The sequence below is a fragment of the Narcine bancroftii genome, chromosome 12, assembly GCF_036971445.1.
Source record: "Narcine bancroftii isolate sNarBan1 chromosome 12, sNarBan1.hap1, whole genome shotgun sequence".
In the NCBI taxonomy this organism is placed as follows: domain Eukaryota; kingdom Metazoa; phylum Chordata; class Chondrichthyes; order Torpediniformes; family Narcinidae; genus Narcine; species Narcine bancroftii.
Window position 1 is genome coordinate 86,561,246 of NC_091480.1, and position 72,089 is coordinate 86,633,334.

General features: G+C 41.1%; 1 long non-coding RNA gene across 1 annotated transcript; it reads left to right on the forward strand.

Moving 5' to 3' along the window:
• Positions 1 to 12,260: 12,260 nt before the first annotated feature.
• Positions 12,261 to 44,653, forward strand: LOC138746437 (uncharacterized). Its single transcript, XR_011346956.1, has 3 exons — positions 12,261 to 12,411; positions 13,190 to 13,351; positions 43,906 to 44,653. It is a non-coding gene; the product is annotated as an uncharacterized lncRNA (long non-coding RNA).
• The last annotated feature ends 27,436 nt before the right edge of the window (positions 44,654 to 72,089 follow it).

Genomic DNA, 72,089 nt, shown 5'->3' on the forward strand with positions numbered 1-72,089 from the left:
CAAACCAAGGCTTTTATTAACTAAAAGACTGGAGCATATCTCAAGTAGGTTGACCAGTCCAGAATGACCTGGTCTGGTTGGAGCAATCCTTGAAGACCTGCCAGTAGGTGTGACTACACTCTCAGGCAATCACAGTCATCCTACACTACCGTCTGTACATATGTACATATACACATTGGTAATAGAATCTGTACTATCACAGGCTGCAACTTTATGAATGAGCACATTTCAACAGACCAGGGGGAGCAGCAGACTAGCATAGGGCACCAGTAATGGGAATGAACACTCCCCAATGAGAAGGAGAAGCAGAGGAGACAACCTTAAGGATGGTGGCCAGGGTGACCGGCCAACGAGGGACTCTGCAGCTGAAGGACATGCATGGAGGGGGGAGCTGTTGGCGACTTAAGGGTGAGGAACGCACACAGGTTGGGGGCTGCTGGTGACTTGAAGTCAAAGGACTCACACCAGGCTGCTGGCTGCTGAACACTGGCTCACAAGGAACAAGGTATCAGAACCAGGATTCAAGAGGATGCTGAGGGCAAAAAGGGCTCCCGAAGGGCCCTGGGCGCTGAAGGCTTCTTCATCATGTTGGTGGTTTGATTCTGACTTTGGGTTGCCGAGGGTTTGTCCTGAAATGGAGTCTTGCATAGATGCAGAGGTGGCGGGAGCACTGGAGGTGAATCCATGGTAACTCTGGAGTGGGGTGGGGGGGTGGGTGGGCGGGAGGCATTCTCTCTTTGGCTTCTCCTTCTCTGACTGCCAGGGGCACCAAGCAATGCCTTATGGCAGACTAAAGGCAATTTGAGGCAACATTATATTTCCATTTTATTACATGACAATAAATGGAGTCTGACCTCAATCTATTGGCCTTTTATCATCCTGGAAAAGTATCTGTATCCCCAAACAGGCATGATACTTTAATCACAAATCTTTCTCACCACAATTCTGATCAGCATTTTGTCTTTCGCTCCTGTTGTGGGCTCCCTCTATATGACCAAGTTCAAGTGCAGACAGATTGTGTGACTCTTCTTTCCTTATTATCCAGTATTGGTCGCGGTGCATAGGAGGGAGCGATGGAGTGTAGGGCACTAGTGAGCACGTCCTGCCAGTGAGAGATGGGCAGACCTTTGGACCGCCTGGAAAGCGGTTATGCTTGCCCTCCGGTCCAAAGGTCTCCCCACCTCTCATTGGCAGGATGTGCTCACGAGTGCCCTTCACTCCATCTGCTCCCTCCTATGCACCACGACCAATGCCACCCCCCCATGACAGGATGTTCTCTTTCCCGAGGAAATCCAAGTCGGGTACGACCATATCGGCGTGGCTCACGATTCCTTGTCCGGTCCTCTTACGACGCCACATCCGGTACTCAAAGAACGACCCCTTGGTTGACCGAGTGACTCTGCTCCATGCGAACCTGCATTATGCCTACGTTGAGTACCTGGATGGGCGGGAGGACACAGTCTCGTTAAGGGACCTAGCCCAAGCCGGATCAGACACAGCAGTGCCTTTAACCCAACCTCCCCCTATTCCTTCTCCCCCAGGTCATGTGCTTGAACAGAGGGACCAGCACCGCCCCACCAGCTCAGGCCAGACTGTTGACAATGCCGTTGGGGAATTGAGCGAAGCAGTGGCCGCACCCTACGGGGCCTGCCGGCGACATGACTCCGGTGACCCCAATCCTGGCGCCACAGCGGTCATGCCGGATGGTCAGGCCCCCTGACCGGTACAGACCCTAATCTCCATCCACCCTGGGGTCGGTTCTCAAAGAAGGCGATAGTACAGATTCTATCATCAATGTGTATATGTACAGATTGTAGTGGAGGATGACTGTGATTGGCTGAGAGTGTAGCCACACCTGCTGGCAGGTCTTCAAGGATTGCTCCTAGCCAGATCAGGTCATTCTGGACTGGTCGACCTACTTGTGATATGCTCCAGTCTTTTAGTTCATAAAAGCCTTGGCTTGGATCAACAAGTCTTTGGTTCTTTCGACGTGGACTACAATGTGATTGCCTCTAATTCTTATAAACGTTAGATAATTTTGCATAGCCTCTTCCCTCTGTCATTATACAGCAAAGCCCCGTCTGCAGGATCCTTTTAGTGAACCTATGGCGTCCATCTTTTCCCAATGAGGAGCTCAAACCTGCGCACAATCCACAAATTGTGCAACGTGAAGGTTACAGAGCTGATGATGCAGGAGCCATTGTGCTGCCCTTCTGGGTAAAATGGATCTGATTGTGTTTGCTGTAAAACCTGCTGTTCTCTGGAGGAAAGCTAAAAACTCGTTTGTTTATACAAGTTTCCTGATGATTCAAAGTATTATGCCTAAACTTGAAAGCAATAAGGCTTTCTCTGAACGCATAGTATAAAAACTACCTTGGGCTCAAAGTTTCCGATTTGTGTTTTTTTTCTGTTGGGTTGTGCATGTTACCATGGCAATTGTTAGTCAGAATGCTCATGTCTGGATACAGGAGAGGTAAAGAGGCTGTCTTTGACAGCTGTATTGAACCAGCTCCTGTGGATTTGTTTGCTTTAAGCAATTCAGTCATTAAGTTATCACTCTCAAGTCATTAAGTCATTCTAATGGCTTCAGATGAAGGGTAGGATGAGCTGGGAGAGCAGTGGAGAGAAAAACCAGGGGCTAAAATTTTAGATGCAGCTTAAAACTGCCTGTAAGATTATTCTGAAGGAAGTATACACTGGACAAAGTAAAATGCTGATGTAACTATCACTGTTGCTGGTTGCCAGTTTGATGAGATTATTCCAGTGATTAACCTCCGCAAGCCGGCAATCTGTTGTATAAAATCTGAATTGCATTTAAGGCATTGGCCAAACATCCCAAGAGTCTGGAAAAACAACCATCTGAAGAAACACACAAAGATCAGCGTGTACAGAGCCGTTGTCATACCTACGCTCCTGCTCGGCTCCGAATCATGGGTCCTCTACCGGCATCACCTACGGCTCCTAGAACGCTTCCATCAGCGCTGTCTCCGCTCCATCCTCAACATTCATTGGAATGACTTCATCACCAACATCGAAGTACTCGAGCTGGCAGAGTCCGCAAGCATCGAATCCATGCTGCTGAAGACCCAACTGCGCTGGGTGGGTCACGTCTCCAGAATGGAGGACCATCGCCTTCCCAAGATCGTGTTCTATGGCGAGCTCTCCACTGGCCACCGAGACAGAAGTGCACCAAAGAAGAGGTACAAGGACTGCTTAAAGAAATCTCTTGGTGCCTGCCACATTGACCACCGCCAGTGGGCTGATATCGCCTCCAACTGTGCATCTTGGCGCCTCACAGTTCGGCGGGCAGCAACCTCCTTTGAAGAAGACCGCAGAGCCCACCTCACTGACAAAAGACAAAGGAGGAAAAACCCAACACCCAACCCCAACCCACCAATTTTCCCTTGCAACCGCTGCAACCGTGTCTGCCTGTCCCGCATCGGACTTGTCAGTCACCAACGAGCCTGCAGCAGACGTGGACATACCCCTCCATAAATCTTCGTCCGCGAAGCCAAGCCAAAGAAAAAAATAATTTAGTAAGTGAGGAAGAATTGTCAATGTGTCTGGTTTTGCATCCTTAAGGTTTGTGAGAGTGAAAATTGCGCCCTTCACAGAATGTGTTCTTGACCATGGTTAAAGTTCCAGGGTTAGAGGAGAACTATGCAGCTTTTGTTGGCCTAACTGTGCCACCAGTCCATAGTGGGAATGAGAGATGTAGACGGTAGACTGCATAGTATACTATGGAGGGCTAGAAGTATTTAAAAGAATATCATCACTGGCCAGTCCCCAAAGAGTAGGTTGATCAAATCATTTCACATGAACCCTGACCAGATTCTTACGCTGCATTGCAGTCTTTCTACCCTCTGATTTTTTTCTGGGGGATTATAATTCTATAAGTTATCATTGCTGTTTCAACGAAGTGAGGTTTGGTTGCCACTTATACATACTCTGGAACTTTAGAAAAGGAAACATCCATTCAGCGCCACAAGCTAATTCCTCTGCACTCTTAGAATGATGTCAACCAAGATTGGCTCATAATATAAGGCTTAAGAATCTTGACTAGGTAATATCTACCGACATTAACCATATAATTCTCAATCGACTGCAAGTGTCAGCAGGATGATGAGAGGGCCACATTTCCAATACACTTTTTACAAAGCTTGTGTGTAGAAATTGTATTTGATGTAATGCACAAATGGCCTCATAATGATGCCTCTCCCAGACACTTTACTGTAGGGGAGACTGAAAGCTTTTGGCTGAATGTAGTTATCATATTAAACTAAATAAGCGACGTTCGATAAAACAATGACTCTGCTACCTTCTGAAGATAACTCCAGGATAAGCCTTATTGCAGATAGAAGCCAGCCCACTGAATTGGGCATCAGGAAGTGCCTGGAGTAGGAGCCTTCCCTACCACAGGAACAACCTTTGCTGTTCTGAGGAGTCAGGGAAATGTGTCTCTAATGGCAACATAAGGATATTTGCATGTTCATGGTGGGGTGTGTTGCATCCAGTTGGCTCTGCTGTGGTTCACGAAGTCAGTTTTACATGAAATGAGAAGCACCTGCTGGTCTTAATTTCTGAAAAAATATATCATCCTGGAACCCATGAACAGAGTTGGGCTGAAGCAGTACTTGTTAGAACCATAGAACCATGGACATTACAGCACAGAAACAGGCCTCTTTGACCCTTCTAGTGGGTGCCAAACCTTTTCTTTTGCCTAGTCCCACTGATCTGCACCCAGTCCATAGCCCTCCATACCTCTCCCATTCTATACTTCTGTCCAAATTCTTCTCAAATGTTAAAATTGAGCTCGCATTCACACTTCAGTTGGAAGCTTGTTCCACATGCCCACCACTCTCTGTGTGAAATTCCCCCTCATGCTCTCCCTAAACTTTTCCCATTTCACTCTTATCCCATGTCCTCTAGTTTATATCTCACTTTTCCTCAGTTGAACAGTAACAGTGAGAAATTATTCCTTTAAAATATCATCACCCAATATTATGGCCCAAAACAATTTTTAAATGTTTTTCAAAAGATATTTCCCCAAGGGAAAACATTATTAATTTCTCCACATGTCTTGACCCAACTTGCCCACATCAAACAAATCTCCCTAAACCTATCCTGTCCGTGTATCTGTCTAATTTTTCTTCTTAACTATTGCAGTAGTACCTACCTCAACCACATCCTTCCACCACCACCCTCCATGTAAAAAAAGTTACCCCTCAGGTTCCTGTTAAATTTCTACCTCCTCACTTAAAATCTATGTCCTCTGGTTACTGATTCCCCTGCTCTGGGTAAAAGTATCTGTGTTCACTCGATTTATTCCTCTCAAGGTTTTTTAACGTGCTAATTCTCCTCCATTTCAAACAGATAAAATAGAGAAAAGAATATTCCCTGTTTGCCCAATATCTCAGCCACTGAACTGCATTTGGCCATTGAGTCCTGCGACGTTAGTTTTTCTTGAGTTAGTTGGTCTTAGCCAGGTCTGTTATAATTGATCTCCATGTCAAGGTTTAGGAGATGGAGTAACAAGGAATATTGTGCTTTAAAATGTTACATTTTGTCGACTAATGAATGCTTGGACCATCAAATGGAGCAAAGGGGGCTGAGAGGCGACATAATAGAGCTCAATGAAATCTGGAGATACATTGATAGAGTCTGACTGGTGTCTGTTTCTTGTGATGGGAGTATAATGAGACGGCATTGGTTTTAGGTGAGAGGAGGAGATCAGAGGAGTAGATTTTTTATGCAAAGTGTGGTTGGTATCTAGATGAGCTGACGGAGGAGGTGGTAGAACAGCAACAAACCCTGAATAGACACTTGAATGAGCAGGACACATAGAATTTGTACAGGCAAGTGGGATTAGTATAAATAGGCATGATGGTGGTGTAGCCATGATGGGCATAAGGGTCTGATTCTATGCTCCACAACTCTCTTATTGTATAAAGGACAGCAACATCAGATTTCTAATGATGTCTCAATTACCTGCATAGCCCATGTCATAATTTGAATCTCTATATAGCAATGAAAGGAATCATAGAACACAGAAAATTACAGCACAGTTCGGGTTCTTCATACCACCATGTTGTAACAAATAAAAGAAACCCTCCCTACTTCATATCCCTTTACTTTTCTTCCATCCAAGTGCCTGTCGAAGAATCTCCAAATTGTTCCAGCCTCCACCATCCCCCCCCGGCAATGCATTCCAGGCACCCACAACTCACTGTGTAAAACACGCACCCCTGACATCTCGCCTAAACCTTCCTCCCTTCTCTTTGCACAGATGATCTCTGGCATTTGCTGCTCCCACCCTGGGTAAAAGGTGCTGGCTGTTTTCCTCATTTATGCCTCGGAACCTTTCAATCAGTCTCTTTGAAGACAAATGCCATATAACAATTACAGCATGGAAACAGGCCATCTCGGCCCTCCTAGTCCGCACTCCACCAAGTCCTCTCCTCTAGTCCCACCTACCTGCACCCTGTCCATAACCCACCATTCCCCTCCCATCCATATCCCTATCCAATTTTTCCTTAAATGACAATATGGATCCTGCGCCACTACTTCTCCCAGAAGCTCATTCCACACAGCCACCATTCTCTGAGTGAAGAAATTCCCCTTCGTGTTACTTTTAAACTTTTGCCCCTTAACTGATAATCAGTTGACCAGGTAGAAGTGTTAAATATCTCGACAGACTTTTGCAATTTCTGGGCCTTGTAAGTGAATATGGGTTGATCAATCTTAGTTGATCAGACATGTGGAGTCAGACGTCCATTGAATAATTGATGCAGATCAGGCCATCAACCCTATCTTCACTTGCTGTTGCCTCTGGAAAGGAGCTGACATATTAAAGGGGAAACCCCACCTTGGTCTCCTTCCCCCTTCCAGTCGTGTGTAAGATACAACAGGTTGAAAGCACATGCCTGCAGAATGATGGACAGTTGCTTTCCTATTGCCATGAGGCTCTTAAACGGACCTCCAATTAGTAAAAGATTATGCCTTACACTATTTAATTGTACTTTTCACTTTAACACAATCCTGCACTTTAAAAAAAAATTAAAATTTAGACCTACAGCACGATAACAGGCCATTTCGGACCCACAGGTCCGTACCACCCAATTTACACCCAGTTGACTTACAGCCCCTATAGGTTTTGAATGGTGGGATGGATCTGAAGCCCCCCCGGGGAAAATTCACGCAGACACGAGGAGAACATACAAACTCCTCACAGACAGCGTGGGGTCAGAACACCGGTCCCGATCGCTGGCGCTGTAAAGGCGTTGTGCTGACCGCTACACCAACCGTGCCACCCCATGTGACATGACTCCCTATGAACACTGCTGTGCGAAGAATTCAGACACAAAGTCCTCAGACTGTACAAAGGGTTTTAATTAGCTTAAACTTGTACACACCAGGTCTCTGTACCTTCCTGGCTCCTTGTGCCCGACTGGCTCCCAAAGGGGCTGGCTCAAGTCTTTACTACCTCTAGGTACACTGGTTGCCCCCTGCAATAGGCTGGTAGGAGTGCAGCCAGTGTATGACTGAATCTTGTTGCGCAGAGCAGAGATAATTCTGATAACCTTTTTGCTGTATTAACATTGTTGTAAATGTTATATCATTATCAAGATGAATAAAGAACGATTTATTGTTATCGGTAGGGATATTACTTAGTTTTTGTTATACTGCATTACTCATTGGCTCACCATATTCTATGTACTAAGTACATAGTGAACATTTGGCATGAGAACTAAAGAATAATCGAGTATCACCACACTCCCCCTGATGTTTTATATGACACGTTCCACATCTTAGGTTTTATTGACTCTCTCTCTCTCTCTCTCTCTCTCTCTCTCTCTCTCTCTCTCTCTCTCTCTCTCTCCCCTGTCCTTTTTGTTTTAGGTGACACTGTCCTCTGCACTGCTGTTGTAATTTGTGCTGTACCTCTTTGCACTAAATATAGTATAGGTTGACTTGCTTGGTTAAAACATAAAGCAAAACTTTTCACTGTATCTCCATACACATGAAAATAAACAATTAAGTTTAATATTGGAGAAGTGCCTGAAGGAAGACTGTTGTAACAAAAGCACTCACTCGAACTTGGAAGATGCTTAGTTTGAAGTCTGAATGAATAAAGAGCTGATGTGAAAAAAGGACACCCACCACCCCCCCCCCCCCACCCAATCCCCATCCCTGGCTTACTTGGCCTGTCCAACTACCCAATTGCCATTCATGTCCTCAGCTTTTGAAGTCTCTTGACCCCAGAACCCAGGCCCTTACTGAAATCTGAAGTTAGGCCTCGAAACCAAATTTGTCAGTAATGCCTCAACATCCATGAAGCTGTAATAAACATCGAAGTATACATTGTAAGAAATTCCTATCTTCAGACATCATCATCACCCAGTTTATCTCAAGTAATATAATGCTTTGAAGAACTGCCGCTGACAGAAGATGGATGGACATTTTTGATGATCATGTTAAACCTCTGCCATCCATCAGACAAATTAATTCAAGGCAAATTTTCCTCCAGCAATTGATAGACAGTAAAATACATTTTTAAAACATATTTTCCATTTAAAAATTGAAATCCTGCCATTTCAGAATGAAAGCAGAAAGTAGAATGTAGCTAACATTGCGAAGAACCAGAGGGCTGGAGGTGGGGGATGGTGGGGTTGTTGGCGGCGATATAACTGGTGTTTAATTGAAGTAGAAACACAGTGATAATAAAATGAGGATTCATTTTACACCAGCTGGATCCAGTGTAAAGCCGGCTGCCATTTGGCAAGTGAAAAAAAAAGAATTCAGCTCAGGTTTTCAGCCTTTAATGTAAAAAGTCAGAAAGCTGTGAATGCCAACCAAATGTCGGATTTCAGATTGATTGTCAAGGTACGTACATGACATCACATACAACCCTGGGATTCTTTTTCCTGTGAGCCTGGCAGAATCACCACTTATTGGTAGTGCCAAAAATAATCTGTACACAATGTACATATGTAAACAAAACTAAAGAAATATAAACAACTGTGCAATACAGAGAGGAAATAAAACAAACAATAAAGTGCATGCACGCACACAAAAGCCGAAAGTTTTCGAGGTCCGGTTTCTCGGGTGGACCGGATTTCTGGCATCCGGATTTTTGGATTTTTCTGTTCTTGTGGTAGCGGCAGGGAGGATTGCCAATACAAGTTTCAAAGGCCTTTTAGTTTAGCTTGATTGCAAAGGGACATGGAGAAAAAGAAAGCAATAGAAACTGTGAAAGTCAGAGTCTCAGTGACTAATCTTCTTTTCTTTTTCTTTCTTCTTTCTTTTCTCATTGATAATGGCTGCAGAACTGAGGCGGTGATGAAGGACTGGTGGGGTTACATCTTGTGTTCCAGAGCACTGTTAATTAGGTACACTGGGAGCTATACATGTACGTCAGCCACTCGCTTATTCTTCAGTTCTCATGCCAAATGTTCACTGAGTGGCACAATATGTACTTAGTACATAGAATATGGCGAGCCAATGAGTAATGCAGTATAACAAAAATGAAGTAATATCCCTACCGATAACAATAAATCATTCTTTATTCATCTTGATAATGATATAACATTTACAACAATGTTAATACAGCGAAAAGGTTATCGGAGTTATCTCTGCTCTGCTCAACAAGATTCACAGTCATAGAGCATAGAATTAGGCCCTTCAGCCCACATGTCAAAGACCGATTTGCACTACTCCCCTTTACTGGTACTTGGTTCATAGCCGACTCTGCCTTGGCGACTTTCAGTTGACTAGTTCATTCACATTTAATGCGTGCATGTTTGTGAAATCAGTTGTGCACCGCATTCAGCAGGGTGCCAGTCTTGAGGTAGGAAGCAAAGGCAGGAGTGGGGGTGGTTGGGACCATTAGGCTGGGTAGGCTGAAGCCTCGGGGCCCAGAAGGTAAGACGTCAAAGAGTAGAAATAAGAGATACAACAAATAGAAATGTTACTTCCAAAGGGAACTAAGCCACAATATTAAAAGTATGTTAAAATTGAAACAACGCTCCTGTCGATTGTTCACTGAAATTAAAAAAAACAGGCCTGCTCAGGGCAACAGCGCGATCAATGGCCGTCTTCATTACCCATAATCTCCCACGCAGCTGGAACTGCTCTGTCAGTCCTAGCACCAGGGAAACGCGCATGCCTGTCATCGCCTGCCTTCTATCCGTAACTATGTATCCAATGATAGTTTTACATGATAGAGGAATTAGGGGATATGGGGAGAAGGCAGGTAGGTGGAGTTAGGTCATAAATTAGATCAGTCATGATCGTATTGAATGGCGGAGCAGGCTCGATGGGCCATTTTTGGCCTACTCCTGTTCCTACTTCCTATGTTCCTATGTAATTGTCGTAATAGTGTTAATTTCAAAAATCGCCTCAAACCAGGCATCTTGGCGCCTCACATTTTGGTGGGCAGCAACCTCCTTTGAAGAAGACCGCAGAGCCCACCTCACTGACAAAAGACAAAGGAGGAAAAACACAACACCCAACTCCAACCAACCAATTTTCCCTTGCAACCGCTGCAACCGTGTCTGCCTGTCCTGCATCGGACTTGTCAGGCACCAACGAGCCTGCAGCTGACGTGGACATTACCCCTCCATAAATCTTCGTCTGCGAAGCCAAGCCAAAGAATTACAACACAAGTAAGTGACCCCTACATTTCAGGAAATTTTATTTTCTATTCAAATACATGGGGGTGGGAAGTGGGAATACTGGAAAACTAATGTAAATAAAATTGTTTGATCTGATTTGGCCTTCATGTATCATGCTTCTTTGAAATAAATATAAGGTAAAATCCATTCTTAATACATGGGCAAAGGACTCAGGGGCCCTCGAAATGACTGTGGCCCCTCCCCTCCATGCTTCCCATTGGCTAGGCTTGCGCTGAGCTTGCTTTCCATTGGCTTGCTGCCCAGTTGATTGTCAAGCAGCTGGTGACGCGCATCTGCTGTCAGGCTAAACCGCATGTGGCCTGGGCAGAGCAGTGGGTGGGTGGGGAAGGAGGGAGGGAAGGGGAGAAGAAACAGGAGTGGGCACTATTGCGATGCCTCTGGTACCATCATGGCTCAAGGCCACCCTTGGCCCCGTGAGATGACAGCCCAACCTTTAAATGTGTTTGTGCTGCCAAGGAGGGAGGGAGCAAAGGAGTTGGGTGCGGAATGGAAGCAGCAAAGATGAGGGAAGGCTGTGGGGTCGGAGCCGCTGCTGGGTCCTTGAGGTGATGGAGCAATGGTGGCTGCGGAGTTGCACCATTCAGCATTGATTGGTCCGGAAGCAGTGGCGCTGGAGAGGCATCTGCAGGTACAGCCTGGGAAAAGGGGTCGGCATGGACAAGGAGGGGGTGGGTGGGGAAAGAGGGGGTCGGTGGCTGGGCTGAGGAGGGAATTGGTGAATTTGGAGATCCCTGCAGCATTGAGAGCTCGACTAGTTGGTAAAGTTATCTAAAAGATGGGCGTCAGATACTTGGACAGGGGTGCAATTTCAGTGCTGGCCCTAGGCGCTATTTTCCGTAGATACGCCACTGGTTGGGTGGGCTTGGCCCGCAAATGCCCTTGTTGTTGACCCTGGGGATCCTTACTGAAGCTTAGCCTAGGGGCCCAGGTGGTAGTTAATCCACCACTGAATGGGAGTGGGAAGGACTCCACAGGTTTCATTGGGGTCATGAGTAACAGAGATGGAGATAAGGGAGAAGTTGAGCAAATCAGCAACAATAAAAGTATTGTGGTGAACAGAAGTCTAGAATGTTCATCCATGGATAACAGTTTCTGGAACGCTTCGTCTCCCGTAACAGTTGGCACATGTTACAAACCTGACTAAAAAAAATACTTACAATATCTGCTGGAACAAACCTGAACAAAAATAATAATGAAAGCATGTGGTGGTGAATCACAGGAACTAATTAATTTAACAGATCTATTTAAATTCAGATTTTGTTGCACGGTGATTAATTACCTGGGGAACTGACTTTTAGAAGCTGGTATCCCACACTTTAATCCTGCACTCTCATGAGACTGGGTCATTCACATTGCAAAACAACTAACTTCCAATAGAGGGCAATGCTTGCTATGGCTTGCCTGCTTCACTAAATTTGCATCGATAATTTTGAATCTGTATTTCTTTTATTAGCATAAGAAAATTCTGCTGATTTTTTGCATTTTTTTGTTCAGTGATTCAAGAAATAACATAACAATGCCACTGTAATATTCTGCAGGTAACGATGGGCCATCTTGAATCAGCTAAAGCCTGCTGGAGATTTCAGTTGGTGAGGTCTCTGGTGACATAGATTTGTATCCTGCCCAAGAGTTCAGCATGGGGTGGCACCGCTGGTGTAGCGGTTAGTGTAATGGCTTTACAGCGCCGGCAATCGGGACTGGGGTTCGAATCCTGTATGTAAGGAGTTTTGTAAACTCTCCCCATGTCTGTGTGGGTTTTCCCCGGGGGCTCTGGTTTCCTCCCACCATTCGAAACATGTAAGCTAATGGGGTGTAAATTGGGCGGCATGGACTCGGGGGCCAAAATGGCCGGTTGCGGAGCTGTATGTCTAAATGTCTAAAAATATCGTGGACCAAAGGGTCTGTTCCTCTGCTGTACTGTTTGCATGTTCTGAAGCTCATATCAGGCCCAGAAATGAAGTGGGGTGAGATAACGGTGATGAGTGTTTATTGTCATATACATAAATACAATGTACAGATGCACCGAAATCTTTCTGCAGTACAATGCAGATAAATAACTAACTACAATAGTAAACATGTTTTGTCCAAAATATGCCAAGGCAGAAATTTGAAAGGATACGTGAAGAAATATTCAGTTTCAATTAATGCACAAAAAAAGTTAAATTTCAGTCATGCAGACAGACCTTTTTGGAGGCCCTGGAGTAGTTTATGATTCAAGTTACCATAGTATGGAAAGGTGCAAGAGCCAGATAGCTGTTGGAACAAAACTGTTCATAAACCCAGAGTTGTTGGACTTCAGGCTTCTTTTCCCTGAAGGTAGTAGCGAGAAGAGGCTGTGACTAGCGTAATGGTGTTAACTGTCCTCTTGAGGTTGTGTCATGGCCTAGAAACTTGTATGACCATTTTGGGCATGGGGTGGATTACAGACTAGGTTTCCTGTGCTTGAATGTAAAGCTGAATGTCTTCTTGATAATGACATCATGCCTCATTTCCAGAAAGTGGACTGATGGTGAAAGTATGGTTGAAGGAGCTGGAGGAGTGCCTGCAGGAGAGCTTTGAATCAGTGGACTGCACCATATTCAAGGGCCCATCTTCTAACTTGAATGAATAGACCACAGCTGTCACCGACTTCATCAAGACCTGAGTGTGCACATACTGTGAGTAGTGTTAGGTCTGCTTTGTTCATGAATGAGTGAGACAAACACCAGGCTGAGTCGAAATCAGGGTTCTTTGTTCTTTATTACCGGATTGTAACACTTGCGACTAACAAAGTTAGTCGGAGAATGCATTCTGCCGTTATCAGCAAAATGGTGATTTTTTATACCCTTGGATACATGCTTAGAACATCATCATATCATTACTTGTCCAATGACTAAAACTGTTGCTATCCTTTCCCTGCTAGCTTCCTGCCTCTCAATCCATCAATGTCTCTCTTATCTTGTAAGTACAAGGATGCATTTACATCTTGTTACAGCCCTGTACATTCCCATCTCATGATGTTTTACCTAACAGGAGTACAAGGACACCTCCCCTTCTTGTTACTGCCCTGTACAGGGTAACTCCCTACACATTCCCATCTCATGATGTTTTACCTTACAGTAGCCAGACCAAAATCAATGGATGAATCAAAAGGTTCACGACCTACTGAGGGTGAGGTTAACACCAGTGATCCAGATCTCTACATGAAGTCCAAGGTCGACCTGCAGAAGTCCATCTCAGAAGCAAAGAGTCAATTCTGAGTGAAGCTGAAAACAGAGTCAAATACTCACCAGCCATGACAGGGATTGCAGGTCATTACATCCCAGAAGGCGAAGCCGAATATCATAAATGGTTGTGAAGCTTCTCTACCCATTGAGCTGAACACCTATTCACTTTGAAAAGGAGAATTCAACTGTATCATCGAGAATCCTTGCAGAAACTGGTGACCCTGTGCTATCTATTTCTGAGGCCAACATCAGAACATCTTTCAAGAGGGTGAACCCTCGCAAACCATCAGACCCTGACGGTCTACTTGGCAGGGTAATGCCTAGCAACGAGCTGGAGTGTTCATGGACATTTTCAATCTCTCATTGCTGCAGTTAGAGGTTCCCACCTGATACAAAAGAGCATCAATCATACTAAGAAGAACGGTGAGCTGCCTCAAGGACTATCGTTCAGTAGTTCTCACATCTACTTATTATGAAATGTTTTGAGAGATTGGTCATGGCCAGAATTAACTTTTATCCAAGGAAAAATCTGGTCCCACTGTAATTCACCTACTGTCACAATCACTCCACAGTAAAGGCAACACATTAGTTCTCCACTCAGCACGCGATCGCTATTCTGGAAACCAAGACCGTGTTTTCCTTGGATATGACACGGCCTGGATTAACCTTAGTAAACCACATTGAGTACGTGGAGGTACATGTTGATGGGTGGATGAGGATGCCATCCTATCTCCTTCAGCTTGGCTTCATCTTTCTTGTCCAGGTACCATGTGTACTCTTGATGTCTATATCTTTCCTGGTCTGGCTAACCCAGCTTCTGATGAACACAGAGTATCAAAGAAAGGTGCATGTGATTGAACACATGGAAAACCAGGGTCCATCCTTGCTCTTGTGGAAATAGGAAGGGAGCCTCTGCACTTGGCAGTGACCCATATGTCCTTTAACCTGCTTTTCCGCGTCCTCAAGCAACCTTCTGCAGAGTTTCATCACAGTATGTATTGTCAGGGAGAACCTCCTGTGCAAAGATCTCGGGTCTGGAGGCACGGCTCTCCAGCGTCACCTTTCTCACAAAGATTCCTTGTTTCCAAGGTGCTACAGCTTCAACAGACTTCACAAAAATAGGAGAGGTATGCCACCCTCTTTGGTCAGGTTAAACAGCTCTCATTGTCATGGTTACTCGGGTTACTATGTCAGTTTGATTAGAATCTCTTTATTGCTCAGGTTAGTTCAGCTCTCAAGAGAACTTTGCAACCTCTTGCAGATCACAACTTTGCCCTAGCCAAGGTCAGCCATTCTTTCTCCTTAAAATAATCTTTATTCATGATATGCATAGGAAATACAATCAGGACAAGTCTTTATCTGCATTTATTAGGCCAGTAATTGAATAGTTTTCCCTAAAATGTATCAAGGGGGCGCTGCTGTTGGAGAGCAGCAGTCATCATCAAGGATCCACACCATTCAGCACACGCTCTGTTCTCGCTGCTGCCATCAGGGAAGAGGTATAGGCGCCACAAGACTCGCACCACCAGGTTCAGGAACAGTTGCTCTCCCTCCACCATCAGACTCCTGAACCACAAACTCAATCAGGGACTCATTTAAGGACTCTTACTTGTGCACTTTATTGATTTTTAAAATATTTTCTCTGTATTGCACAGTCAGTTTGTTTACATTCATTATCTGTTTACAGTTCTTTTATTTGTTAACATATATACACTGTGTACAGTTTTTGTTTTGCACTACCAGTTAGTGGTAATTTTGCTGGGCCCTCAGAAAAAAAGAATCTCAGGGTTGTATGTGATGTCATGTACACACTCTGACAATAAATCTGAAATCTGCCTATGGAAACAGTTATAAAGTCCATTGTTATGCAGTTGCTTGGGATTAATATTAATAAGGACCGCTTTGCAGACTTTCTTGACAAACGCCCAATCCTCATGAAAATAGGCAAAATGGAGAGAGATACCATCTTAATGAAGGGGTTAGATCTAAAGATATAGGAGCAGAATTAGTCCCATTGGCCCTTCGAGTCTGCTCCACCACTCTAATAATCCTCCCACAGCCCCAGTCCCTGGCTTTCTCACCGAAACCCTTGATGCCCTGACTAATCAAATACCTGCCAATCTTTGCCTTTAATACATCCAATGTTTCCACAGCTGCCATGGAAATGTTCCATAGACTCACGACCCTCTAAGTAAACAAATGTTTCTGCATCTCTGTTTTACGTTGACACCTTTTTAATCCTGAGGTTGTGCTCTTTTGTCCTAGTCTCCCCTACCCTTCCTTGCCACATCTACTCTGTCCAGGTCTTTCAGCATTCGAAGTGCATCTATGAGGTTCCCCCTTATCCTTCCATACTCCAACGAGTACTAACTCTGTCTCTCCTTTCCATCTCCTTTCGCACAAACATGATAAATTCTTACCTCGTCTCTTATTATATCCGATTAATACCTTTTGTTGGTCTGGATTGCTTCTCCCAGCCAGCACTTTCTGAATTCTGATACTTTCTGAGATTTCCTACTCCTGGCATCTTCCACTTATTCCTTAAAGGGCTCAGGCCCAAAACATCAGCAATATATCTTTGTCTCCTGAAAAGACCAGCTGAGTTCCTCCAGGATTTCGATGTGTTTTTATTTCAGTCCAAGAGCCGACAATCGTTCCTCCAATGCTAACCCTTTTATTTCTGGTATCATTCTAGTAAATCTTCTCTGAACCCTCTCCAATGCCGCCATATCCTTTCTCAAATAAAGTGCCCAAAAGAGTACATAGTCCTCTAAGTGAGAGCTCACCAGTGTTTTATACAGTCTCAATATGACATCCATGATCTCATGTGCTTTTCCTCTAGAAATGAATGCCAACATTGCATTCGGCTTCTTCACCACCAACCCAACCTGGAGGTTAAACTGCAGGGTATCCTGCACAAGGACTCCCAAGTCCCCTGGCACCTTGGAGCTTTGAATTTTCTCCCCATCTAAATAATCGTCTGCCTGTCTATTTCTTCTACCGAAGTGCATGACTGTACACTTTCCAATGTTGTATTTCATCTGCCACTTATTTGCCCATTCTCCTAATCCATCCAAGTTTCTCTGTAGCCTTTCGGTATCCTCAGCACTACCTGCCCTACTACCTATTTTGGTATCATCTTCAACAGTCCAGCTTCCCTGGGAGTGTTAGCAGCCACTTGGCCAGCTGGCACCATGCTGAATTGGGCAACTGAGTAAGTGAAACACCAAGGACTGGTTCTGTTAGAAGCACAAGTCATTTTAATATCCTTGCAACCAGTTCATCAGAGGGAAGGCCATGAGGTTTTATCTGGATTTTTTTTTCAAGTTCATTCACAGGAAATGGAGGCTGCTGGTTCGACCAGCATATAGGGCCTAATTGCCCCCCTGAAGTAGTATGTTTGGTTATTTCAAAGAGTAATTGAGTGTCAACCATGTTGATAGGTATGGGATCACGTAGATGCCAGGCCAGTCTGGTTGACGATAGGAAATTTCTTTCTTGTTCCTTTAAACAATAATCTGGTAGTTTTATGACATCATCACTAACTTCTTGTTCAATATTTTCATTTAACAATTTAAATTTATGTTCTATGGCTAGATTTGAACTCACATCCATGGATCACCAGCCAATGCCCCTGGATAGCAGTAACCCAAATAGTTCCTCCTGAAATAGAAGACAGGGATGAACTTCAAATTGTGCAATAATGAAGCTCAATATGTTCGGAGATTCATTGACACTTTTCCTTGAGAGTGAGAGCTAACTGTATTTATCAGGACTGTCCATGATATGAGAATAAACAATCTGGTCCAAGGGCAAAACACGACACTAGCTTAAGAAATGCTGCTCCATGGTTGTCACTAAAGTATGTCATGTAAGGACAGTAAAAGCTATTCTGATGTAACCACCCACCACTTTCACAGATAGCTCGCAGAGACATTTCAGCCTCCAGGCAACAATTAGGTGCGCATAGAACATAAGTAAGAGCTATCCAACCCTTCAACTTAGCCCTGCCGTTCATTAAGGATGAGCCTGATCTTTGTCTCCATTATCCTGCTCTTTCCCCATATCCCTTGACTCCTTTAAGTCTAGAAAACTATCACTCTCTGTTTAAATCTGAATCTGAATCAGAATTTATTGCCATGAATGTGTCACGAAAATTGTTGTTTTGTGGCAACCAGACAGTGCAAATATTGCTATAAATTGCATTTCAAAAATAAATAGTGCAAGAAAATACGAGAAAGTGAGGTAGTGCCTGGGATCCATTGTCCATTTGGAAGTTTGATGGCAGAATGGAAGAAGCTGCCTTTGTGCTGCTGGGTCCTCATCTCTGGTTCCTGTACCTCTTTCCTGATGGCAGCGGCGTGGGCATGGCCTGGGTGGTGGGGTCCTTAAGGAAAGAGGCTGCTTTGTTAAGACCCCGCTGCTTGCAGATGTCCTCCATGGAGTGAATACTAGTGCCCATGCTGTCACAGGCCGAGTTAACTACTCTCTGGAATTTTTTTTCCTGTCCTGTGCATTGGCACCTATATTCCAGATGGTGATGTAACCAGACAGAATGCCCTCCACGGTACCCTGTAGGAATTTTCGAAAGTCTTTGGTGACATTGCAAATCTACTCAAACTTCTTATGAAGTATAGATGCTGATGAGCCTTTGTAATTGCAGGGTCTTCAGTGAATTCTGTGGCCCTCTTGGCTTGAGGAATCCAAAGATTCACCATGCATATATAGTATAAGGTGTGAACTTGGAACTTAGGAAGGAGTGAATGAGAGTCCTTCCAGCTGCAATGACTCACCACCTGCATTTTCATTAATTATAGAGGTTCTAGGTTAAACAATGGAAAATTCTTCAGTGTCTAGATTCTACATCACTGGATGCTTTTGGGTAGGTTGTTCACTGTCTTTTTTGCAACAGTTGTTTCCCGAACCCAAATGTTCAGATTCAGATTTAGATTTCAGATTTATTGTCAGAGTCGATATATGACATCACATACAACCCTGAGATTCTTTTACCTGCAGGCGAGGCAGAATTACCACTTACTGGTAGTGCAAGAAAAAAACTGACTCAACGTACACATGTAAACAAATAAAGAAATGTAAACAAACTGTGCAATACAGAGAGAGAAAAAAAATCAATAAAGTGTAATAATCCTTAAATAAATTCCTGGTTGAGTTTGCTGTTGAGGAGTCTGATGGTCGAGGGGCAGCAGCTGTTTCAGAACCTGGTCGTGCAAATCTTGTGGCACCCATACCTCTTTCCTGATTATACCAGCAAGGACAGAGCAGATGCTGGGTGGTGTGGATCCTTGATGATCGCTGCTGCTCTCCGATGGCACTGTTCCCCTGTAGATGTTCTTGATGGTGCGGAGGGTTTTACCTGTGATGTCCTGGGCTGTGTCCACTATCTTTTTTCAGGGCTTTATGCTCAGGGGTACTGGTGTCCCCCATACCAGACTGTAATGCAGCTGGTTAGGTCAGCACACTTTCCACCACACATCTGTAGATATTTGCTAGGGTTTCTGATGTCATACCAAACTCCTGAGGAAATAGATGTACTGACGTGCTTTCTTCCCGATGCCATTTGTATGTTGGGTTCCATATAGTGACTCCCAAGAACTTAAATAAGAAGTGAAGAGCTCACCATCTCCACCTCTGATTCCCCGAATGATCACTGGATCATACACCTCTGGTTTTCCCTTCCTGGTCAACAATCCACTCTTTGGTTTTGGTGACATTGAGTACGAGGTCGTTGTTGGTGCAAGTTTTCAATCTCCCTCCTGCATGCTGACACATTGCCTCTTTGTTTTGAAAAAGGCATAATAATTTTTCTTCTTGTTAAGCAATGTTAGCTCACAAAAACAAAGTCGCAAAATCACATTGGTTCCCAATGACGGAGCATAGATTTGCCACTCTGCCAGAGGAAAATGATGTTGAAATTTTACTCTAGCAGAAGATAATAACTTGAACTGTTTGCCAGATAGTTTAAGGCCAAAAGATTTACTTTTTGTTATAAAATGCTACACATTGATAGGTGAAAATAAAGAGACGACAACCAGAACAATTTATAGTGTCCATCAAGTCCAGGAAATTAGTTCAACACAAAAGGATTCAAGGAGCAATTTTAATTCAGCTTCACACCACTGATGGGCCAGTGCAAAACCAACTGCGATTTGGATTTATAATGTTGACATTCTGGGTGCAGGAACAGGAATTCACTGACCATGTGGCTCCTCCCTTGGCTCCACCCTCTCCTACGCCAGTATAAACCCTGGTTTTCCTGCCCTCGATTCACTTGAGGACTATTGTACCTACCAGCTATTGATTGTAAGCTATTAAAAGTCTCGGGGTGCAGTCCGTCACGTTACACTGGGTGAATGTAGATTCGTCAAATATGACTTTCTTTTCACAAATCCACTCTGCTCAGAAACCCCTCATCATAATTCTTGCATGTGCAGCTGAACATTATGGCTTGCCGGGACACAGAACATGCTGGAAGGAGGAATTTGGTCGGGATGCTCGTTGTAGACCAACATGGGCTTAATGGCCTCCTGTGTTTTAAGTTTTCCATCGTCTCATTAATGACCTGGCTGCCAACAACCTGAAGCTTGAATTTCATTAAACATCCTGTTAATGGTCAATGCTCAGAAAAAAAATGTTAATCCTAGTCATATTGCATAATGACCATGAGCTTAGAAAAAGGCCATGACCTTTTCCGATCATGACTGCAAGAGTGCAGAACGCGACCTCGTGAGTTATGAGATGATGTAAGGCACTATGGGTAAGTTTCTGTGTGTCAGTGATCATTGGATTCAACCTAATTTCTAAACTATCAAAGGACAAAATAATTAGGTGGCTTCTATTCAGACAGAACCATTCAAGATTGATTTTCCTTTGAAAAACTGCTTAACTATCCCCTTAAGATTTTGTTTTTTGTTTGTTTTTATTTGAAATCTCTATATTCTCAATTTATTTTAAACAGGTAGAAATCTTGGTCAAAGAAAGAGCGACATTTCGAACTTGCACATTAACATTTGTTTTGCCAATGTTGCTGAGCGCAATTTCAAGGCATCTGGTACCAATGCACTAATTAGATAGAGGAGCAGCTTATGCTGAATGGTAAAATTTAGAAAGTAAGGAACGAGATTTAGAAAATACCCTAAAACTAAAATTTCAACCATCAATTTTTAATACAGGCCCTTTTGGCCCACCTGCCCATGCCAGCCAATTGACCGACAATCCCAGTTCGTTGTTGAATGGTGGAAGGAAACTGGAGCACCTCAAGGAAACCTATGCAGACACAGGGAAAACATCCAAACTTCTCACAGACGGCATCAGATTCAAACCCTGGTTGCTGATGCTCTAACAGCATTGTTACAAACTGCTATGCTAAACCATGCCACCCTGTTTATGCAATTAAGTATTTTTTTGGAAACCCCTTTTATTTACCAAGTTTGGTAAATAAAATTAATGGTCCATCCATCAAATCAGAAGCTATCTCTTTTTCAAACTTTTTTTTCTCCAAACATTAACTTTATGCAGAAGACATTATTTACAAAAAAGAAAACCTTTCAATCTTTTCACATATTTGCTGTCGTATCCATACATTCCCATCAACATACATTGTTACATTTGACCTCGATTTAGCACCATACCTGGCACCCTGTCGTTACTCCCCCTTCTGTTGTTTAAGGAACTTCCCCTCAGTCTCAGCCCCTCAATGCTTGGTTGTAGGAGAACTCCAGACTGTTGTCCTTCCCCATAGCACCTTTGCATTGGCTGTGCCAAGCCTCAGTGCGCCCCTCAGCGCATAGTCCTGCAGCATGGAATGGTGCCAGTTGGCACTCCCGGCCCAACATCTCCATGTTCTGAAAGATCAATAAGTTTCAGGCCAATGGTGATTATCCAGATGAGGGCCACGTTGTCTGGCACTTGTACAAAATTCTGCTTTTTTTGAGTTGGCCGCCTGGTTCAGCCCAGGTTATGTTCTTCTTGTGGTGAATGACCTTAAATGGATTCAGTAAAACTCCTTGGTTAATAACATAATGCAGCATTATTTGAGTAACCCTGAGCAAGACTGAATTGGTAGCACTTTCTAAATGCTTTACACTTGGTGTTGTTCCCATTTAGCAGTACTTGATTGACACAATTGAAAGATATAATCAGAAAAACTCTTGAATGTTTTGTTATTCATGTTGAGTGTTTTACATGTGAAGTTTACGATGCAGAATCCAGCTCCCACAGTGCATTGTGAGTTTAATTTAGCTCAATAAAATTTTAATTATTTTGTAGACACGTAAGTGAATTTTTGCGATGCAATCTTTAAAATAACTGTGGTATTTCATAGATTATTGCTACACTTAAGGAAAAAATATAGACAACTAGCTAGAATTAATGAACAAAGGAGTAAAAATCTCCAAATAAAATGTTCGCATTTCATTTGCATCAATTAATGACCAAACAGTTTTGGGTTTCATACAAGGCTGCCAATAGAGAAGATAATATTAAACATTTATAATATTTAACTGAGTAAATAGAGTAAATGCAAGTAGGCCTTTTCCACGGAGGTTCGGTGAGATACAAACCAGAGGACAGAGATTAAGGATGAAAGGAAAAAAAAAGTTTTGGAGGAACTTCTTCACACAGAGAGTAAAGGAACGAGCTGCCAGTTGAGGTAGAGAATTTAAGAGAAATGGGAGGGGTATGGAGGGCTATGGACTGGGTGCAGGTCAGTGGGACTCGGTAGAATAATAGTTTGGTATAGGCTGGAAGGGCTGGAGGGCCTGTTTTCAGTGCTGTGATAACCCACCCAAAAATTACACACCTGTTTCTAAACTTCTATTCCTGACAAAGGACCTCGAAAAAGTTGTTCTTCACCAATTGTTGCCCTACTTACATCAAGACAACATATCTGAAAGATCCCATTCAAGGACTAAGGCCCAGCATAGCACAGTCAGCCTTACTAAGAGTATACAATGACCTGCTCCTCGTCACTGACTCGGGGAGCTCCTCCTGGACCTTAGCGCAGCGTTTGATACTGTGGATCGCAGTATTTTAATAGATCGCCTCCGGCAGAGGGTCAGTGTCGATGGCACGGCCCTGAACTGGTTTAAATCTCAACTTAGCGATAGGACTTTTTCAGTCAACATGGGAAAATTTTCGTCCTCCTCTGCTACCCTTTCCTGTGGGGTCCCACAAGGATCTATTCTGGGCCCCATTCTCTTCACCTTATACATGCTTCCCCTTGGCCATATCATCAACAAACACAGCATCTCCTTTCCCTGCTACGCTGATGATGCTCAAGCTCTATTTTCCCCTGAAGCCCAATGACCAAGCAAAGATAACCAGCCTCAAACGACTGTCTGGAGAACATTAAGTGCTGGATGGCTCAAAACTTTATGCAACTAAATGAAGGCAAATCTGATCATCCTATTTCTACCCCCCACCCCCCCCCCCACAACTCCACCAAAAGTATCTCCAATACACTTGATAACTTATCCACCCTCATCAAACCACACATGAAATCCCTTGGTGTGATATTCGATTCCACCTTCAAGTCAATGCAGGAGTAAAAGCTAGCTTTTTCCATCTCCACACTATTGCCAAAATCAAATCATTCCTGTCACTGAAAAACCTTGAGAAAGTTATCCACATCCTAATTTTCTCCTGTTTAGACTACTCTAACTCTCTATATATGGGAATTAATCAGTTGTCATTATCCCGTCTGCAACTGGTGCAGAATGCTGCAGCAAGGCCCCTAACAGGAGCCAAGATAAGGGACCATATCACCCCTATTCTGCCCTCCCGTCACTGGCTGCCATTATGGCTCAGGATAGATTTTAAAGTTCTCCAGTTGGTTGACAAAGCCGTTAATGGACTAGCCCCCTCCAACATCCCCAATCCCTACTCCACTTCAAGACCCCTTCAGATCGGCCAATTTAGGGCACTCGGCTGTTCCGTGCTCAAATCGCAAACTCAGGGGAGATCGCAGCTTTGCTATAACACCACCAAAACTGTGGAACAACATTCCTCCCCCCATCCTTGAACTCTTTTAAACCTGGGTTGAAGTTGTATTCTTAGTCGTCAGCATTTTGAAGTGATTGTTGACTGTTACCATCTTTTATATACAATTCTGAACCTCAGGTACCTGTTTTATACTGCACATTAAATAGCTGTTTAAGTTAAGATGTAATTTATGATCTGTACAGCACGTTGGTCAATGTGAGTTGTTTTAAATGTGCTATATAAATAAACTAAACTAAACTATGGTCCTATGGTGCCAAGGATTTGTAAGCACACGGTGAAATATGGGTTGGCAAGAATGTAAACTTCACATTCAAGTTGTTCAGACATTATCATATCCTCCCTCCCTGATGCATCTTTCTAGAGTATTATCAGTGTAGGGTCTTCATTGTGGCATTCATCTTCCAACTCGAGCAATGATTTTTAATGAGGAGTTGCTAGAAAGTAGACTCGTATGACCTTTTGACACTTGGATGCATCCCATGGGCAGACAAATTTGTTGTTTTTTTCTTGGCAGTCGGACAATATTCCTGCTGTAATTCTCAGGCAAAGTGTTAATTTTCTCTTCAAAATGCCAACACCATTTATTCCACAGAGCCAGAAATTAAGGAATGTAAATGTATCTTAATTCAAGATCTAATTTCTGCACTTCCAAGTCTTCATTGTAGTGGAATGTTGTAATTTATCTCTTAGCAAGAATTTACTGGGGTCTTTCTCATGCTATCAGCCTGTGCTTGTGGATGTATGCCCCTTTGACTCCTATTTCCAATGAAATTGTATCAACACAAATCTTATAATTTAGTTATTAACATCTTGCACAACTGGAATTTTAAAAAAAATCTAGCCCAGTCTCTAGGCATGCCAAGTCTGTACTGACAACTTTAATGTCTGTTACCCAGCAGAAATTGATGCGATAAGAGTTAAGCTTTCTGCAAGTCTGATATTATTATCCTCAACTACTTTAACACAGGGTGAAACGGCATGTCAGTCTTACAATATGCCTAAAATCAATGGAAATGTGATCTTTTCATTCATCAGATCTTGAAACAATTCAGACGACTTGCTGAACAGAACAGGAAAATTCTCCTGTTTAGACTACTCTAACTCTCTATTGCCCCTGAACCGGCCTGCTGCAAAAACATCTGTGGGGCAAGTATTTGGGAGCAATAGCCAGACTTGCTGCCTACTTAGGTTCTTTGGACCTGGTGTGTGGATTGTGGAGAGTCATGTGTAATGTTCCCTCCAATTTAGTGCACAAAAATCTTATGTTGAGCCATTTGTTTTCCTGTGACAGAAGTATGTGCCCACTGAATTTTGCCTGTGCAAATGTAAACTTGAAATTGTTTCAAGATCATTTTGGAACAGCTTATCTCTTATGGCTATTAAAACTGTATTGGCATGTTTTAATACAGTACAAGTACGATTATTTGTTTAATCAAATAATTAGTTAACAGAAACAGCTAAGAGATTATTTTTAATAGAAGTATAATTATTAATTACTATATTGTTTTAGATAACTTGTCCGTACATTGATTTCCTTTGTGCGCTGGTTGCGAGCGCTCACACACACAGTTTAGAGGGAACAGTGGCCATGTGACCTCTCCAGCTGGAACCGAGTTGGAAGTCACCTCAGCTGGCAATCAAGGTTAGATCTGCCCACGTGTGAGACTGAAGCACGATTGGTTCAAAATTAGTGTGCTGTGCCTGCGAGAGATAGAAAAAGGTGGTGGATTTTGTGTTTGCCATCGGGAGTTGAGAATGTTTAGCAGCAATTTATTTGCACCCGATGTGTATTATTGCTGAATATTAGCCTGTGAGTGTATGCCCTTCTGTGAGTTCTCTTGTGCAAAAATAAAACCACTGTTGGTTGATAGCACGTGTCCAGCCTTGATTTCTTTGAACCCATTGAACCTATTCTAAACACAATACCTAGCCATTGAGATTATTGGGAAAGCTCATATTTTATATTGCTCTACTAGTTTTTCAGCTCAACTAACTTAGAATTCTGTTTTCAGTGGAAACCACTGTCCAAGTTGAAAGATGGACTCAATAATTTTTGCTCTATGTTTAGGCACTGAACATTTCAATTCCCCATCTCATTCCCTTGCTCATATGTCTGTCCATGGTCTCATGCACTGACAGACTGAGACCACCTGTAAATTGAAGGAACACCATCTCATCTTCCATCTGGGCACCCTCCAACTGAATAACATTAACATTAAGTTGTTTGGTTTCCATTAAACCTAACCCTCCCCCCCCCCCACTCTGTTGCCATTTCCCCAGCTCTCTCTCTCTCTTCCCCCTGTCTCCTTTCAAAGAGCCAAAATCAATTCTCTCCTTTCCTCATCATATGCAATTAATTTTGGCTATTCCTCCCCTGCCATTCTTTAGTCCTTATTCAGATGCCTTCCTGATTTTTGTTTATATCTTGAAGAAGGGCTCAGACCCGATAAGTCGGTAATATATCTTTACCTCCTATGGACGTTGCGAAACGGGCTGAGATCCTCCAGCATTAACTGTGTGTTTTTATCACAATCACAGCATCTGCAGACTTTTGTGTTTCACTCTAAAATACTCAATGTGTTACTATATCCTCCCTACACCCTGTTTTATTTTAAGCAAAATATAGTTGAAAAATACCATTATATTTGAAGTTTGGGTCAAAAAATTACAATAATTATTCCTTTGGATTATCTCAATTACCTGAAAATTATTTAAAGAGATGATATAAAGAATAAACAGTTATGGTTTTTGGACTGCACAGTCAAGGAATTTTCCCGCTACATGGGCAGTCTAAATAGGAATGTGCAAGAATCTTGAGTCAATTCCTGCCCCGCGATTTATCCTGCAGGACCCCAACAACTTATTTGAGGAAGCCTGCAGTGTAAATTGTACCGGAAAAATTAGTCGTCAGTCATCCACTCGACTGCACGCCCAACCACCGGGAGACTGTTGCACTCAGGTACTTGCAGCCTAAAAAGGCGCCCAGTGTAAATGACCAGTAATTAGGTTAATTTTTCCGCGATATTCCTGACATTGTAGTCTAAAAACCATAATCTAGATGATACAAAGAATAAACTTCAGGAACTGAGCTACAGGGAAAGGTCAAATAGGTTAGGACCTTATTTCCTGGAGCGTAGAAAAATGAGGAGAGATTTGATAGAAGTATTTAAAATTATGAGGGGATTGACAAAATAAATATAGCTAGGCTTTTTCCACTAAACGGTAGGTGAGATACAAACCAGAGGACATGGGTGAAGGGTGAAAGGGGAATTAATATATTGTGATATTGAAGATTTTACAATGTATATTTATAAAAAATGAAAAATAAAATTTTTTTTACAAAAGGGTGAAAGGGGAAAAGTTTAGGGGCAAATAAGGTGAACTTTTTCACATAGAGAGTGGTGGGCGTGTGGAACGAGCTGTCAGCTGAAGTGGCGAATGCAGGCTCAGTTTTAACATTTAAGAAGAATTTGAACAGATACATGGATGGGAAAGGTATGGAGGGCTATGGACTGGGTACAGGTAAGTGGGACGAGGCAGAAAAATGGTTTGGCACAGACCAGAAGGGCTAAAGGGACCTGTTTCTGTGCTGTAATGGTTCTTTAGCAGAGATCTTATGGTCAGATTTTTAGAAGTCTTCATTGTTTCTGGTAATGGTTCACAGAGGTTGGAGAATCTCTTGCATTCTCTATTCCAGTTATAGTTATAATTAGGAGTATTTAAAAAGGAAGAAGATAGTTTTTTTTAAAGATCAAAGAATTAAGGGCTATAGGGAATGGGCACTGAAGGGGAGATGAGGCCTGGGGAAGATTAGCCATGATCAAATTGAATGTTGATGCAGGGCTGAAGGGTTTATATAAATTAAACTCTATCTGCCATTCCTTTGATCAAGATCCCATTAGATGCCACCAAATTTAGTATCATCGGTGCACTTACAATTGTGTCACCCATATCCTCATCATTAATGATAATCCAGCGCTGATCCCCAGAGCACACCATGTCACAAACAACCCTCTTCCACCATCCTACTACCAAGCCAATTTTGTCCCCAGTTGGCTAGCTCACCCTAGATTCCACGCAATCCAACCTTCTGGACCAGCTTATCATGCTTGCCTTGAAGACAACTTTTAGCATCCTGCTACAGTTAGTGTAGCAGTTAGCACAGTCCTGTTACAGTCATTTCCCAGCAATTTCGTTGGGAGGAAGATATAAAGTAGCAATGGTCTATCCTTGTGCTAGTTGATTTAATAAGTTTGAATGAAAGTGGCATAGGAGGAGTCCCTTCAGCCCTTCAGATCTCTGCTTAGCTGGACAGTAAGTACTTCATTTTCAAAGTCTGGTGGAAGATTCCAAATTATGGTGTCGTACCAGCCAGAGGAATTATGCCATATAGCACCAGCTGTAAAACCTTGTGTTTATTAAATTTATGCTTCAAATACATCAGGTTAAACAATCCTGCTCATGAAACATCACTTCATTCAGCTAATATTCAACAAAGTTCACTCTTTTCTTGGCATACTTAATTAACATTGAATATTTACTGAACATGTTGAACTTTTAAATAAATGAAAGTATCCTTGGATGTTTCTAAATTGAGAATAGACAATGGAAATATACCACTGTACTTTAATGAAGCATGATTGGAAACAATCATCGTGTGGAATTTCAAAGGACACGAGCAGGAGGCGGAGGGTCTTTGCAAAATAATGAATAGTTGATACTGAACAAATTTTTTGCAGCTTCTGAGTGCAAAGATTAATTTTAGAAGAGGAGAGCTCCACAACTTTAGAACCATGGCCAGGAATAGGCAGGAGTCATGCAATCAGAACTAGGATGGCTTTGTATTTGTATAGCATCATGAATGCAGTGAAACATCCCAGTACCCTGCACATTAATTTTATTGAAGATAATGTAACACCATTTCATGGGCATGTTAGGACAGCCTACCAAATTTTGCTCAAAGAATTCTGCAGAAAGAAACAGGAGCTGAAATTTGGGAGGGTATTCTAGTCCTTGCACCTAAAACAGCAGCATGTGTGAACCACGGTGATGGAGTGGAGAGAAGTGAGAAATACTAAAAACTAGAATTCAAGTCATCGGGTTGATCGCACAAGTACATCCTGATGAAACAGCGTTTTTTTTTGGTCCTCAGTGCAAAGCATGTAAACACACAACCAGGCATAACACACATATACAGACGAATGATACATTCTGTATGGAGGACAAATCTTCATACACAGTATACAAATAAATAAATGTCGTTTCGTAAATATGAGTGTGTTGGATTGAATTGAAAAAGAGAAATATAGAGAAAGGCAGATTTTGACAATTTAAAAGAATAATGGGAGAAAATTCTAAATTGCTTTCTTGCAAATATTATCTTTGAAAATGCTACAATAAAGAATATGCAAAGAAAAAAGAAATTGCAATGCCACAGGGAGCTGGGTAATGGGGCTGACTTGATTGCTCTTAGAGAAGCCCAGTGGAGTCTCACTGATGCTTATATAGTCTCCTTTTGTGCTGAATGATTTCACGCCTATGCTCACAGGTTGATCGAGTTCAGACCGCGTCAGAACTGCGAGACAGTAGTTGAAATGGGTAATGTCTTCGCAAATGCATTAAGCATTACACTGGAGGGTTGCTTTCCGAAAAAAAAACTTGGGGGTTATGATAGACAATTTCAAGCTGAACACAAAGATAATTTCAGATTTTCTGCATCACATGGAGAAACATTAAATTAACTTTTATTGAATTCATCCTGTTTAATCGCATAATGACGTTGACACGTTGTGTTAGTTCGATTGACCTAAAAATGTTTTACCGCTGATTTTCATTTGTTCTCAGCATCTGATGCCTCTCATGTCAGTGTCCAACAATAGTTGGCCAGCATTGATGGATTCCAGAAGCCCTGATACCTCTTTTCCATGGTCCCAATGTCCTGGTCAAACCTTACATCATGTTTGTCACTGACTGCACCAAGATCAGCAAGGAAGACGTCCAAGTGTGAATCCAGAAAATGAATTTTCAATGACGTGTTGCATTTCGTGGTTTTGTAGGCTTGAAGCATGTTGCCAATCAGCTGAACGTAGTTTGGTGCTCTGTAGTTGCCAAGAAAATTCTCAACAACATCTTTAAATGCCTTCCAAGCAAGCCCAGGCTTAAGACAACATTTGCATAGTACCTGCACTGAGTGCACGTCCAGACATTCTTGGACTGACCAAAACAGCTTGCTTTGTGGGGAATATACTAGTAGACTTAAAATATGGCAAGAAATCACAAAACTAGATTATATCTAAAAAACGGTACATGATAGGAAAATTTTAAGGTGATCACAAGCCCAAATACATTCAAAAATGTTCAGGAAGCAAAATCTTCATTGTCCAGTGTTATCATATGTATCAAAAGAGGTAGTTAAGAGCCATGGAGCGTCAATAAGCTACTGCATGGTAAAAGGCCCATTTGCCCTCTGAGTCGACGTCAACAAGCGAGCACCTATATGTACCCTAATCCTACTGGCTCCCATCTTATACCCCCACATTCCCATCAACAACACCACCAACTGACCTACCCAAGGGGCAATTTGGAGTGGGCTGTGAATTAATCTATCCGGCCACACATCCCTGGGATGTAGGAAGAAACTGGGGTATCCAGAGGAAACTGTGCTGTCACAGAAAGAACATGCAAAATCTGCACAAAAAAGGAGAGGCCAAGATTGGGTCCCCAGGGCTATGAGGTGGAGGCTCTATTTGCTATGGCACTGTGGCATGTTGACTGTTCATTGGTTAACACGTTGACTGTTCATTGGTTAACACGTTGACTGTTCATTGGTTAACACGTTGACTGTTCATTGGTTAACACGTTGACTGTTCATTGGTTAACACGTTGACTGTTCATTGGTTAACACGTTGACTGTTCATTGGTTAACACGTTGACTGTTCATTGGTTAACACGTTGACTGTTCATTGGTTAACATGTTGACTACTCATGCTCTGTCACAGATTGAATGTTGCATTCATTATTACATTGTTAGAAAGAAGATACACTCCATGACTCTTCCTTCCAACAAGACACACAGCATGTTTATTCATGCTTTTTGACCCTGGGATAACACTATTGAATATATTTCTCACTCACTCTTTTCCCTCAAGTTAACAAGCTCTGAGATGGAGGGAAAAAAAAGCAGAAAATCTAAAACCAAAACAGAAAATACTGGAAGAACTCAGTAGGCCAAGCTACTTCTGTGGGAGGAGTGTAGAGCTAATGCTTTGTCTGCTTCCACTTTGGAGTTAAGCAATTCTCAGACACAGGCATGGTGAGATAGATATGCATTTGTCAATGGGTAGCTGGCCCGTTCCCCCACTGGTGACTTGCTCCCTGGTAACTCCTCCCCTCGTGATCCTGGAATAAAGGTTGACCTCCTGTCCCCAGTCAAGCCCTTGGAATCAGGCCAGCTACAAGTCTAAAGTGTAATAAAGCCTATTGTTCCTCACTCTACAGCTTTGGAGAGTCAATGACAGAGCCTATCAGCAGGGAACTTTTTTTTCCTCTCTCCTGCCTCTAAATTTTTTACTGCTGCTGCATGAGTTTGCAGGGAAGAAAAAGTGTGACCACCGACCTAAACAATAACTGTTCAGAATATAGTATTGTGTGAGTAAAGATTTGGGGCAGAGGATTACCAAGGTTTAATGACTGGATTCCAAAAAAAAAATGTACGTAGACTGCTGGTTTTTGAATCTAGAGGAGGATATAACCATATAACCATATACAGCACAGAACGGGCCACTTTGGCCCTACTAGTCCATGCCAGAACAAATCCCCACCCTCCTAGTCCCATTGACCAGCACCTGGTCCATGCCCCTCCAATCCTCCCAGGATGAGGGAAATATTCTTTTAGAATTTTTAAAAATAGGATTAATGTAGGATTGTAAAGGTCAGCAGGGACTTGGTGGACTAAAAGTCCAAGATTCCCTAATAGATCTCTCCAATCCAAGAGGGAAAGGGAGGAAGGAACAAATACAGTCCTTGTACAATTTTAGTCAGTCTGGGCACCAGGAGAGAACTTACAGGCTGTTTTGGTTCTCAGGGTTCCTGGTCACCAAGCTGTCACCAATTTTGGAGGTGTCAAGTGAGGAAAGAATGGGAACCTAATTCTGGTGCCAGTGGCCTCTCTGCTAACAGACGTTGACTGAACACCGTCCATTCCTTGCTGAGACAAAGCCCAGCATAAAGCATTAATTTTTGTAAAAGGGAATTAAAATAATAATAATTCAACTAAATATATCTTGAAGGAGGAACTGAGAAATTCATACACTCCTCGTTTGTCTTTGGTGTTTATATTCTTGATTATTTAAAGCGCATTTATAATTCCTTTAGGCAACTGAGTGCAAATTATTCTTATTTACCCATAGGTTTGGAAGTCTAATTAATACAACACTTTCTAAAACATGTCATGTCTTGATCTTGTAGCCCTTCTTCACTTCATATCAATGAATCATTATGTTTGAGGAATGCTTGCAAAAATGCTGTGCATACCTTACGTAGATCCACAGAAGAATATGTTTACTCTGCAATCTGGCATCTGTAGCCCAGGGAGGAAACAAGAGTTAAACCATTTCTGTGACAACCATTATGAAAATGCTTGTCTTTTGTAGTCACTTCTGCATTCTTTTGAGCTAAATCTTTTGGTTAGGAGGGTTTTTAAAAACGACACTTCTAGCAATTTGTTTTTTTATTATTATTCCATGAAAGATCAAATAAAGATGTTCTGAGGATATGTTTTCCATGTTCACATGGGTACTGTTGTCTTAGGAAGTGACTCAAGGAAATGTTCCTAAAGTTAAGATTTTGCAAAGTAACCCTATGTTGTTTTCCCGTGAAAGACAGACACATGCATATTCCCAGTCGGGAATGCTCACTAGTAATGTTATAACCTGGGTAAATGAAACCCATTGCAACATCCTGGTTTTACGTGAGTCTAAACCAGCTTCTTTGGCACAGATCAGGGATCAAACTGTGAATGCAATGAAGCAAATTTTTATATGCAATAACCTATACGATGAAAAGAAAATGGGCTCTGTGAAAATTGCCATTAGCAAGTACTGCACATGTAACTTCAGCTTAAACTTGCCCTTATCTTGACTAAAATCAAAAGTAAGTAGGAAATTCCTTGCGTGGACTTTCTTTATAGGCAATAATTTTGGTCGAAGGTTGGTCGGAATCCTGAAAGCAAGCAAGGACAGGCCTCTTGTGGCCTCCAGTCGACGGGAGCACATTCAGTGGGAAGAAACTTCTTGGGCAGCACGGGGTTGGAGCAACTGAGTTACGCCAGTGATCTGCATTCAAATTCAACACTGTAAGGAGTTTGTATGTTCTCTCTGTGTCCGCTTGGGTTTCCACTGGATGCCCCGGTTTCCTCCCACCCATTGAAAATGTATGGGGCTGTAGGTTAATTGGGTGTAATTGAGCGACACAGGCTCGTGGGCCAGTTACGTCTAAATTTAAATTTAAAATTTTGAAGAAACTTCCAATGAGTTTGTCTCTGACTCAGTTCAAGGGCTTCTGTACATTACCAAGGCAGATGTTTAAATGTTCTGCACTGATACAACAAGCTTGAGGAACACACCTCATCCTTGGTCTGGGCATGTTGCAGTCTTCTGGCCTAAAGCTTGAATTTCACAATTTCGGGTAACTCGATTGCTGTCTGTACTTTTGGTATTGGCTGAGCTTCTTTGTTCCCTCTGGAAGTGACTTGGTCAGTGTGTTCTGCTGCTCTGCATTTGGCAACAGCTGCAATCTTTCATGCTCCAACTGCTCCCATTCACACACAGACCAGATAACCTGGTTTACAGCTTATGGTCACTCTAATTTTACCGCTTCTGACAAACAGCTCCCTTTCGTACAGATGAACAAACATTTTTTTCTCTCCCTAAGTACACAGTTTGACTTGTTGGGTTTCTCCAGCATTGTGCTTTTACTTCAATCACAATGTCTGCAGGCTTTCTTGTTCAAATTCTTTTTTCTCTCCTTCCCAGTTCCGAGAGAGCATCTTTTACCTGAAATATTAAGTTTTTCCTTCTCACATGTCATCTGACCTGCATTTCTAGCATTTTCTGATTTCCATCATCTGCAATGTTTTGTTTAACTTCAACATTAGATGCAGTAAAGATCAGTGTCACAGGGCTTTTCCTGGTCTTCTAGATCTGAGTCAGTATTTCATTCCTGAAAATGATCTTCCAGAGGAATCTCGGATAATATTTTATAGAGAACTGGGAGATTTGGAAAGCAAAGTGAGACAATGTAGCAATGAACAGAGCAGTACACAAGAAAAAGTCAAAGTCGTATCAGGAAAGTCTTCAAACAAATACTCACAGACAGAGTAGCAGAGAGAAATCCTGGCAGAAATGTGGCAAGGGGATAAACCATTCCTGAAGGATGAATCAGGACAGGGTGAATTTCCTTCCTCAGCTGACGAAATCAAGCAGAGCTAACAGAATCCATCACTTGGAATGTTGGAATGCCAGAATTTGGTCCTCGATCTCTTGCATAAAATGAGCTAAGACAGCAGCTTATGAGCATTACTGAAATTGCCTTCCACCGACTTGGCCTGAGAAGAAAAAGACGCCACACTGTGCGCCATCTTTTAAGGCTTCAGGCATTCCTGGTCTATTCAGCAGTCTCAGACATGTCGCTACGTAGTGTAGGGGGCCAATTGCTTCATGCTAAGTTTGCACATTCCTGTGGTGATCAGTGCGTCCGTTTGGGTGAGATTGATTTGGAGATGGATTTTGGCAGAGATGCTAGAGATGGATTCCACCCCCCCCCAATCTTCCACCCCTGCCCCTGTACTCATGAAGGTTGCATGTGGTATTTTTCATCTACTGGCTTCTGATTGGCAGTTCAGAGGTGGAAATCCTGTGAAATGATATGAGAGTAACCACTTGAGTGTCAACATGGACAAACAGAATGAGTTGATTGTAGACTTCAGGAGGGTCAAGAACAACCATCTTCTACTCCACATCAACACCTCTGTAGGGGAGAGAGCACCAAGTTCCTTGGAGCCCACTTATCAAGTGACCTATTGTGGACACTCAACATCTTCTCACTTGTCAGGAAGGTGCAACAGCCCGAGAAGAATGAAGTGGGAAAGGTTACCAGCCGCCATTATTGTCAACCTTCTGCAGGAATTCTATTGAGAGCATCCTGGCTGGCTGTATGTTGCAGAGAAATGCATCGGAGGTCAATCCACATCGACCATAAGAGTGGCAGAGAGGATCACTGGAGTCTCCCTCCCTGCCATCGACGTTGCTGAGGAGAGAGAGAGATTGTAGTGGATCTGAAATATCTGTCGGTAATTTAGTGAGAGCTCCTTGTCTGGCATCACTTAACAGCGTGGAAATGATCGTTATTGTTTCACTCTGGGACATCTACATTTCAAGCATGTTGCTTCTTAATCAAACTCCTATATAATTATCTCCTTGCTCAAATACAGGTACATGACTCAGTGGAAATATGGGAAGAACATATATGCTGTTTCTCCTTCAACCATGCAATGCCAACTGATCACACCTTTACTTTGGTACCTGTGGAATCGTGAAGATTTGTTTGCTTGAAATTGGAGCCAAAGCTGAATAGCATTAGCGAAGGCATGATCCGGATATAATTTTCTTGTCTCCCTTAGAAGGAATTTACAAGGAATTCCAAGTGCTCGTTGCAAATGAAAAGATGCCAGGTCCAGTTCGATAAACACATTCCAATTTTTCATCCAGTATAAACAAGTGGCTACAAGATGACTGAATTTTGTTGTAATTTATTTTTAGCTGCAGGCTTTCCTCATGCACAAGACTATGTTTTGACTTGTGTCTGCCAGAGGTTCTCATGATATTAGCAATGCTGAAAATTGCTCTTCTGCATTATATTCGGATGTCTTAAGAATAAATGTCAAAGGAGTTCCAAATATAGCTCCAGCAGATGGAAGGATTTACAACTGCTAAGTTCTTTCATGTAGGTTTTCCTTGGCAACAGTCCTGAATGTATTTTTTTAACATAAAATTAAGTGAACGGTCAAGGTCCAGTCTAGTAAATCTGCTGAGCTTTAAAAACAAGCGTAGAAGAAACTGAGATGAATCAAGAATTTGTAGTTGAATGATTCCAAGCTATTACTTCAAAGTCTGAATCGTCAGGAGGAAGGAAGGAATTTACTGTTACAACGGTAGCCGCTAATAACAAAGTTTTTCAGAAGGTTTGCTTCCTGAAAAAAATGATTGGGGATTATGAGAGGAAACTTCAAGCTGAACACAAATTTCAGATCGGATGTATCACATAGGAGGTTGGAGAAACATTAAATTAACTTTTATTGAATTTATCATGTTTAATCGCGTTGTGATGCGGACACGTTGTGTAACTTCAACTGACCTAAAAATGTTTTGCCACTATTTTTCATTTGATGCCTCTCGTGTCAGTGTCCAGTGATAGTCGGCCGGCATTGATGGATTCCAGTTTTTCACGGTCACAGTGGCCTGGCAAAACCTTTTACCATGTTCGTCACTGTCTGCAACAAGATCTTTAGGGAAGTCCAAGGGCGAAAGCAGTAAATGGATTTTCAATGATATGTTGCTTGAAGTAGACTTAAGATATGAGAGGAAGTAGGTTATATCTAAAAAAATCGGTATGTGATAGGGATATTTTAAAGTGATTTTCGTGACCAGGAGCTGAAAATCCACAAAATACACCCAAAGGTGTTCAGGAAGCAAAGTCTTCATTGTCCAGTGTTATATCTCCTACTTTCACAGAGTTGTTAACATACTGTTTATATTGCAAACAACAAATGTCCCAGGGTCGATCCCCGCAGCACATGACTGTCATAGATCTTAACTTAGAAAAGCATGTCACCACCACAAATCTCTGCCTCCGATCAGCAACCCAGTTTTGGATCAGATTAGCCTTGGATCCATGTGCCTTAGCCCTCTGGACCTATCTGCCACACAACACTATATAATGATAGTGAATATGAGTTTATTGTCATACAACCATATAACAGTTTACAGTGTGGAAACATGCCATATCGGCCCTTCGCGTCAGTTCACTTGAACAACTCCACTAGTTCCCCTTCCCATTCTCCACCCATAACCCTCCAACCCCCCTCATATCCATGTACACATCCAACCTTCTCTTGAGTGACAGCAAGGACCTTGCCGCAACTATCTCCTCTGGATGATCATTCTGTTCTGCCACCACTATCTGAGTTTCTCCTAAAATTTTGCCCCCTTACTTAGGCCCTCTTGTTCCAACCTCCCCTGTCCTCAGGGGAAAGAGTCTACTCATGTCTATTCTATCTATTACCTTCATAATTTTAAATACCTCTATCAAATCCCCTGTCAACCGTCTACATTTCAATGAATAAAGCCCCAGTCTCCTTAATCTTTCTCTGTACTCTAGATGTTGTAAGTCAGGCAACATGTTTGTAAAGCTACTCTGCACCCTCTCCACCTTATCTATATCCTTCCTATAATTTGGAGACCAGAACTGAACACAATACTCCAAACCTGGCCTCACCAATGCCTTAAACAATCGCAGCATCACTTTCCAGCTCCTATACTCTATGCTATGATTTACGAAGGCCAGCATACCATATCCCTTCTTAACCACCCTGTCTACATGGGAATCCTCCTTCAAGGAACTCTGTACCATAACTCCAAGATCCCTCTGTTCCTCTGCATTCCTCAATGCCCTCCCTTAATTGGATATTTCCTATTTTGGTTAATTATTCCGAAATGCAGCAGCTCACACTTGTCTAGTTTAAATTTCAATATAGTTAAGCACCAACATTCTTACTTGCTGAAGCTAAAGTCTATGAAAAACACAATTACATTAGTATACATTAAATTAAATTAGAAAGTCATATAAACAACCTCCATCACCTTGCCTTCATTATTCTTCTTCTTTACCTCCTCAAGAACTCAGTCAAATTAGTGAGACTGGGTTCCTGTACACAAAACCATGCTTTCTCTGATTAGTCCTTGCCCCTCCAAATGGACATAAATTTTTTTTGCTTCTCATATAATTCTGGGATAGATCTCGTTCTTGTATCTCTACATCTCATTTAAAAAAATGTCGTAAGCACATTTAAATGTTTTGCTATATTAAGGATTCTATACAAATGCAAGTTATTGTAATAATGTGAACAAAACTGCTTCACTGAATTGTTCCACCAAATAATTTTCAAGATCTTCACAAAGTGGAAAGTGTCCTCTAAATTTTGAATATTCATAAAACTGAGCCTTAAGTTGATATCAATCTAATACCAAGGGAATACGAGCAGAGAGCTGTAACGCATTACACACTGTTCCAAAAGCATTTACATTCCCAGAGAAACAAGTTTCTTAAGTCTTCACACTGAATTGAATCATTTCAAACCTTTGATGAGGCCAAATTGCTCACAAACCATTGTAAATGAACACATCCAATCACATTTCAAGCCAGTGAAGAAATTAATTGGGAACTACAGCACAAAATTACCACAGGACCTTAATGAACTGAAAGCCACAGGGCTCCTGAATGCTACCAGCAAATCACTATATCATGGAATTAATGCATCTCCCTTGGCATCAGTCACAGTACAGCTAGCTGTAACTCTCAGGCTGAAATATAATTGCCTGCAGCAAAGATTCAGTGTCATAATTAAAGAGCCTTTGAATTTCTCCATGTTACTGGTTGGGGGGATTAACCTGCCTGAATTCTGGTTTGCGGTGCAGGCAGTAAAGTGCCTATCATTGACCTGGTTAGAACTCCGGAACCACGACGACAAATTAGTTACCTGTAGGTTTTGTTGAGCTGTGGGTAAACAATTTAATGGGCATCATGAATGATACTTATGATATCAAAACCAATATATTAATTTAGTACTATATTCATTTCAACATGTAATTGTTCAAAAACTTGATTCCGTCGAAAATAGAAATTTGAGTACAAGAATTATAGTTTGACAATTATAAAAAGAGTGTCACTGTTTCAACAACGATGAGTCGCTCTATAGAGAAGAGGTGGAAAATCTCGTGAAATGGTGCGAGTATAAATGGTGTAAAGATGATCGCAGACTTCAGGAAAACCAGGAATGACCACCCTCCGCTACACATCAACCACTCTGTAGTAGAGTGAAGAGGACCAAGTTGCTTGGAGTTAACTAAACTAGTGACCTATTGTAGATACTCAACATAACATCACTTGTCAGGAAGTTGTAACAGCAAGGAGCAATAACAGGCAAGGCTACCAGCCACCGTTACGTCAACCATCTATGGGAGCTCCATCGAAAGCATCCTGGCCGGCTGCATCACCGTTTGGTACGGTTGGTGCAGAGAAATGGATTGGAGGTCAATCCACAGGATCGGTTCACTGGAGTCTCCCTACCCACCCCCCTTCGACATTATCTATAAAGATCATTGTCTGAAGAGGGCATGCAAAATCATTGAGGACCTCTTCCACTCAGCACACACCAGCTTTCAGCTGCTCCCATCAGATAGGAGCTACAGGAGTCTCAGAGTCAGCACGACTAGGCTGGGGAATGTCTCCTTTCTACAGGGAGTGAGAATGCTGAACCACCAAAGAAACTGCTCACTCTAACCATCCGAGATTCTCATATTCATGAAACAATATTATTTATTTATTAATATAGATGAAATAGTTGTCCAGTATATGCATTGTTTGTCTGTATATATGTGTGTTATGTCTGGTTGTATGTCTGCATGTATTTGCATTGAGGACTAGAGAATGCTGTTTCATCGGGTTGTACTCGTACAATCAGATGAAAATAAACTTGACTAATTTCACACACTTCGATTGAAAGACCCTTTCTTTGTTCAGAATGAGTGTCATTAAACCCAATGCCAGAACATCCAATAACTTTACATAAGGCTCCAAACTTCCACCTGCTGAATTCCCATCGTTACCACGGAGCATTACAGATTTCAGAACCCAATCTCCCATAATGTTATGCGGAAAGAGACCACGGAAATTAGAGTTCATGTGGTTTTCATAACTGATCAATAATTAATGGTTCAGAATCTGATATTTCTCTCAGGGTAAGGTACCCGTGTTCTAGTCATTAAACAGAATGTTTGTTATGTGAGGAACTAGTTCAACGGATCCGAGAAATAATGAGTCGAGACACAGATCAATTGTAACAACAGTCTTTATTTGTCCACGAGGGAAATTTGCCACAGGGAATCACAAGAGTACATACAGACGCAACTAAACAAGCAATAAACCACGCAAGATTTAAAGGAAGATGCATCAACAGTACCCACCACCCCTTGACCTAATGCAGTTATGACACTAAAATTAAATGAGATAAAGAAACACAGTACAATGACGATTAGTTAGCGCACCACACAAAGCCCTGCAACTGTTTCTGGCCACACCTTGACAACAACTCTTCACCGTAAGCTCTGGATCATGATCTTGAGTGGAGCTTGACTTCATTCCACGGGGTGGGGGGTGGGGGGAAGAGACCCAGCAGCTCCACTTGTTGGGCTGTACACCCCTCTGCTAGTCAGTTGGGCCAGCCCAGGTAATTAACAGAGACAATGGTGATGTGTGTGTTTTTTTTAATTATAAGGCATATTACAAGGTGAGTTTATTGACATATGCGGTGGTTTCCAATCAAGTTCCCTCCAGAGAGATCACATGACCCTCCACAGTACAATATTAACAATAAATAATAAACTAAAAGTTATTTTCTCTCCATTATCAATACCAGATGGAAAGACTTGCATTCTAAGATTGGAAAATTATGAAACAAACTGATGATATAAGTAGGACTGACACTGAGTTTCATTAGGCACTATTGGGAGATACGGACAATCTTGGTGAAAGCAACTGCTTTTTAACAGAGTTGCCTAACACAGAAAAGACAGGTGGAGAGGTGAAGATTGGTGGTTGATAGGAAATGTTGGGTGGTGGAGAGTAACTCCAGAGTTTTGGGACCAAGTTGAGAAGAAATCACTGAAGTTTGGTGTGCTATAAGATGAATGGTGGGAGGAAACTGGAACACCTGGAGTAACCCATGCAGACATGGGGAGAATGTATAAACTCCTTACAGGCAGTGCCAAATTCGAACCTCATCTACAGGTGCTATAATAGCCTTGCGCTAACCACTACACTACTAACCGTGCTGCCCCTATGCTAACTGTGCTGTCCCACGATCGTAGGTTGTAGATGCAAAGCACACACAACCTCCCCTTCTTCAAGACCCTTTCAATAGCGAGTCTCCTCCACACCAACTCAAAGATTTTCCTGAAATTGCCTCAATGCTCTGACACCAGCTCTTTGACATTCAGAATCCCATCTCCTCAAAGAAATGGAAGGTGCCATCGATGTGCAATCAAGCCACACCTATTCACTATTAACATACTCACTTATGTCCAGTTTGGGTTTTGAGAGGACCAATAAACTCCACACAGCCCTGGGCTTGTACAACATAGTACAAGCCCTTTAGCCCCGATGAAGTCGCTCCATTGATTTCTCTTGTCATCAACATGCTTTCCATCAAGTCGGCTTGATAAAAATAAGGTTTATTGATATCAAAGAGAAATCACTCTAACACATGTGAAATAAACAATGCAATTGAATATAATGTTGCCAATTTGTTTAATTCCATTTCCCACAGATGAATTCAAGTCCATATACATCTCATTATTAGATTTTTCATCTAGTTCCACAGTTGCAACACTATTTCATCCTTATGGTTTTAAGTCTAAAATGTAATTTTGCTTTTATTAAGTTAAAAATAACAAAACATAATTCCAAGACTGTATTTAGGAACATGTTGTAATATAATGAATGTTATAGATTCTTAACAATGTCACGGTTTCCATTTCTAAAATGCATTGAGTTTTTCCTGATGCTTCAGGTCATATAACTCAATGCATTGTGGTCTGGAGACCTATGGATCAATTAGAAACAAAACTTCAGGTTAAACTTCAAGTCAGGATTTCTTACCACAATTCAGTTTATAAAATCCCTTTTAAGTCATTAATTCCTCTGAGATTGAGGAGATAAGTGCTCATTGCAAATAACTGCATAATCAAAGACAAAAATCAGAAATAAAAGCAGGAAATTTCACAAATTTCTCAACTATTTGGGCAGCATCTGTGGGATAAGAAATTTAATGTTTCAATTGAAACATAGATTCAGCATAGATTGACTCCAACACAAGGCTTTCAATCAAGGTTTTCTTACACCTCCTGTTTCCGGCATTAAATTCTTTTACTCCTCAACCCTCTGCAGTCCAGGTAGTGGAATGCCAAAGGTAGCTGTGGGGTGGAGGAATGTGGAGAAAGAGAAGGGAGGAAAAGAGGGAAGACATAAGGGGGGGGGGGGGTGGGCAGGGGTGAAGGATGGATGATATGGGGAGGGAAAGGAGATAAGGCAGAAATGCAAACGTGACTAGTTTCTCTGGAGACAGGTGATGATGAAGCTGTACTGTTTGTTTAGAGTTGACCTCCAGGAGATAACTGGACCAAATGTTTCCACGCAGCACCGGGGAGATTTGCAATAGTCATCAGTGCATCATCTATTAACGAAACTAAAAGGTCCTTATGTTGTCATCTGCAATTGGAAATTTACTAGCTGGTTGTTGTGCCAAGGTTATGTCTCTCTGTTGCACAACTATGAAATTGACTTTCAAAATATGACGCATTTATTACAATAAGTGCACTCAATCCTTAAGCTTATAATAGAATCTCACTTCAGTGAGATTAAATAGACTAATATAAAATTAAAGAGCAAACTGATATGGTTCATTTCAAAATCCCGTGACCACAGGGTCTGGCCCAAGATGGTGGATCTTTTATATGATCAGCAGTAGTCGCAAGGGGTTGCAGACACCGGGGAAGCAGAAGATTGGCATTGGGCACCAGAAAATGGAGAGAACACTTTCCCCCCAACCCGCGCTTGAGAAGCAGAGGAGGCTACCCTCTGGATGATGATCAAGGCGGCAGACCAGTGACGGGCTCTGCATGGACACTAACTCTGGGGGACTCTCTTTTGCTTCTCTTTCACTGGCTGTAAGGGGCACTGGGCAATTTTTGCTGATGGCATATCTTTACCTTAGTGTAAATTAATGGAAAATTTAATGTAATATCACATTTTTGTTTTATTGAATGGCAATAAAATAATATTGAATATCCATGAGGCTAATAGCTTTATACTTTATCCCAATGTTAATTTATGGGAGCCCCTTAATATATTTGTTCCCTTTTTTTCCCCACTTGTTTTCAGTCATCCCAAATCTGCTTCTGTTCATCTATCTGCCTTCATGACAGAGTTGACTGTTTCCTTTATTACAATTTATAAGTCAGTATACTGCAGCTCACTGGTGCTTCAACAATCACATAAAAATATACCAAAGGGAGGTTATGTTATTGTTCACATTGAGATTTCAAAAATAGAAAGGAAACTACATTTCCTGTGTAATGTGAACAACTTTGACTGAGATAAATTCTACATTCAGATTGGTTTAACACCAGCTGCCAATCATTCTAATCGGCCAATCAGAATTGGCTATAAGCAACACTTAGATGCTCAGGCTGAATTTCAGTAGTGGAGAGGAGGCCACCATTAAAATCTAACGAAGATCTCCAATTAGAAATATTAACCCTGCTTCTCTTTCCATGGATGTTGCCTAATCCCCTAAGTGCTGCCAGCATTTTTTGATTATATTTTAGACAGGGATTACCTGCAGTTTTCGTATAATTGGGGTAGAGAGGAGATGTTGGCACTTCTTAAAGTGTGCCAATAGAAATGCTCATAATTTTGTGGACTGGATGTTCCTGTATCAGCGTTTGTTGAAGCACAAAGGAAAGCAGAATGTATTTCTTATGGAGTGAAGGGTCTCCAAGTAGCCCCTGAGCCAGCAAAGTTGTTTATTAAGTTAATTTTCCTTAAAAACGTAATCATGTCTGCATGAATCTGTTGTTTCTTGATTTTTGCAGTAAATACAAAGCCAACGAACAAGATGAAACCAGTGAGGGGCTCTGTGGCTGAAAAACACACAGGCGGCGGGCAATTGATGACTCAAGCCGAGAAACCCAGGCAGGCTGCGGGCGACTGTGGTTAAAGGACTCACACCAGGCTGAAGACTGCTCGAGATTGGCTGCAGGGGATTACCAGGATGTAGGAGTACCAAGGGAGCCTAAGGCTTCCTGATTGTGTCAGAGGTTTGGATCGGGTGCTCGCGGGAGCACCGGAGCCGAATCCACGGACACTCTATGACTCTATGACTCTGATGTTGAATCTGTCTGCCTTAAGGTAGACTAAAGCCAATTTTGTGTAATATTACACCTATTTTACTATATGACAATAAAGGAATCTCAAATCTTAATGCTTAAACAAGGGACAATATAGACCCATAAGAATGCCACACATAAACATAATTCATCTTCATAACTATTGAACGTTTTTGTTTTAAGTTATTCTGATTGTTTTCAGTTATCCCAAATCTGCTTCTGTTCATCTATCTGCCTTCATGACAGAGTTGACTGTTTCCTTTATTACAATTTATAGAGTGCCTTGGTACTTTAACCTGTTGCAACAAGCCACATTAAATTGTGATTCCATAGTCACTCTGCAATCATTCATAACACTGGACAACAAATATTTTCAAAAGGTTTGCTTCCTGAAAAAAAATTGGGGATTACGATAGACAACTTCAAGCTGAACACAAAGATAATTTCAGATTTATTGGAGAAACATTAACCTTTCTAATTAATTTAGCGTGCTTAATTGCATAATGATGCTAACTCATTGTGTTAGTTCAATGCACCTAAAAATGTTTTGCCGCTGATTTTCGTGTGTACTCAGCATCTGATGCCTCTCGTGTCAGTTGGCCAACATTGATGGATGCCAGTTGCCCTGATACCATTTCTCCATGGTCGCAATGTCCTGGTAAAGCCTTTCAGTCTGTTCGTCATTGACTGCACCAAGATCAGCAGGGAAGAAGTGCAAGTGCGAATGCAGAAAATGAAGTTTTAATGTAATGCTGCACTTAATGGTTTTGTAGGCTTGAAGCATGTTGTCAATCACCTGGATGTAGTTTGGTGCCCTGTCATTGCCAAGAAAAATTTCAATAACATCTTTAAATGCCTTCCCTGTATGTCCAGACCGAAGATAACATTTGCATTAGTACCTGCACTAAGTGCATGCCCAAGCATGCTTGGTCTGACCAAAACAGCTGGCCTTGTTGGCAATATATTAGTAGACAAACTATGACAGGAAATCACAAAGATATGTTATATTAAAAAAACTGAATGTAATAGGAAAATTTTAAGATCATTTTCATGATCAACAGCCCAAAATCCATAGACTGTACCCAAAAATGTTCAGGAAACAAAACCTTCATGCCACAGTTCACAGTAGCAATGGTAGGAATCAGGACAAACGTGATAATCTTACACAATCTCCTCCAGAAAAAAATGGGAAAGTGAGATTTTTTTAAATCCCGAGAAGGGTGGGGGTGCCACAGTTCACAGTAGCAATGGTAGGAATCAGGAAAAACGTGAAAATCTTACACAATCTCCTCCAGAAAAAAATGGGAAAGTGAGATTTTTTTAAATCCCGAGAAGGGTGAGGGGAAGATACAGCTGAAGAAGCAGGCACCTGTAACCACCAAAGAGTTGGCCTTCAGATTACTGATGCAGAAATTCACTAATATTATAATTACTGACAGATGAGATAGAGATCCTATTCTGCCCCATAGTGGTTTTATGCACCACATGACCACAAACTGCAAAAATGCTCTTGTCTACAAGTGCGCTGCCTCAGGGAAGCTGGCAAGTATGCAAAAGTGACGTCAATCAGTGAGGCTTCACCTCTGTAATATTTAAAGGTAGCTATGCACGATATAAGCAGCAACCAGCTCATCTACAGGGGGAGCTTTCCACATAGTGTTAGCAAGAACCACAGGCTACAAGTTACAGGTCAATACAATGCAAATGATAATCCTCTATGGGCACGGTTGGGAAATTCTGTACAAAATGCAAAAGAGACTGGATTGGTTGGGTTTCAAGCTTCTGCTAAAATGTATGCATCACAAATAAACATTAATAACAAATATAAAATCCTTCATGAAGCAATTGAGTAGGATAATAGAACATTACGGGATGGCACGTTTAGCAAAATGGTTAGGGCAATGTCGTCACAGGGGCGATTGGGACTGGGGGTTTCAAATCCTGCGATGCCTTTAAGAAGTTTGTATGTTCTGCCCATGTCTGTGTGGGTTTTCCCCAGGGGCTCTGGTTTCCTCCCACCGTTCAAAACGTACTGGTGATTGTAGGTCAAAAAAGGTGAAATTGGGCGGCACGGGCTCATGGGCCAAAAGGGCCTGTTACCATGCTCTATGTCTAAATTTAAACTATTATTTCTATTTTGCATTCCATCAAAAGATATTTCTTAATGTTTTTGAAGATTAATGAACTTTGTTTTTTATTAATTTAACTTAAAATTGTTTTTTCAGCAAAAATAAACATTTTTAACGCAGGTGTTCAGTCCTTCAAAAAGCATTAAAACTCCTTAAAAGTGTGCTGTTCATTTTGTAGTTTAATTGGTATGCACTACTCAAATTCTCAATAGATTTCTAATTCTTATAAATATTCCTGTGTCTGGACACTGATCCTGCTCGATCTCACACAATCAGTGGGAACATGAAGCTTTGATTAACAAACATGGCATGTTTGGTGAGTGGGCCCAATTCAGGTAAACTCTGAATGACAGATGGAGAAAACATAAATATCAGTGGTCGTGGGTTTAAATTACTCAAGGTATAATCTCACTCCACCGCCTCCTTCCTCGTCACTTAATCCCTTTTCCACAAAGACACAGTGCACACACCTACTGTGATTTATGTTTATCGTTATAAAAAATAATAATTCAGGAAAAATGCACAAGCAAGAAAGTTGCCTGGTAGCAGGTTTAACAGCAAATTGTATTACTTGTGTTGGCTGTCAGAAGTCCAAAGTGAAATTTTGAAACTTTTAAGATTGGAAATAGAACTTTTAGGGCGCAAGAGAAATATCTGTGTCTTAGCTGTGGTGCGACTGAGAGCACTCAAGGCCAGAGAGTACAATACTGGGTTTTGGCGGGGATCCAGGGTTTATATTGGGATATGTGGGGACGGAGTTGGGGCAGGAGTTGTGAATTCCCATTTTTCCACCTGTACTACATCTATCTGGCATCCAGTTTTAAGGGCTCAGTAGTAGAGAGGGTCAATTCCGGGGAGTCAACATCGCCGAGGATCTCTCCTGGAGCCTCCATGTCAACGCAATCACGAAGGAAGCTCACCAGCAGCTATACCTTGTGAGGTGCCCGAGGAGATTCCTTATGTCACTGAAGACTCTTGAAACTTCTGCAGGTGCACCACGGAGAGCATTCTGGCTGGTGCATCACTGTCTGGTATAGAGGTGCCAAAGCTCAGGACAAGGAATAACTCCAGAGAGTTGGTAACTTGGTCTGCGACATCGTGGCCACCAGACTTCACTTCCCTCAAGAGGTAGTGTTTTATAAAAGCTGCCACTATCCTCAAGGACCCCAACCACCCAGGCCATGCCCTCTTCACTCTGCTACCATTGAGAAAATGAAGACGAGGACTCAGTGGCACAAGGACGGCTTCTTCCTCTGGTGCGCTGTCGTAAAGAAGGCAGACACAAGTCTTAAAGACTGATCAACAGGCATTATTCCACTTCAAGTCCCTGCTGCAGTTAACTGTGCTAGCTCTGTGTGACTGACCTCGAGGGGCCAGATGTGGCTTATATCCCGGCGGATGATTGGCAGCCGACCAGGTGTTGTCCTCCAGTGCTCTTCCTGCAGGTACACAGGTCACACCCTGCAATAGCATAGCGGTGTATCACCACACTTCCCCGCTGCCATCAGATTCCTGAACGATCAATGAGCCAAAGACACTGCCTTACTTGGACTGTGCATTATTTTTATTTATTTTCATAAGGTGAATACTTGCGCTGTGACGCTGCTACAAAATGCCAAATTTTATGACTTGTTCATGACAATATATTCTGATTCTCTTTTTAAAGCTATCAGTCAAGATATCACTAACTGGCTGTCATCCTTTCTCCAGGGATTCACCAACTATACCATTATGTCTACAGGACTGTAGATACTCCAATCCATGAGCAACACCAGACTAAATGAAGACTGCAAAGACTTAGGCTGTGAGATTTTATAATTTGCATAGAATATTGACCCTATAGGCTAGGCTTGGGAACATCCCTACAATCAGCACTGCAGCTTGCGTCGCTGTGGCGTGAAGCCCTCCAAAACATGTGGGATTGTGGGTTAACTGGGTGTAATTAGGTCGCATGGGTTTCAATGGCTGGAATCGGCTACTACTGTTATAAATGTTTAAATAATCAGTGTCGGAGGTGGTAGGGAGGAGCTTCATGTTGAACTGGACAAGGCTGAGGAAGTCGCTTTCTTTTTGTTGTTGAACTGAAAGCAGATTGTAAACAGATCGCGCTGCTGAGATTGAAGCATAATTCTTTAATGTATCCTGGCTGTTCCCTTCAAGTTAAATGCTTTCCGCTGTCTAATTCTGCCTAAATTTAAAGCCCCTTTTGCATGGTGCTAATGGACTCTGCAAGTGACTGCCATTATATTCCCTTAAGTGCTGCAGTTTTTCATCAATGTGAATTTGGTAGGATTTTCATGGCAATGGGGCAGTGAGAATCTTTCAGTAAAAATAGGGTTAAAATTAAAGTAGTTTTGGAGGTAGCTGAGTGGCTGAAAGATTAGATCATAACACTGAACTGGCCTATTGGTTGGCACAGGACAAGTAATCAATATAACTCACATATATATTCAGAGGTCAGAAGCCCCAGTCAGGTGCAATCATACCATGGACTAAATACGGGAGTCAACTACATTTCTGCCAAGGTATCATGAAATATTCAAATCTATATATCAGTGAGGTGCTTACCTGCAGCACCTCACTGTGGTAGAAAAGACAACTGGATTAGCAAGAAGGATTTTACAAGGTGAAGTAAAGGAAAGGAAAGCCAGAAGTGTACAATCCAGTGATCATTGGGGAATCAGGTGGAGAGAATGAGCAAATTTAGGTTCTTGGGACTCACCGTCTTGGAGGATCTTTCCTGGACCCAACACACACCAACGGCATCATGAAGAAAACACGTCAGCACCTCTACTTCCTCAGGAGTTTACAGAGGTTTGGTATGACACCAGAAGCTCTGGCAAATTTCTACAGAGATGAGGTGGAAAGTGTGCTGACCAGCTGCGCCATGGTCTGGTATGGGGACGCCAATACCCCTGAGCGTGAAGCCCTCCAAAAGATAATGGACACAGCCCAGGACATCACAGGGAAAACCCTCCCCACTATTGAGTACATGTACAGGGAACGCTGCCGTCGGAGATCAGCAACAATCATCAAAGACCCGCACCATCCAGCACATGTTCTGTTCTTGCTGCTGCCATCGGAAAAGAGGCACAGGTACCACAACAGTTGCACCACTAGGTTCAGGAATAGTTGCTACCCCTCCACCATCAGACTCCTCAATGACAAACTCATTTAAGAACTCTTACTTGTGTACTTCATTTATTTTTAAAAAAATTCTCTCTATATTGCAGTCAATGTGTTTACATTTGTTATCTGCTTACAGATCTTTTATTTATTTACATGTTTACGCTGTGCAGTTTAGTTTTTGCACTACCAATTAGTGGTAATTCTGCCGCGCCAACAGGAAAAAAGAAATTTCAAGGTTGCATGTAATGTCGTGTATGTACTCTGACCATAAATCTGAATCTAAACCAAAATAAAACATAGCTGTCAAGTCCAAAGAATGATTAAAACCATATTTGTTAATAGAAGCAAGATTGATCAGGAATATGTAGAGACCAAGTTCATTTTTTTTCAAGAGTAAGTTGCATCAACATAATTATTACTTTTAGAAGCCAATTGAGTGAATTGAAGGAACATAGATTGAGGTGTAGCCCACTGTGCTTTCAGGCAAGCATGAAGAACATGGGCCATCTATAAATATCAAGTGCTGGAACCTCTCACTCCATCTGGACTGTGTACTATTGAAACTAATATATGTAGAGTTTCATTCATTGTTTTTGGAAGTTAATGGTGATATTAGAAACAGGAAGTACCCTAACAAGTTCTCACTGGTAATAATAATGCAGTTGTATCTGCACTGCAATGCCAGGAAATTAAATATCTTTCATCTTTAATCACAAAAAGGTATATCAAGGCTTTCTAATGCTACTGGCAAACCCAGACAAATGCCTCAACTCCACATCGCTAGTGTTAGGTCTGCTTTGTTCATGAATGAGTGAGACAAACACCAGACTGAGTCGAAATCAGGGTTCTTTGTTCTTTATTACCGGATTGTAACACTTGCAACTAACAATGTTAGTCGGAGAATGCATTCTGCCGTTATCAGCAAAATGGTGATTTTTTTATACCCTTGGATACGTGCTTAGAACATCATCATATCATTTCTTGTCCAATGACTAAAACTGTTGCTATCCTTTCCCTGCTAGCTTCCTGCCTCTCAATCCATCAATGTCTCTCTTATCTTGTAAGTACAAGGATGCATTCACATCTTGTTACAGCCCTGCACAGGGTAACTCCTTACACATTCCCATCTCATGATGTTTTACCTTACACTAGCCAGGAAGGCAGCAAAAACAAAAATCTAAAAGGAAAATGGATAAATTACATTAGAAATTTGTCTGAAATAGGTTCAAAAATAATACTTCAAACTTATTTTTATAGATCATTCTCTGAAGGGATACGAGTATTGCTGGCAAGGTTGGTATTTAATATCCACCCCATTACCTTTTCCTATGAAGTGACACACCTATTTGAACCTGTGCTATTGATGTGGTGCAATAGCTATTTGGTGCAATTGCTTGGTTTCCCAGACCATTTCAGGAATCATTTAAAAGACAACTATATTTCCATAGGCTGGAGTCATATACAAGTTAGACTGGGCAACAACAGCAGATTTCCACCTGTAAATGTTATCAGTGAGCATCGATCTAGTAGTTTTGGGAATACCATGCCTGACATTAGGTACTTAATTTCAGTTTACTTTAATTATTGAATTTATATTCCTCAGTTGTTGCAATAGAATTTCAACTTAAGCCTCATGCGGACTTGGCAAAGTAGACACCTGGGAATGGAACCTAAACCATTCAAAACAGGAACTCAAGATCTTTGCAGCATATCAATTTGTGAAAAGACAATGAAAACATATTACACAAAATATTTCCATGAACAACTTCTATCTTTCAAAATGCATGATCCACAAATCAGGATGTATGGCTTTTACAAATTTTAACGAATAATAACTGTTTTATCATTTTCAAATCTGATCTGCTCAGTTGACAAAATTTAATATCATCTTGCAATCTATTTGCAAAACACATCTAAAAACTTTCAGCTTAACAATGACTTCATGCTAAACTAAATGCCAATCCTGTTATTTGGAACATTTTGTCAAACTCAGAGCAACGTTATTACAGGGGTAACTCGGGACAAATCTAATCAGCATTATTTAAGTTGAAGAATTCTAGATCCGACTTTATAATGTCACACTGCCCATGTGACTGTGATAACCTCATAAGATACAAAGTAGGAACTTTACTAAGCGGTAGCAAAACAAATTGTTCAGAGCTTTACTCATAGAACATGTCAATTTGGCGGTGCTCTGTCAGAACTAGAAAAAAAAACACTAATGTTAGTTGACACCCAGGTTCTTGGAGGTGAGCAGATGTAACCTTGGATAGAAGTACCTTGCCTTTTCTTCACATTACTGTTACATTATTGATCAAATTAAAAAGTCACAGTACAATTTTAAATTCAAATTTGTTTAAATTGTTTAAAAACATTATTCTCACTGCTTCACTAGCCTCTTGTTGAAGTTGCAAACTGTTAATACAAGGAAATGCTTGCAAACAAATTGCCTCTTTACAATTTTTTCTGTTAACTCAATTGTCCTTTTCCCAATCTTGAGATATCTAAATGCAATATTTTTTTTTACAATTTAGACATATAACATGGTAACAGGCTCACAAGTCCCTGCTGCCAAATTATACCCAATTGACCTACAACTCTCAGTACGTTTTGAAGTGTGGGAGAAAACCGGAAAAAACCCACGCAGACACAGGGAGAACGTAGACTCTTTACAGACAGTGTGGCATTTGTACCCCAGCCCCATCCGCTGGCACTGTAATAGCATTGCAATAATTGCCACGCTCAACTGGCCACCCATTATGCTTTGTTGCCCAAAAAAACAATTATTGAAATACAACTTCTGTTGAAGGCATCCAGCTTCCCTCACATGAACGATTAATTTGTTTTGTAGTAAATACATTATTCTGCATAGTAAATTCATTTTTTAAAAGGCAGAGACTTCAATCAGTTGCAAGTTGACGAGTGCCATCTGGTAGATTTCTAATCACACTCATCTTACTTGCATGAATAATAAAACCAGCATAATTGTAGGGACTATTTTGTTTGATAGTGCAGTGTAAATAAAGAATTGGAACTTATTTGCAAGCAGTGGCATCATTTGATAGTGGTAGATATCTGGAAAGGTGTGATATACGATAGACTGCAGACACTGTGAATGTAGTAAACACATCTGTTAAGAACTAATAAAATCTTATTAGTGCTAACAAAGGAACAGCAATGGAAAATTCACCAATGGTAAATTCAAAATAATAGTTTTCAAACTATTAATAACATTACATCTCTAAACTATCTTAAACCCCACCACGCACAAATGTGTAAGAGCGCGCGTGTGTGTGTATGAGTGAGAGAGAGAGAGAGAGAGAGAGAGTGTGTGAGATTAAATCCCAGACTATTACAGTTTAAGTTTGATTTTGAAAAAGTCAATTTTAAAGTCCAGTTTCAAACATCTTGCTGAAGTTGAGGATCTTTTTAAGTTGTGGTTCAGAAGTAATTATGAAGCAAGTAAAGCATCAGATTTCTTTAAATTGTTGCTCAAAAGCAATAATGAAGTATTCTGAAACATCAAATCATCAGACTTCTTGTACAGTAGTTTTCAAAACAATGTTCCTTCCTACGAACTAAGTTCTTCAACCCTCCATACGAGTGATTTTCCACAAACTTCCTCCTATTTTCCTTAGGAGTTATGGCGTATGTAACCTTCTTGATGATTTCAAACTTTTTAATCAAAAGTGACTATTCCCCTGGACGCAAATGAGGCTGCCCCTTTTTTCTTAAAAGAACAGCCAGAGTGGCTATTTTCTTTTAAAATACCACTGGGTGTTCCTTCTTTTAATAAGAAGAACACAGATCCTTTTCAAAACATTTTGAAACTTTATTTTCAAAATGTCTATCTGTCTTCCAGACATGACGTCATTACTGACATGAGATTATACATGTGTTTAAGTTATCACTTCATAACCACAAAAACTTCTGACCCCTTATTTGTTTGATAAATTTTCCTGTTTAAGTGGCATGACTCTTGAAAGTCTACACAGGCATTGAGAGCAAGGGGTCTACTTTGCAATCAGCATTGCAGACTTGCAGGTTCAAGTTCAGATTTTAGACTTGTTGTCAGAGTACATACAACCCTGAGATTCTTTTCCCTGTGGGCAAAGCAGAATTACCACTTAATGGCAGTCCAAAAAAACTGTACGTAACACACACGCACGTACGTAAATAAATAAAAAAATGTACACAAACTGCGCAACACAGAGGAAAAAAATAAAGTGCAAGATTAGTCCCTGATGAAATTTATTGTGGCGGGCGGGGGGGGGGGGAGCAGCTGTTCCTGAACCCGATGGTGAGTCTTGTGGCACTATACCTCTTTCCTGATGGTAGCAGTGAGAATAGAGTGTGTGCTGGGTGATGTGGCTCCCTGATGGCAGCATTACCTGTAGATGTTCCCGAAGGTGGGGAGGGCTTTGTCTACTAGCTTTTGCAGGGTTTTCACCTCAGAGGCCTTTGTATCCCCATAGCAATCTGTGATGCAGCCGGACAGCAAATTTTCCACCAGATATCTGTAGACATTTGCTGCCGCTATTTTCACCCAAGTGATAATTCACCAATTCCTTCATGATGAAAGAGCCTTAACATTCTCGATGGCTCACTTTTTCAGCGGATTAAAGCAAAAAATGGCATTTTCCATCAGGTAACCACAAACAATCCTTTCAGGTGGCCAAAATACCCCGATGTAAAGCCGCATATTCTACTCCGATGTGGCTGTCGGGAGGCCACCTGAAAGTGGAGAACCCAACCACGAGGAGCACTTACTGAACCCTTCTCCTGTAGGCATAATCTCCGGCACCGAGAATCCCCCGTTGCACCTGAAAGCAGCAGTGGGACTACGGCCACAGTCCACAGGAGCCAGCATTCACTCAGACGTGGCTCTCCTTCAGAAAAATTAGATAATTTTATTTTTGGTTGGAAGAATAATGGATGCTATTTTAAAGGATGTGCAGGAGCAGAGACATCTATGCACTGATTCATTGACAGCTTGGGAGGAAAAAGGGGTTGGTTGACGTGGCATATTCAGAAGGGAGCTTTATTACCAGTGGTACACAATATATATAAAAAATCTCTTCTGAATATTAATAAAAACATTGGTCTAGCTTCATCTAGATTATCGCACCCAATTCCAGTTACAAAAAACAGGTGAAGGCATTGGAAAGGATCCAGAAAAGTTCTGGGCTGAGGGACTACCATTGCGAAGACAGAATTAAGAGGCTGGAACTTTGTTACGGAGAAGGCCAAAATGATTGGTCTCCACAGAATAACTAATGGGAGGTTTGTTTCCTTTGATACAGGGCTCTTGAAATTCTTGCATTCAAGAATCTGCCTCAAATATATTGCTTTCTCCTGCCTTAGAGGAAGCGAGATCCAAAGACTCATGACCTTTTATTTTATGTATAGTTGTGACCAGTTGCAGCACTGTCTGGTATGGAGGTGCCAATGCACAAGACAGGAAAAGATGTGAACTCAGCCAGCGCCAACATGAGTATCAATCATCAAGGACCTCTACAAGGAAGCAGTGACTTAATTAATAAATAAATACCTTTATTTCACAGGTATAAAATAAAGGGGAAGTGATTTAAGAGTACCACGAGGAAACCCTACACAGTGGAATCTGGACATGTTGACTGTGGAAGCAAGTTTCATTATGACCTTCACAAGAGGTTGAATAAATGCACAATGGAGAAAAAGATGTTTGCCTCCAGAGAAGCTACCAGTGGATGAGATTAGACAAGTAGAGGTCAAATCGCAGTGTTTTGTATTGTAATCATTCCATGATTAATGTTTCTGGAATTTGGAGAACATCCATTTCATCAGACAAATGGTGACAATGAAGGATAATGCTCAATATGGTTTTAGGAGGCCAGTCTTGAGCCAAGCAATCGATATTTTAAAATCTCCATAACTTTATTCTCTTTAGTTAAAATAATTTGGAACAAAGAATAATTCTAATTTGGATAAAGTTTTTCCAACTCCAGATAATGCACACCCATGCATCTTCTTACAGGATTCTAATACAATTCCTTGACAACAAAAAAACTAAACAGTGGTTTCAACCCACTTTATTAAATTTAGACAAAGAGCACAGTAACAGGCCCTTCCAGCCTGTGAGTTCATTCAGCCCAATTAACCTAAAACCACTACATTTTTAAGGTAGAAACCCAAGCAGACACAGGGAAAATGTACAAACTTCTCGCTGACAGCATCAAATTTGAACCTGTGTTATTGGTGCTGTAAATACTTTGTGTTAACCCCTACGCCAACCGTGCTGCCTATATTAACCCACGAGATCAGTGTTTCTCAACCTTCTTCTTTCCACTCACATACCATGGTTGTAATGTCAAATTTGTAATTGTTTATTTTGTTCTTAATCATTTTTGAATGCTTCTGAACATGAAGCATTTGTGGCCACCAAGCTTTTATGACAATGTTAACTCATTTTTTTTCTCTCCACTGCCTATTTCGTTCAAGTTTCACAATTGTTTACTTCCAAATTACAAGTAGTTTTATATTAAGGAAGATTCTGAAGGTCAACATGATTGCAGCCACTGAAAGTTGACTTTTCCCTCTTCAACTTTTTGCTTTGAATTCATTTTCTCCAACTCTTATTTATACTGTTAAAATACCCAAGTTTCAGACCAGTGTTAAGTGGAGATCAAGATACAATCCTTTATCCAGAACCCTTGGGGGGGACAGTGTGTTCCAAATTTTTCGGAATTTCGGAAAGCTAGATTTAAACCCACTCGAATTGTGCTGCCGTCTCTCTCGCCCCTTTCCGGATTTTAGATGTTCGGATGAAGGATTGCGCACCTGTATTCAGAAGACCAGGCTGGACTATTCCCCCTATCCGTTAAGGGAGTTGAGAAGGGTGACATCCACATCACAATATAGTAAAGCCCATGGTATATGTAATCCAAGCTAACCAGCAGCATCAACAAACCAGCAAAACAAAGTTGAGGAAAATAATTTAAAAAAAATAAAGGAATTGTAAAAGTAAATGTTTTCAGAAGTAACAAACATTTGGGAGTGCCTTGGTTGTCTTTTTCTGTGTGAATAAAGTTGTGTGAAACAGCAATAGCGCTGCTCAGAGCTGGTTGAAGGTACTCACTGTTGGGGTGACTCTCTTAAAGTGTCTCCTTATCCCTGCTTAGTAAGAGCTGCCCCAGACAGAGGTTTTATCTGTAAACTTGGCATGTGTTTGGGGATTAATTATCTATAATGTTATGATTCATCTTTCAGGTGACTCTGGAGGGGGAGGAACCTGCTGATGAAGCAACAGTTAAATGTTTTCTAAGAACTTGACTGAAAAAGTAAAATGCTTGAAACTTTAATATTCATGCACGTGAAGTTTGCTCAGTGCACGTACAATATATTCTTATATATTCTTAATGCAGGTATATTATTAGGTATTGTAAGAGCAAGTCACAACTTATCCAGCATCTACAAATCCTCTTAGGTGCCGTATACCAGGGGTTTTACTGTATTATGGCACGGAATATATTGGATAGCTAGCTGAGCTCAAAGAGAGACTTTTGCTCCTCCTTGTGGATTTAATTTTTCTCCACTGAGAGCCAGGAAACCAGACATTGTATAGTTAAAAATAGAATGACTGGTAAAATTAAGGCAGGTGGGCTCATTATAATATAATGATTAAGCTGTCTAACCACAAACATATTAACTGTTCAGCTTTCTCTCAACTCCTTCAAAACAGGATGCTAATAAATACCATACTGAGCCCATTTTTTTCTCTGCACTTAAATTTCTTATTTTTCAGGAACTTTATTTATTATTCATTGCTTTATTTAAAAATATTTATATGCTGAATTCCTTTTCCCTAAGAAACTCCGGAATGAGCGGCCTCCTGCATGGTCAGGTCCAGGATGTCTAAGTGGGGCCAGAGGTTGTGATACATTGTTACTGATGACATAGGCAGGAGAAGCATAGAGGTCCTGCAAAGCAAGTTTAGGGAGTTAGGAAAAGTGTTGAAAAGCAGGGCCTTCAAAGTGATAATCTCTGGATTACTCCCAGTAACAGTAACATTGTCATAAAAGCTTCACAAAAATAGAACCCATGGAATTACATGAGATAGGGAAAGTCTGAACAGGAAGAGAGTGCAAACAAATGAGTGGCTGAACAGATGGGTTTCAAGTTCTGGGATCATTGGATCAAAGGGATGACCTGTAAAAGTGGGATGGGTTGCAACTGAACTGGGATGGGGAGGCTGGAGTTTAAACTAGATTGGCAGGGAAGTAGGAACAAAGTGAAGAGGCAGTTGGCACACAAGTAGAAATTGCTGGTTGGGAGTTTGTGTGGAAGGGCAGCAAATAGCACAATTGAAGCCAAGGGGATGAGTTTCAACAACAAACACAGGCCTCAAAGTTTTGTATTTAAATGCATGCAATGCAAAAAATAAAGTGAATAACCTTGTAGTACAGCTACAGATTGGCTGATATGATGTTGAGGCTATTATAGACTCAAGGCTAAAGCACAGATGTCATTGGGAGCTGAATGTACAGCGTATCGAAAGGATAGCCAGGTAAGCAGAGGGGGCTGACATGACTTTGTTGGCAAGGAACTATATTAAATCATTAGGAAGAGGTGATATGGATCAGAAGATATAAAATGATTGTGGGTTAAGAAAGGGTGAAATACAGCATTCTCAGTTATATATGAACCTCCAAACAGTAGCCAGGATGTGGGCAACAAATTGCAACAACAGATAGAAAAGGTGTGTCGGAGGACAATATTAGTCATAGGTGATTTGAACATGCAAGTACATTGGGAAAACCAGGTTGGGACTGGATCTCAAGAGAGAATTTCAAGAGATGGCTTCTTAAAACAGCTGTGGCTAAGCTGATTATGGAAATGGCAATTCTGGATTGTGCACTGTGTAACAAACAAGAGTTAGTGTTAGTAAGGGATCCGAAGTTAAGGGAACTCTCAATAGGCAGGGATTATAACACGATGAATTCACCTTGCTGTTTGAGAGGGAGAAACTAAAACCAGAGATGCCAGTATACAAGAGAGAGGGACTGGCAAAAGTTAATTTGAAAGACATACTAGCAGGGAGGTTGGCAGAGCAGCAATGGCTGGAGTTTCAGCAAGAAATGTGCAGGAGAGGTATATATGAAAATATGAAGAAATATTTGAATGAAAAATAGATTATCTATGACTGAAAAGCAAAAAGGGCTTATAAGGAAGTAAAAGTTAGTGGGAAGATGGATTTAGAAGCTTTTAAAAGCATACAGAAGGCAACTAAGGTCATTAGGAAGGAAAAGATGAACTTTGAATGGAGGCTAGCAAAATATATCAAAAAGCTTCTTTAAGAGTAAAATAAGGCAAGAATAGATTTAAGACTATAGAAAATTACATTGGAAAAATTATAATGGGAGACAGGGAAATGACAGGAACTGAGTGAGTGTTTTGCATCAGTCTTCACTGTGGATGACATTAGCAGTATATTGGACTTTCAAGTGTCAGGGAAGAGGTGAATACAATCACAATCACCAGAAAGCTGCTTGAGAATCTGAAAGGTTTAAGCGTCGATAGGTCTCCTGGACCAGATAGAATGAATCCTGGGGTTCTGAAAGAAGTAGCAAGAGAATGTGAGGCACTAGTAATGCTCTTTTCAAGAATAAATAGATTCTACCATAGTTCCCGAGGACTGGAAAATTGCAAAGATCGCTGTTATTTAAAAAAGAGGGATGCAGCAGGAAAGAAATTGTAGACCCGTTAGTCTAACACCAGTGAATGGGAAGTTGATGGTCAAGGATGAGATTACAGAGTACCTGGAAGTGCATGACAAGATGGGACAAAGTCAGCATGTTTCCTTAAGGGAACATTTTGCCTGACAATCCTGCAATGATTTTTTGCAGAAACCACAAGCAGGCTAGACAAGGACATGCAGTGGATGGTGTATTTTTGGACTCTAAAAGGGCTTTTAACAAGATGACGCACATGGGGTTGCTTCACAAAAATAGAACCATGGAATTACAGGAAAGATACTAGCATGGCTAGAATATTACCTGATCAGCAAGGAAGAGTAGGAAGAAAGGGATTCTATTCTGGTTAGCTACCCTGTTACCAGTGGTATACTGCAGGGGTCATTATTGGGGCCACTTTTTATGTTCATGATTTGGATTGCACAATAAATGGATTTATGGCTAAGCTTACAGATGATACAATAGGTGGAGGGGCAGGTAGCAATAAGGAAATGGAGAGGCTGCAGAGAGTCTTCGATTAGAATGGGAAAAGTGCCAAATGAAATATAGGGTCAAGCACTTTGCTAGAAGGAATGAAAGAACTATTTCTATAGGGTGAAAATTCAAAATTTGGAGGTGAAAAGGGATGGGAGTCCTTGTGCAGGACACCCTCAAGGTTAACCTCCAGACTGAGTCAGTAGTGAAGGTGAATGCAATGTTGGCATTCATTTCCAGAGGAATTGGATATTGAGCTTAAGGGATGGATGTTGAAGCTTTAGAAGGCACTGGTAAGGCCTCAAGGTTACAGCTTTGGGCTCCTTATTCATGAAAAGATGTGCTAGCATTGGAAGAAGGTTCAGAGAAGATTTCTGGAATGAAGGGATTAGCATATGAGGAACATCTGACAGCTTTTGGACTGTACTCCTAAAGTTCAGAATTATGGGGGGCCTCATAGAAGCATTTCAAATGTTGAAAGGCTTGGACATAAATGTGGTAAAGCGGTTTCCCATGGCAGGGTTATCAGGGAAATGAGGGCTCAACTTCAAGATTGAAAGGCGCCCATTTAAAAGCATTGTGGAGGAATTTCTTTAGCCAGAGAGTAGTGAACCTTTGGAATTTGCTCCTTGGGTAGCTGTGGAGGTCAGCTTGTTGAGTGTATTTAAGGCAGAGAATAGGCCCTTTTACACTGCCCTTGAAAGAGTAATCAACTGCCTTTTTACTGATTAATACCGTGAGAGAGTTGCAGGAACAAAGTACACACAAATCCAATTTATAAGTCTGTTGTTAGGGACCACAGTGAATGGTGTAGGATTTCTGAGTTATTGGGAAATTACCAGTGCAGAACAATCAGAGAAATCCATTTTTATATAGGCCCGACTGTATAATGAATGATCTATAAACAAATGGCTTCCAAAATTCACTCTTCTTGTCTCCCTTCCTTAATTTGCATGGTATTAATATGGCCTAAAGAGGGTCTGAGATCTTCTGGTACAGACATGAATGATGATTAAAAAAATCAGCCCTAATCTTGATACAATTAAACATTATTTCTGTTGTCATGTGTTATTATCTTAGTATTAAAATTTAATTTTTACTTGCAAGAACATTTCCAATTTACGATCACATTCGGGCAGCCTGTATACCATAGCAGTTAGCATTACAGTTAACAACACCAGCAAATAACTGGTTCAAATCAGGCACGGTCAGTTTCCTTCTCATGCTCCCCAATTACATCCAGTCGACTTACAACCCTCATACATTTTGAGTGGTGGGAGGAAACCCACGTAGATTCAGGGAGGAATCTGTTCTTACTGACAGTGCCTGATTTGAACCAGGTGCTGTTAAGCGTTGCGCTAACTGCTATGCTATACAGGCTGACTGATGGTGATCATCAATTAGAAATGTTCTTCTCTGAATTTGAAGGGCTGAAATTTATCTCTGAAAGACTTGTGAATTTGTGTGAACTGAGCTTGTGTGAAAGATGATTTTTTTTTTACAATTTCATCAAAAGAACATTTCAGAGTGTTATGGACAGTGATTGGTCCATTTTTAAACAGAATCGACGCCTGAATAACTCAACAACAGGCTTAAAATTATATCGCGTTCATATTGCACAGCAGAAAGTAAAATAAATGTTCACATTCTAAAGAATATTACTGTGAATCCCAACACACTGACAAACCTTGCTGTAATGAATCTTATCAGTGAACTGAATTATTTTTGCCTTCAGGCTTCAACAGCATGTAGGATCATTTCCACTGGGGTGCTGTAACTGATGGTTCATGATGCAAAATGGAAAAGACCCTATTAACATAATGGCACTTCATTCAACTTGCCAAAAGATAGAGCAAGATGTTCAGAATAAAATGAACACCATTATGAAACTTTTATATACAGAAGGTATGAAACCTATAGCGCACAAGTATTTTAGAGCAGTTTTATTTTTAATTGTAGAAAAAAGATTTTCCAGAGAAAGTTCAGTTTCCCTCATCTTAACATGAAGATAGGAATAAGCAAAATAAAAATTCCAATTTAAAAAGGATTAGTGGTCCAAAAGTCTGACATGCATTGAAGATTTTTTGTTGACATGGAATCAAAGAGAAAATGTGAGATTACACAAAATTTCATTTGGTCTACTGTCTTCTTTGGCTTGGCTTCGCGGACGAAGATTTATGGAGGGGGTAAAAAGTCCACGTCAGCTGCAGGCTCGTTTGTGGCTGACAAGTCCGATGCGGGACAGGTAGACACGATTGCAGCGGTTGCAGGGGAAAATTGGTGGGTTGGGGTTGGGTGTTGGGTTTTTCCTCCTTTGCCTTTTGTCAGTGAGGTGGGCTCTGCGGTCTTCTTCAAAGGAGGTTGCTGCCCGCCAAACTGTGAGGCGCCAAGATGCACGGTTTGAGGCGTTATCAGCCCACTGGCGGTGGTCAATGGGGCAGGCACCAAGAGATTTCTTTAGGCAGTCCTTGTACCTTTTCTTTGGTGCACCTCTGTCACGGTGGCCAGTGGCGAGCTCGCCATATAACACGATCTTGGGAAGGCGATGGTCCTCCATTCTGGAGACGTGACCCATCCAGCGCAGCTGGATCTTCAGCAGCGTGGACTCGATGCTGTCGACCTCTGCCATCTCGAGTACTTCGACGTTAGGGATGTAAGCGCTCCAATGGATGTTGAGGATGGAGCGGAGACAACGCTGGTGGAAGCGTTCTAGGAGCCGTAGGTGGTGCCGGTCTACTGTAAGGCAGTAAAAATTGCCCAGTGCCCCTCACAGCCAGAGAAAGGGAAGCAAAAGAGTTTCAAAATAATGGAAATTTGCTAGCAAAATTAGAATAGTTTACACTTCAAAAAAAAAAGGAAGAAATGGAAAACTGATGTGAGGAAGTGTAGCAAATTATGCCAAGGCTTGAAATAAACTCAGATTCAGATCACGTTCTGAATAATTTGAATTTGCTACTGCTGTTTGATCATCCAAATTGGTGTAGTAGATCTTCTCAACAAACACCAAAACGTGTTTTCTTGTAACAGAACTGAAGTTACAAGAAGCAAATGAAAGAGGCGAGCATGTCACTATCCAGATTAAAGTTCTCCAAAATTCTGAACTCTGCCTGAAATCAAATTGCAGAAAGTCTTGCAGCTTCGATTACATGTTTTGGCACAATAGCGCGTATAAATCAGATCCGCCTCGACATCACATCTGGTATTTTAAAAACAGCTAACCTCCCTCACAATACTCCCACACAAACTACCTATTCATTATATATTTCAACAATACAACTTTGTTATCCAAATCCCATAATGTCTAATAACTATTTTTTCCCTCTTATTGTTTAGCATCTCTTGACCTTCCAGAAGAATCCATCATGCATCTATTTTATGTAAGCATTTATTGTCAGTGGTCTTCCAAGCTTTCCAATCCAATTCCAATAGTGCCATCCTATACAGATTTTGTAATATTGGAGACTATATATACTTTGATTGACACAGCTGATGCTCACTGTACCTCCTCTGCAGTTTTAGCTGTGGTAAGATTCAAAGATTCTTAACAAAATCTATCCTCCAAAATGAAAGCGTGAGGAAAAACATGCTGTATGATTAGTTATGCAGCCCATAAAATCTGCCCCAATATTTATCATGGCTGATCTCTTATCTTGGTATGATTTTCTCACATCAATTCTGACATGACTCTCATTAAAAAAAAACAGAACTATGAACATTTATGATTTTACCAACAAAATCTTTTTTTCTCTTCCTTTCATATTTATCTTTTTTCTTTATTTTCATGAATAATTGTACTAAATTGTCATTAATATCCTTTATGCTCCTGGGATGCTGTTGAAAGCAAGAAATTATATTTGTTCATTGTATTCATGACAATAAACCATTCAAATCTCATGATCTGTCTCTACAAGGTGAACAACTACCTCTTATAACAAGCACATTATATGGTTCAAGATTCCTCTATTGTTCACAAAATCTTTTTCTTCGTCTGTCCTTTAAAGGCACACAAAGTGGCAACTCCATCAAGACAAGAATGAGAAGCGAAAGAGTTCCTTCACAGACAAAGTCCATGCTCCTCCAATGCCAATACCTCCTGCACTCCCACAACCGCAGCTGGTCTCAAATCAAGCACTTCAGATATTAATCCAACACTACAGAGAATTCCCAAGTCATGCTTCATCTGTCAATTTAACTGGACATGATAGCCAAAATTTTGCAGCAATCACTAGATCACCATTTCAGTTAAAACTTGGCACACTCCAAGTAGAAAATAATGAGTAAAAAGCTTGGACAGCAAGTTCTTGACCTCAACTAAGTTAGGAAGCACTGAACAGGAGAAAGAAACCAAGCAGAAGAGATTAACCAGGGGGAGAAAGAACATTTTACCAAGTTGTTTATATACTCAATCTTGAAGGCTACAGATTCACAGAGCTAGGAGTATCTTGTCATTTAAAGTGAGAGGAAAGAAATTTAGCAAAAAAAAGTCTGAGAAAATAAAGCTCAAGGGGAAAAAAATAGCAATCTTTAGTCAATGAAAGTCCAAATTACAGTCATGTGGTACAGTATGCTGCCAAATATTTTAAACTTGCATTTTTGTTCATCCAGCATCACTCAGCAACTCAATTGTGCCCCTCTAATCAGACAATGCGAAGATTCACTTTTCTGGTTTCCTGTAGCCTGCCAGACTTTCTGAAGTAACAAAAGTGATTTCAAACTGAAAACAGGTTTTCATTTCTGGCTTCATTTTACATGGAAATGCTTCAAGCACAAAAATCTGTTTTCAGGTGAAATTGAACTGCATACTTAATAATGACATCTAAACCGGATTAATACTGAGGGCATATATTCATATAAATTTAATCCACTGATTTTCAGAATTCAAAAGATTTTCAAGAACATACCCGGGGCTATAATTGGACGTCATGGGTGTGCGGGCCAAAAAGTCGTGTACCCAGGTTATATGTTACAATTTAAGTTCACAGACAGACCCAAATATTCCAGCATCTACACAAGTGACCAATCTAGAAAATGGAGATCGGAGTGCAACATTCATCCAAAAGTTATTAAATGCAAAAACTTAAAGAAAATCAACTGAAAATGTAATTTATAAACAATAAATTAGGGAGAATTAAATAAAAGGCACTAAATGCATGGCTCATCTTTCTTCACGACAGTCCCTCAATCCCAAATTAATGGATGTGCAAACCCTGCACAAATTTCCTTCTGTGCAAGATTTGAGAGAAATGCAGGAGAACTTGCCAAGATCCCGTTCAAATGCTAGAGTTCAGCAGCAGAACAAAGCCAGAAGTTGGCTCCTGGAACTCCACGAGCAAGCTCGAGTCTTCAAACATTCATTTGGAAACCCTGAAACATACTGGATATTGCACCAAGAATATGGATGGATGGAGAATCACAAGCCACTTTCACACTTGCATCCCACTAAATTGGCTGATTAGTATCCTGGGATAGGAATGGGGGTTTATCTTTTCACACTTGACCACTCTTAACTGGGACACTTAATGTTTTCACACTTGCAAGGAGACATCCCCAGGGTTAAGACTGTTCTCCCTTCTACTGGTGACGTCATGACGCATCAAGCGATGGTGGACCTGCCCTAAATCCTGATCAATGTATTATGATCTTATAGTTGAACAAAATTAATCATGACTAATTATAACATAATTAAGCTTTATGTACAGCAGAGTATGAGCCCCTCAGCTCCTGTTGTTGTGCCAACCAATATAAACCTTTACAAGGGACTGTGGGAAAGTGCAAGCAATAAATAGTAATAGCTGACAATATTTAAACAGGATGGGAAAGATGGTAGCGCTTTAGCACACTACATATACACACTATATATATATATAGTATATATAACATACAATATACATATATATTATATATATATACACATACACAATATATATACACACACAGTACACACACACACACATATACATATACATACTATATATATATAAATATATAAATATAAATATATATAAATATATATATAAATATATGTATATATAAATATATAAATAAATATGTATATACATAAATATACATAAATATACATAAATATACATAAATATACATAAATATATACATAAATATATACATAAAAATATATATATATATAAATATATATATATATAAATATATATATATATAAATATATATATATATATATAAATATAAATATATATATATATAAATATATATATATATATAAATATATATATATATATATAAATATATATATACAATTTATAAATATCTTGGGGGAAAAAGTGACAGCAGACCTGCCCTCCCAGAATTCCATGCAGCAGAGAAAGGGCTGTATATGCGGAGCATTCATATAGGGTTTCTCTGCCGCACGGCATTCTGTGAAGTTAGGTCCGCCATTGCTTCCCCCTCCCCCACAGTCTTTATAAATTGTGCTATAGCACTGGCAATTTTCCCACACTGTTTAAAAAATTGTCCACTATTGTTGCTTATTGATATTTATTTCCCTCTCTCTCTCACTGCAACTTTCCCATGGCAAAGTTTATACCTTCATTTTAATCTTTTCTTCCTGATCTCATGCAAAAATTTGATTCATTTCAATCCCACAATCCAATTAGCCCTTTCACACTTGCCTGATTGCAATGCCGGAGTCTGCAGACACCAGGGATTGTACAGGGGTTGAGGCTGTCAATCCTCTGACCCCGGTGTTGAGATGATTTTGCTTTCACACTTGCCACTTTAAAGATTCCTGGGATCACTTGCAAGTGTGAAAGGGGCTAAAGGCTCTTCTCCTCCCTCTCCCCTCCCCCCCCCCCCATAAAAACCAAGATCAGGCTATTTCTGCGGATATCCCAGCAATGCTTTTGAATTACATTTCATTTCAGATCTTTTTCAAAAAAATACATTTTCTCAATTGACATAGATAATCATTAATCAGAAATTAACAATTAGACGGAAGTCAAAACACAGACATTTTACTATCTTGCATTTGAAGCGTCAGTTTCTAGTTCAGATGCAGTCATTTAGATTTATGCCACACTCCAAATAAACATTCCCTTGAACAAACATCTATCTTCATACTATTAGTATAAGAGTTCTAGTACTACAGACCATTCAATTTTGTATTTCTATCCTGGTAATCAACAGGTGGGAATGTCAATTCTTATTAATTCAGACTTCAAAGCGCTTTAACACTGCATATTTAACATTCCATAGCATTAATAGTTAAATAACAGAAATGAGCAATTTTGTCCATTTGGCAGTTGCATGTTTTGGGATTTCATGAGATTGTGAAATTACCAGAGGGTTGACAAGAACAGAAGTTGGAATACATGGACTGACAAGAAAGTACACTTTTGGTTTTTACTGTCACTTTTACTGGGATTCTGTGACAATCTTTGTTTTGTGCACCACCCAGGCAAGTCAACTCACACTCAAGATTGGCAGGTAATGCAATAGAAGTGCAGGGTATAGTAAAAGGGCATCAAAAAGAGCAGCATACAGTGTGACAAAACAGTGTAGTATATGAAGAAAAGCAGTAAGAAGGTTCAAGGAAATAATCTTTTACCAATGAGAGGTCTGGTTTAGGGTCTGAATACAGAACAAGAGAAAATATCCATGAATCTGGATATATGTAATTTCCAGTAAGTGCATACTCTGCCTGACATATGGTGGAGTGGGGGGGATATGGCCAGAGTGGTGCAGGGAATTCAGTATGTTGAGTCATGGGGCTTCAAATTCCACATCTCCATTCAATACCTCAAAAGCCAGAGGGCCTTTGTTCAACTATGAACCATGTTCAAACCACTCCTCCTCCTCCTGCAAACATTCTCATCTGAGATATATTATTTTTAAAACTCCCTCACCTCTTTTCTCAGTGCATTAATGATTGTATTGACACTACGTGCTGCCTTGCGCAGAATTCAAATGATTCATCGTTTGGATTGCCAACTTCCATTTTGCCCTCAATGTCACATTGTTCATCTCCAACTTTTACTTTCCCTTTCTGGATTTCTCTTTTGCTTTAATACTGCTCTGTTAAGCAAGAGTTCCAGTGAATGGACACAGCAGGAGTTCCGCCGAATGGATGAGGTGGAGTTGAGAGGCCTGGGTACTGAGAGGAGGTGTGAGCAGAGGTGATTTTGACAAGGGAGAGACATCGGATCACAGGAGGAGTAAGAAAGAGGATTGGCGAGTTACGCAGCCAAAGAGATTCCCTGGCCCAGTGAGACCCAACGAGCAGCAGTGTGGAGCCCAGGCCCAGCGAGAGAAGTCCAGGCAGGCGAGACTTGGAGGGAGAAATGATGAAGGGAAGATCTAATTTCTTTCTTTTTGTTATTGATCTAAACTGTTTTCAGAGATCTAATGCAGATTTGCTTGATTGCAACTCAGGAGTTGGGGAGAATTTTCCAAAAGATTTTTTTCCTGAAATTGGCTGTGTTTATATATAACCCAGAAGATAATATTACCAGTGTACCAGGGAACATCCAGCTGGTGCTCCTGACAAGCTGTGTTGAGGCTATGGAGCAGGAAGTGGATAAACTCCAGAGCAATCAGGAGGCAAAAGGTGTGATAGATTGGAATTACAGGGACAATATTACACCTAGGAGACAGGGAGAGTAGATGGGTTACAATTAGGAGAGGGAACAGGCAGTCAGAGCTGGGCCCCCTGGTAGGTATCCCCCTTAAAAAGTTTTGATACTGTTGAAGGGGATGACCTACCAATGCAATCAAGTGTCTGGCACGGAATCTGGTGCTGTGGCTAAGGGAAGGGAGAAAAAAAAGCAAGCTGGGGGATTCCACTGTTAGGATGGAAGAGGAGAGATTCAGTGAAGGAGACTGTGAATACCAGATAGTATGCCAGGGGACAGGATATCTTCGATTGAGTTCTAACATTTTAAATGGGAGGTCATGATCCACATAGGGACCAATGCCATAGGTGGGAAGGGTGAGGGAGAGTTTAGGGAGTTAGGCAGTAGGTTAATGATCTCAGGATTGCTTCCCGTGCAATGTGCTGGAGAGGTTAGAAATAAGATAGAAACCTGAAGTCCTCCCTACTACATGTAGCTGGTGACACGGTATAGTAGGGAGGGCTTCAGGTTTCTAGATCAATAGGCTCTGTTCCAGGGAAGATGGGATCTGTCCTGACAGATTGCATCTGAATTGGAAGGGGATTAATATCCTTGAGAGTAGGTTGTCTATCTTGTCCCAATGGGTTCAAACTAGATTTGCAGGGGAAGGGGAACCAGTATGTTCAAGCAGTTAGTGAGAAGAGGAGGATAAAGCTCATACAAAATAAATCAAAGATTTGTATGAGGTAGAAATTTTCTCAGGTCTATTTATTTTAATAGAAGGAGTATTGTTAGAAAGGCTGACAATGTTAGGGCATGGATTGACAAATAGGATTACGACATTTTTGCAGTTAATGAGACTTGGTTGCAGAAGGAGCAGGATTGGCATATTCATGTTCCAGGGTTCCATTGTTTCAGATGTGATTGAGGGGGGAGGAATGGTGTTGCTAGTCAGGCAAAATATCTCAGCTGTGCTAAGTCAGGACATCCAGGTGGGTCTATCTGGAGGCCATATGGGCGGAGTTGGTGAATGGGAAAGATGTGACCATACTGATAGGGTGTACTATAGACGTCCAATTATCAGAATTGGAGCAAGAGAACATATTGATAGTAGGAGATTTTAACTTTCCAAATATTGACTGCGACTCCCATACTGTCAAAGGGCTGGATGGCTTGGGAGTTTGTGAAATGTGTTCAGAAAAGTTTTCTAAATCAATATTCAGAGATACCAATGAGAGAGTATTCAGTACTTTTATCTCCTATAAAGGAGCAAGACAGGTCAAGTGACGGATGAATGGGTAGGTGAACATTTTGGGAGCAATGACCATAATGTCAGAAGCATCGTTAATTAAGGAAAAGGACAAGTCTGGTCCTCATGTCGGAGTTCTAGAGGCAACAAGGAGCTAATGAGATACATGAACAGTACAGAAAATGCAAGAAAATACTCAAGGATGAAATCAGGAAGGCAAAAAGGCATCTGGTAGATAATGTGAAGGTAGTAAGGGAGTAAATGGATAGTAAGGGACAGAATTAAGTCCCCTAGAGAATCAGAGTGAAGTCTCTCTTAATGAGGGAGATAATTGAACTTTTTTCTTTGCATCAGTATTTATTCAGGAAACTAGTATAGTGCTAGGAAAGTAAACAAACGGAAAGGTCATGGAACATATGGAGATTAAGGGTGCTTCCTGCATTACAGCAGATAAAGGTAGATAAATTATATTCAAAATTAGCTACAGGTGAGGTGCCAGAGGATTAGAGGGTAGCTCAAGCTGCCCCATTATTTTAAAAAGGCTCAAAAAATAAACCAGGCAATTATCAGGTGAGCCTGATGTCAGTAGTAGTTAAATTATTTGAAAGAGTTCAGAGTTAAAGGATCTATAGGTACTTAGACAGTCATGGGCATGGACCATTGTGTTTAACGAATCTTGCAGTTTTTTGAGTTTACCAAGAAGGTAGATGAAGAGGAGGCTGTGAATTTTCTCTACTTGGACTTTAGTAAAGCTTTTGACAAGGTCCAAAATGGGAGATTAGTTCAGAAGGTTATGACACTAGGTATCTATGGAGAGGTGTAAATTGGATTCACAATTGACTGTGTGGGAGAAAACAGAGTGGTAGTAAATAGCTGCTTATCAGACTGGAGGCCCGTGACTGTTGGTAAGCCTCAGAGATGTGTGTTGGGACCATTATTGGTGGTTGTATATAATCAATGATCTGGATGATAATGGACAGGAGGCATGGTGACAGTGAGGAGGATTTTCAAAGCTTGCAGAGGGATCTGGACCAACTGGGACAATGGGCCAAAAAAATGGCAGATGGAATTTAATGCAGACAAGTGTGAGGTGATGCATTTTGGAAGGGCAAACCAAGATAGGACATGCACAGTAAATGGTAGGGCACTGAGGTGTATGAGGGAGCAGAGATCTGGGAATACAGATACATTGTTCCCAGGTGATCAGGGTTGTTAAGAAAACCTTTATAAATCAAAGTATTAAGTATAGGAGCTGGGACATTGGTGAGGACAAATTTGGAATATTGTGTGTAGTTCTGGTCAACTAACTACAAGGATATCAATAAGATTGAAAGAGTGCAGCGATTTACTAGGATGTTGCTGGGCCTTCAGGAGTCACGTTACAGGGAAAGATTAAACATATTATTCCTTGGAACAAAAGAATGAGGGGAGATTTGGCAGGTTTACAAGATTATGAGATGTATAGACAAATTGGATGTGAGTAGGATTTTCCCCCCACAGATTGGAGGAAATAAATACAAGAGGTCAGTTACAAGATGAAAGAGAAGAGGTTTAATGGGAATATTGGGGAAAGTTCTTCACTCAAGAATAGTGGGAGCGTGAATGAGCTGTCACTTGCTGTGGTGAAAGCAAGCTAGATCGAGTTTTAAGAATAAATTGGATAGGTACATGGATGGGAGAGGCCTGAAGGATTATGGAATGGGTGCAGGCCAATGGGACTAGCAAAATAATAGCACAGATTAAAAGGGCTGAATAGCCTGTTTTCTGTGATGTAGTGTTCTATGATTCTATGTACCAATTCAAGTGTTATTTTGGGCCCATTTCAGCAGGAGATAAAAATGTTCACCTCACTTTTGCAGACCTCCATTTGAAGAAACTTTCCCCCCCACCCCCCCCCTCCCCAATTTGTTACTGGATAACATTATTTCTGTTTAATTTTCTCATTCTGGACTTTGTATTTTTGGCAAAAAATTTGGACATGTTTATTTATCAACCAATAGAAATTTGTTATCATTTTTGTCCAAAGAATGAACTGCTGTTTCTTTGCAATCCAATGCAGCAAAAAAATAAATAAATAACAATGCTCACTTGTTCATCACATTCACTGAATTGAAGGTGGGCTAATAGATTATGGTCCAAATATGGTCATGAAAATGTAAACAACAATCAGACAGGAACAAACAAAAATTATGTTCCAAGTTGCACTATTGTTTCTTTAGTAACTCAGTAGAAATACCAATGAACATGGGAAGATTGTTGTGTGAGTAGCAGGTTATCCACGAGAAGCAATATGCAGGATATTACGAGCTTCCATTTCAGGGCTAATACCAGCTACAACCATTCACAGCCGTGGAGACTGGGTGGCAACATCTAGTACTGACGATGCTCTGGAGGAAGATAAAGAAGGTTTGTTGCTTTATCAAGGGACACAGGTGGCGAATCATCAGTGGGAAACTGGAGGAAGCAGCAATCATTATTGACCACCACCTAATCTCATGGAACATTGAGGTGGAGTGAAAGTATGAAATGGACAATTCGGCTGATTCTCCCCATCAGGGGAATTATTAAACCGTACCATGGCAAAAGGAGAGGTCATTTT